The sequence below is a fragment of the Camelus ferus genome, chromosome X (genome assembly GCF_009834535.1).
Source record: "Camelus ferus isolate YT-003-E chromosome X, BCGSAC_Cfer_1.0, whole genome shotgun sequence".
In the NCBI taxonomy this organism is placed as follows: Eukaryota; Metazoa; Chordata; class Mammalia; order Artiodactyla; family Camelidae; genus Camelus; species Camelus ferus.
In genome coordinates, this window is record NC_045732.1 from 100,827,861 (window position 1) to 100,898,092 (window position 70,232).

The window sequence follows — 70,232 nt, forward strand, 5'->3', positions numbered from 1 at the left end:
TATACCCAGAAACGAAAGAGATGTTACAACTGATAGTACAGAGATACAAAGAAACATAATACACTACCATGAACTGTTATATACCAACAAAATGGAAAACCCAGAAGAAATGGTTTAATTCTTGGAAATATACAATTTACCAAGACTGAATTATGAAGAAATAAAATTATTTATAGATAAACTTCAAGTAAGGAAATTGAATTTGTAATCATTATCCTCTGAACAAATAATAGTCCAGGACCAGATAACTTCACTAATGAATATTACCAGTCAAAGAATCAATACCAAATAATTCTCAAATTCTTCTGAAAATATAAGAGGAGAACACTTCCAAACTCATTTTATAAGGCTACAATTACAGTAAAGGAGAACAAATGTGACTTCATACTGGATCTATTCCTTTAGTTCTAAACTTTGTGCTCTGTTGCCTGTGCTTAGTCATGCTATCTCTGCACCGCTGCAAAAGACTGTTACCTGTAGCCTTAAATAAACTGAAGCCCCTTCTCAAGACGTTGCTTCTCAGGCTTGACCTTTAAAAGTGTAACAATTTTTATTCATATAGAATAAGAATGGAGAATAATATTGATCTTGCTGGAAGTTTACAGGAACATCATAGCCAGATCTCAAGACAACTGCAAGAACAAAGGATCCTTCCAGGGTGTGACAGGCACCAAGAAGTCTGCAACAACTATTCATACCCCTTTTAGTATAAAAGAAGCCCGAATTCTAATGTGGGTAAGATGGTTCTTTGGAACACTAGTCCACCATCTACTTGGTCTGCTGGCTTTCCAAGTATGGTCATTATTCCTCACCCCAACACCTAATCTCTCAATATATTGGCCTGTCAGTATGAGTTTTGACTTGGTAACATTACACTGATACAAAATCACATGAGGCTGTTACAAGAAAGGAATTATGAGCCAATATCCCTAATGACATAAATGGAAAAATCCTCAACAAAATATTAGTAAACAGACTTCAGTAAGATATTAAAAAGGATCATACTACATGATCAAGTGGGATCTATCCAGGGCTGCAAGTACATTTAGCATCTGCAAGTCAATTAATGTGATATACCATATTAAGAAAATGAAAAACAAAATACTATGATTATGTTAAGATATGAAAAATAACATTTGGCAATATTAAATATTGATTCATGATAAATCTCTCAAATAAGTGGGTAGAGGAAACACACCTACACATATTAAATGCCATATGTGACAATCCCATAGCTAACTTTATACTCAATGACAGAAATTTGAAAGCTTTTTGTCTAAGGTCAGGAAGAAACAAGGATGCCCACACCTGTCAATTAAACATAATATTGAAATTCTAGCTAAAGAAATTAGGCAAAAATAAGTAATATAAAAGCCATTTAAATTGAAAGGAAAGAAGTAAAACATTCTATTGCAGATGACATAATACTAGGTATTCAAAAACCTAGAGTACATCAAAAATGTGTTAGACCTAACAAATGATTTTAGTAAATATGCAAGGCATAAAATTAGTAAATGAAAAATCAGTTGCTTTTCTGTACACTATATTGTTCAAGGAGGAGATTAAGATGGAGTAGAAGGAAATGGAGCTCACCTCTCTCAACAAGTACATCAAAAATATACTTTGAACAATTCTTAGGGAATGCCAAATAAAAGCTGTCTGTTAACAACCAAAAAGATACTGACATAACAGAGTAGGATAAAAGAAAAAAAAATAAGAAATTGGGATAACTTATGGCCCTTGAAGGGAGCTATGAAAGAGAAAAGATTCCCTTATCCTGGGAACCTCCTTCACCAGCTGGGACATTTGACAGGACAGATAGGGAGCTTCAGTGGTCTGAATTTTGCTCAAGAGAACTGTGCCAGTGCTGACTTGCTACCAGGCCAGGTAGAGAAGAACTGGCGCTGAGAACTGCCATGACATTGCAGTTACCAGCTGTAGATGTAAGCCTACTGCTGTGTGCAATAACTGGGTGCTGAAATTTGGGCTTCAGGAGACAGAGACAGGGAGAAGACTTAGTTAGGCCATGTAGAGACAGACTGAAAGGCCTGTAGTGTGGTCCAGGCTGCAACTGGAGGTGAGAGAAGGATGAAATGCAGGTTTGTCATAGGAGCCCCATTATCAATGTGCAAAGGGTGGAGTGTAGGTACATCATAGAAGATTGTCAATGTGCTATGTCAGGGCACAACTTAAGCTGCAGCAGGCTGCAGAAGAGTACATTTACTGGAGGCAGAATTGAAGGCTCAGCTGATTATCTATGCTCCCACAGCAAAGGTGATTCTAGCACACGGAGGCAGGGCTGACACCTGAACCAACTGTCAGCACTCATAAGGCAAGCATGGCTTCTGCAGATTCTCGGAGCTCATGCTTTGGGAAGGCAAATGCACTGAACATAGAGGCAGTTTTGGGGACAGCAGCAGCAGCAAATTTTGTGAGAACACACACTGAGTGGCAGGGAGTGTCAAAGAGATGCTTGTCCCACCAGACAGCATGTGGGGAAGAACAAACAGCAGATTTTTTTTTCTCAGAGAGAGTGATCCAGTCACACCTACCTCAAATGCAACTTAGAAAAAGATCTGGGGCAGCTGGGGAGCATACATTACCTGTGACAGGACTATGACAACCACAATTAAATGGAGGCCCCATCCAACACCCATTGCAGGCTCTGGTCACCACAACATGAATTATACTACTTATCAAGGGAGTAACAGCTAGAACATGTGAAGGAAAGATGTGGCAGGTATCCATACTAAAAAAAGCCATCACAGCAAAAACACTGGACTCATGCAGGCTACATAGGGATGCTCACACATAAAAACAAACCTTCAGGATCACAATGGAAAACTGCATAAAGTCAGAGATATATAAGTAGAATTAAAAAACAGAGGAACCACTCCAAATTAAAAGACAAGAGAAATTCTCTGAAAGAACAAACAATAAAATAGACTTCTCCAGTCTACCAGAACCTGAGGTCAAAAAGGAGGCAATAAAAATACTGAAGGAATTAAGAAAGACAATCAATAGAAATGCAGATCACTGTAACAAGGCCCTAGAAACTATAAAGAGGAGACAACCAGAACTACACAACTCAGTTGTCAAAATAAAACTTGAGCTAAAGGCAATAAATGGCACACTATTAATGCAGTACAAATAAGTCATCTAAAAGATAGAATAATGGAAATTACCCAATCACAACATAAGACAGAATGATAAATGGAAAAAAGGAAACCAACTTATGAGACCTATGGGATAATATAAAGCATGTCAACCTACACATAATAGGGGTCCCAGAAGAAGAAGAAAGAAAAGGGTATCAAAATGTATTTGAAGAAATTATGGCTGAAAACGTCCCAAACCTAAAGAAAGAAACAAATATTCAAGTACAGGAAGCACAGCGGGTCTCAAACAAGATGAATCCAAACAAATCTATCATAATTAATTTGACAAAATATAAAAATAAAGAAGGGATTCAAAGGCAACAGGAGAAAAACACAGAATCAGTTACAGAGGAACCCTCATAAAGTTATTAGCTGATTTCTCCACAAAAGTTTGAAGGCCAGAAAGAAGTGGCAAGATATATTCAAACCCCGTTTCTGATCAAGATGGTGGAATAGTAGGACCACAAGCTTGCTTTTCCCCAAGACTACAACCAAATCACAATGGACTGCTGAATAATCATTGGAAAAAAGACTGGAACATAGCATAAAAGATCTTTAACTGGAAACATACAGAGGGAACCACAGCAGGATGGTAGGAGGGGTGTGCTCAAGACATAATAGTACCCCATTTCCCTGGGTGGGCGATCCACAAGCTGAAGTCACAGAGGCCCTCCCATAGGAGTGAGAGTTCTAAGCCCCATATCAGCCTTCCCAGCTTGGGTTTCTGGCATTGGGAAGAGGAGAGGACATCTCAGGACATCTGGTTTTGAAGACCAGTGGGCCTTAGCTCCAGGAGCCCCACAGGACTGGGGAGACAGAGACTTCATTTTCTTGGAAACAGTACACAAAGTCTTGCATGTACCAGGTCCAAGGGCAGAGGCCTAGAAACCTGGGCCATACCTGCCTCCTAGTTTTTGAAGATCTCCTAGGGACATGGGGGATGGCTGAGACTCACCCAGGGGACATAAAAGCTAGTTGCAGACATTCCGGGAGTGTTCATCTACATGAACTTTCCTGGAGGCTGACATCTTGATTACATCATTAGCACCAAGACCCAGCCCCACCCAACAGCCTGTAGAGAAGGCTCAGGCCAAACAACATGCAGGGTGGGAACACAGCCCCACCCATCAGCAGAATTCCTGAGCCACAAAGGCATCTAGACACGGCCCTACCTATCAAAGGACCAATCTCCACCTAGCAGTGGGCAGGCAATGGCTCCTCTTGCCAGGAAACCTGCATAAGCTTCTAGTCCAGCATCACCCACCAGGGGAAGATGCCAAAAATAAGAACACAGCAATCCCAAAGCCTGTGGAAGGAGTCCACAAACAAAGGCCAGACTCTACACTGGGACCAGCTGGTCCTTGGCCCTTGGGTGACAAGAGAGGAGTGCACTGCTGGGATGCATAGGACCTCTCCCACAGAGGGCCACCTCTCCAAGGTCAAGAAAAGTAACCAACCTACCTAAAAATACAACTAGAAAGGGAGACAATATGAGGCGGCAGAGAAATGTCTCCCAGGCCAAGGCACAAGATAAAATCCTAGAGGAAGAAATAAGTGATGAGGAGATAGGCAATTTATCTGAGAAAGAGTTTAAAGTAATGATGGCCAAGATGTTCAGAGAACTCAGGAGGAGCATAAATGCAGAGTGAACTTATTAGCAAAGACTTGGAAAATATAAAGAATACCCAAACACAGTTGAAGAATAAAATCACTGAAATGAGTAACACACTGGAAGGAACCAAGAATAGAATAAATGAGGCAGAAGAATTGATCACTGAGCTAGAAGACAGATGAGTGGAAATCACTACTGCAGAACAGAAAAAAGAAAAAAAAAAAAGAAAAGAAAAGAAAAGAAATGAGAATAGTTTAAGAGAACTCTGGGACAACATGAAGCAATCTAATATTCATATTACAGGGGTCCCAGAAAGAGAAGAGAGAAAGAACCTGAGAAAATTTTTGGAGAGATAATCACTGAAAACTTCCCCAATGCGGCAAAGGAAACACTCACCCAAGTCCAGAAAGTGTTGAGAGTGCCACACAGGATCAACCCAACGAGGAACACACTAAGGCACATAGTCATCAAACTGACAACAATTAAGGATAAGGAGAAAATATTAAAATTAGCAAGAGAAAAGCAAGAGATAACATGCAAGGGAACTCACATAAGGTTATCAGCTGATTTTTCAGCAGAAACTCTACAGGTCAGAAGGGAGTGGCACAATATATTTAAAGTGATGCTATGAACATTAGGGTGCAGGTGTCATTCTGAAGTAGCCAATGTTCATAGCAGCACTATTTACAATAGCCAAGACATGGAAACAACCTAAATGTCCATCAACAGACGACTGGATTAAGAAGAAGTGGTATTTTTATATAATGGAATACTACTCAGCCATTAAAACTGACAACATAATGCCATTTGCAGCAACATGGATGTTCCTGGAGAATATCATTCTAACTGAAGTAAGCCAGAAAGAGAAAGAAAAATACCACATGAAATCGCTCATATGTGGACTCTAAAAAAACAAAACAAAACAAAACAAAACAAAACATAAATACAAAACAGAAACGGACTCATAGGCATAGAATACAAACTTGTGGTTGCCAAGGGGGCAGGGCTGGGAAGGGACAGATTGGGATTTCAGAATGTAGATGATAAACAAGATTATACTGTGTAGCACAGGGAAATATATACAAGATCTTGTGGTAGCTCATAGTGAAAAAAAAAGTGACATGAATATATATATGTTCATGTATGACTGAAAAATTGTGCTGTACACTGGAATTGGATACAACATTATAAAATGACTATACCTCAATAAAAAAAAGTTTAAAAAATAAAATAAAGTGATGAAAGGGGAAAACTTATCACCAAGAATACTCTATGCAGCAAGGCTCTCATTTAGACTTGATGGAGAAATTAAAAGCTTTTCAGGTAAGCGAAAGCTAAAAGACTTCAGCACCACCAAACAAGCTTTACAACAATGTTAAGGACCTTCTCTAGTCATCAAACCATAAGAAAAGAGAACAAAAAGAAGAAAGACTTAAAAAAAAAAAAAAAGACCTACAAAAGATTGCTTTGGCTGTTCGGAGTCTTTTTGTGTTTCCTCATAAATTTTGGACTTGTTTCTTCTAGTTCTGTGAGGAATGTTGTTGAGTATTTTGATGGGGGTTGCACTGGATCTGTAGATTGCTTTGTATAGTGTGGCCATTTTGATAATGCTGATTCTTCCAATCCAAGAGCACAAGAAAGCTCTCCATTTCTTTGTGTCACTTTGGTTTTTGGAGTACAGGTAGCCTCCTTGGTTAAGTTTATTTTCTAGATATTTTGTTGTTTTTGTTGTAATGGAAATGTTTATTTTGGTTATAAATTTTTTGTCTTTGAAGTGAAAAAAAATGAAGAAAGGGTCACAAATGGCAAAATATGCTTCTTTCTTATGGGTCAGTTGTATTCCATTACATACATGTATGCACTATATTTATATACTGCATCTTCATTATCTGTTCAACAATTTATGTGTACTTAGGATGCTTCCATATCTTGGCAATTGTAAATAATGTTACTGTTAATAGCAGGGTATATGTATCTTTTTGTATTAATTCTTATTTTGTGGTTGGCTTTATTCCTTTAATAACTATGTAAGTTTAAAAAGCTAAAGATCTAAACATTCTTAGAAACAATGAACAGTATATATATGTAAATTAAAAAATATATGTGCAGAAAAAAAAAAAGGATCTATCAAGCCATGAAAGACATGGAAGAAACTTAAAAGACATATTACTAAATAAAAGAAGCCAGTCTGAAAAGGCTACAAATTGTACCATTCCAACCAAATGACATTCTGGAAAAGGCAAACCTACAGAAGCAATTGAAATATTGTGGTTTCCAGGGATTTACGGAGAGGGAGGGAAGGAGGAAAGAATAGATGGAGCACAGATGGGTTTCTAGGGAAATGAAATTATTCTGTATATTATAATGGTGGATGCATGTCATTATGCATTTATTAAAACCCATAGAATATACAACATCAAGAGTGAACCCTAATGTAAACTGTGGACTTTGGTTGATAATAATGTGCTCATGTTGTTTCATCGATTGTATGAAATATGCTACACTGATGAGGGATGTTGAGAGCAGGGGAGTATATATTGTGGGTGGGGAGGGCTATGTGTGAACTTTCTGTATTTTCTGCTCAGTTCTGCTGTGAACCTGAAACTGCTCTAAAAAAATAAAGTCTATTAATAAAAAAAAAGAGAGAAAAGATAAAAACCACCTGAACATCTCAACAGAAAAAGCATTTGATAAAATTCAACATCCACTCATGATAAAAAACCCTTACCAAAATAGGTATAGAAGGAACAAATCTCAACATAATAAAAGCCATTTATAAGAATCCCATAGCCAATATGATATTCAGTGGGTAAAAACTAAAAGCTTTTTTGCTAAAATCAGGAACAAGACAAGGGTACCCACTCTCACCACTTCTATTCAACATGGTTTTGGAAATCATAGCCACAGCCATCAGTCAAATTAAAAAAAGAAATAAAATGTGTCCAAATTGGAAGGGAAGAAGTATTTGCAGTTGTTATATGCAGATGATACTCTATACAGAAAACTCTAAACACTTCAGACACAAAGTAGTAGAACAAATGTATGAATTCAGCAAGGTAGCAGGGTACAAGATTAATAATAAAGAAACATATGGCATTTCTTTACACTATGAAATATCAAGAGAATGTAAAAAATATCCAAAGTATACAAACAGTTCACACAACTCAGTAACAACAACAACAACAAATCCCAAATAACCCAATCAAAAAGGGGCAGAAGACCTAAATAAACATCTCTCCAAAGAAGACATACACATGGCCAATAGGCACAGGAAAAGATGCTCGACATTGCTAATTATTAAAGAAATTGAAATAAAAAGCACAATGAGCCATCATCTCACACTTGTCAGAATGGTCATCATCAAAAAGTGTAGAAATAAATGCTGGAGAAAAGGGTATCCTTCTACACTGTTAACAGGAATGTAACTGGGTGCAGCCACTATAGTATACAGGTTCCTTAAAAACCTAAAATAGAGGTACCATATGATCTAGCAATCCCATTTCTGGGCATATATCCAGAAAAAACCAAAAACACTAATTTGAAAAGATACATGTACACCAAAGCAGGACGATTTACAATGGCAGACATGTAGGTGACTTAAGCATTCATCAACAGATGATGGATAAAGAAGACGTATGAGATACACACACATACACACATAATATGACATATATGTGGAATCTTTAAAATAATACAAATAAACTTATTTACAGAAACAAAGTTATGACATAAAAGACAAACATGGTTAATAAAGGGGAAAGGGTGGGGAGGGACAAGTTAGAAGTATGGGATTAACAGACACAGAGCATACAAAACAGATAAACAACAAAGATTTATTGTATAGCATGAAGATCTATATTCAGTATTTTGTAATAGCCTATAGTAGAAAAGAATATAGATATTCCTTTTCAGATTCTTTTCTCAATTACTTTGCTATATACCTGAAATAAACATAATATTATAAATCAGTTATAGTTCTATTTAATAAATACACACTTTAAAAAGGGATGGACTTGTAAAAAAGGAAAAAAGGTAATTAAGAAAGCAGTATCATTTACAATTGAATCAAAAGTATAAAATATCTTAGAGTAATTTTATCAAAGAGGTGAAAATCCTTTACTATTGTAAAGGTAATACATTAATTAAAGAAATTGAAGACACAAATAAATGAAAAGATACTCCACGCTTATGAATTCGAAGAATTAATATTGTTAAAATGTACATACTAGATACAAAGCAATCTATAGATTCAAAAATAATACTTATCAAAAGTTCAACTGTATACATTTATAACTTATACATCTGAATAAGAAGTTAGTATGTAAAATATTTAAAACTTATTCAATACAATAGGAAAAAATCTGATTGAAAAATAAACAGAGGGAGGCTTGGATCAAGATGGTGGGGTAAGAGGATGTGGAATTTACCTCCCCCCATGAACACATCAAAAATGTATCTATATATAGAATAGATTTTCAGTGAAAACTAATTGGATTCTTGCAAACAAAGTCCTGCAAAATGAGGCTTGTACAAATGATTCACACAAAATTAGGGAGGAAGGAAAGAAAAATGATCAGGTTAGGACCTGTGCCCCTGAAAGAGGACTCAGGGGAAAAGGGAGATGACATGGACAGAAATCTACTCTGGAGAATGGGTCAAGCCACATACTGGCACACCAACCATGGTGTCCAACAAAAGGAGGATGAGTCCTCTTGGTTGATTGGAAGGCCAGTGGGACTAACAAGAGAGATATGAGAAAACTTGACTCCTTCATAAGAAATGCATGAGCATTTTCCTGCTCCTGAAGCTGAGCAGAGTGGGTAGATTGAGAACCCACTAATAGCTGACTAGTTTCCCATAACCACCCCAGTGGGCATCCCAGCCTCAGCTGAGCAAACACTTCAGCCCCACCTTTCTCACAAGAGCTGCCATGACTGAGGAAAGATCTCAGTTGTGAGATGCTGAGGTAGCTCAAACCCTAATTTGCACCTGGCAGCAAGAACTGCCATTTTTGGTGCTACATGGAAGCTCGTCAAAGGCAGCCTGGATCTTGGATTATGGCCAGACTTCCACAGCACATAACCTGGCCTTTGCCAAATGCCCACTTTCAGCGCCTCTTATTTGAGTGCTACTCTCCTCTAGTGTGTTGGTGCCAGTACCTGGAGCAAGGAGAGCACACACTTGAAAAAACAGAGCTGGCTTGGACCTAAACTTCAAAGATTCTGTTTCAGCAACTTGGCGTCTTACACTACCCTGAATAGGACAATGATGGCCACTCAGGATAGAAGCCCCATTCATACCTGGCTCTGCAGCTAGCCACTCCATCCCCAACCTCACTTCCTACCAAGGTGATAGCACCTAGCACACACTGGGGAAAACACATCATTTGTTATCTAGGCAAATCCAACTCTCCCACCAAAGCCACTGGACACAGGAAGGCTGTATAGGGATGCTCCAACATAATAATCACTCTTCAACACTGCAACAGATCAGTGTTTCACATAATTTCATAGACATAGAGAGTTAAGCAAATTTAAAAGACAGAGGAATTTTTCTCAGTTAAAAGATTAAGTGAGATCCCCCTGTAAAAACAACTAATAAAACAAAAACAAACCATTTACCAGATAAAAATTTTAAGCGATTATAATTAAGAATGCTAACTGAGTTAGGTAAAAGAATAGTTGAATGCCATTAGACTTTTACAGAAGAATGAAAAATATGAAAAAAGAACTAGTCAGAAACAAAGAATACAACAACTGAAATGAAAAGCACACAGACTGAATTAATAGCAGATTAAGTGACACAGAAGAATATATTTAAGTGATCTGAAACATAGAATAATGGTAATCACTCATCAAAACAGGAAAAAAAAAGCAAGTAAAAAAATGAAAACAGTTTAAGGCATCTCTGAGACAGCATCAAGCAGACCAACATTCACATTAAAAAGAAGACAATCTGGTTGAAAATAAATGTGAAAAAATCATTGAAAAATTCCTAAACCTGAAGAAGGAAACAGATATCCAGGTACAGGAAGCACTGAGGGTCCCAAATAAGAGTAATCTAAAGAGACTCACTAAAAGACATATCATAACTAAAATGGAAAAGTTAAAGACATAATTCTAAAGACAGCAAGAGAAAAACAGAAAGTTAGTTACAAGGAAACACCCTGGAATAATTTTAGCTGATATTTCTAAAGAATCTTTGCTGGCCAGAAGTAAGTGCCATGATATGTTCAAAGTGCTGAAAGGGAAAACCTGCAATGTAGGAAACTCCACCCAATAAGATTATCACTTAGAATTGAAGAAGAGATAAACAACTTCTCGGACAAACAAAAATTTAAAGAGAACATCAACACTAAAGAAACCTTAAAGAAAAGTTACAGGGTCTTCTCTATATGGGGGGTAAAAAAAGGCTATAATGAGAAGTATCCATAGAAAAGGAAAAATCCTACTAGCAAAGGCAAATATATAGTGAAGGCTGATTATCAATGACTTAAACACACTAGTACAAGAGTTAAAAGACAAAAAATTATAAAATCAAGTATACTTACCATCATCAGTAAAAGGATAAACATAAACATGTAAAATATGACATCAAAAACTCAAAATGGGAGTAGTGTGAAAATTTAGATTATTTAGAATGGTTACAATCTAAAGGACCACCTGTTTAAAACAAATAGATACAGTTATGAGTCAACATATATGAACCCCATGGTAACTACACATCAAAAACTACAATATATAGACAAAAATAAGAGAAAAACTGACACAGATATACCACTAAATAAATTATCAAACCACAGTGAAGAAACAAAAGGAAAGAACAGGGAAAAACTACAAAAACAACTCAGAAACAAGTAATAAAATGAATTCAGCAAAGTTGGATGATAAAATCTGCATTTCTATACACTAATAACAAAATATCATAAACAGAAAGTAAAAGCAATCTCAATTAAAACTGCATCAGAAACAATAAAATAACTAGGAATAAACTTAACCAACAAGGTAAAAGACCTAAACTCTGAGAGCTATGAAACACTGGTGAAGAAAACTGAAGGTGATTCATAGAAATAGAAAGATACCCTATGCTCTTGCATTGAAAGGATTAATATTGTTAAAATGACCATACCAGCAATCATAATCTACATATTTAATGCAATCTCTAACAAAGTGCCCATGAGATTTTTCACAGAATTGGAACATATAATCCTAAAATATATATGGAGCCAAAAAGACCTTGAATTGCCAAAGCAATCTTTAGGAGAAAAAAATAAGCTGGAGGCTTCAGATTGTATGACAAAGCTACAGAAATCAAAACAGCATGACACTGGTATAAAAACAGAAATATATATCAATAGAATAGACAGATCAGAAATAAATTCATGCAGTTATGGTCAACTAATCTATGATAAAAGAAGTATATAGGATACAATGGAGAAAAGAGAGTCTCTTCAACAAGTTGCGCTGGAAAAAAAATGGACAGCGACACATAAAAATAAGGTCAGAACATTCCCTCACACCATATACAAAAATAAACCCAAAATGTTTTAAAGTACTAAATAAAAGACCTGAAATTATAAAAACTCCTAGAAGAGAACATAGGCAGAACACTCTTTGACACAAATCATGGCAATAATTTTTTTGAATGTCTCTTAAGGTCTCTTAAGGCAAAAGAAATAAAAGCAAAAATAAACAAATGGGACCTAATTAGACTTACAGTAGAAAATATTTACAAATGATGTGACTGATAAGGGGTTAAAATCCAACATATATAAATAGCACCTGTAACTCAATATTTAAAAAAATCAAAGAATTCAATAAAAAAATGAGCAGAAGATCTTATTAGGCATTTTTCCAAAGGAGACATCCAGATGGCCAATGAACAAATGAAAAGATGCTCATCGTTAATTGTTAGAGAAATGCAAATCAAAACAGCAAGATATTACTCACACTTGTCAGAATGTCTATCATCAAAAAAGTTTACAAATAAAAATACTGGAGAGGATGTGGAGAAAAGGGAACCCTTGGACATTTTTGGTAGAATTGTAAATTAGTACAGGCACCATGGAAAACAGTACAAAGTTACCTCAAAAATCTAAAAATAGCACTATCATATGATCCCACAATTCCATTACTGGGTACATATTCAGAAAAAATGGAAACACTAATTTGAAAAGATACATGCATCTCAATGTTCAGAGCAGTACTTTTTAGAATAGCCAAGACATGGAAACAACCTAAATGTCCATCAACAGATGACTAGATAAAGAAGAGGTGGTGTATATATTTATACAATGGAATATTTCTGAGTCATACAAAAGAATGAAATTCTGCCATTTGAAGTAATGTGACTGGAATTAGAAAATATTATGCTTAGTGAAATAAGTTAGAAAGGGAAAGACAAATATTGCATATCAGTCATATATGGTATCTAAAAAATAATACAAATGAATGTGTATGCAAAATACAAACAGACCCATAGACAGAAAATAAATTAATGGTTACCAAAGGGGGAATGAGGGGTAAGGGACAAATTATGGTTACAGGATTAAGAGATACAAACTATGTATAAATTATGAGCAATAAGGATATATTGTACAGCACAGGAATTATAGGCATTATTTGTGTTAATGTATAATGGACTATAATCTTCACAAAAATACAGAAATTAATGTAATATTATAAATCTATACTTCAATAAAAAAGTAATAGAAAGATGAAGAAAATTAAGAGGTGAAAACAAAATGGTAAATAAAAGATACATGAAATGACAAGTCTTTAGCTTAACTCACCAAGAGAAAAAGATAGAGAACTCAAAGAAATTAAACTAGTAATGAAAAACTAGATATTACAATTGACATACCAGATAACATAGAAATACAAAAGATCATAAGACATTACTGAAGCAAATATAAATTAAAGTTTGACAACCTAGATGAAATGGTTAATTTCTTAGAAACACACAACCTACAAAAACTGAATCATAAAAAATAGAAAAATGATCAAATTACTATTAGTAAGATTAAGTCAGAAATCAAATACCCTGCAACAAACAAAAGCCTAAGACCAAATGACTTCACTGGTGAATTCTATCAAACTTTCAAAGAAATATTAATACCAATTTTTCTCAAACTCTTCCAAGAAATTAAAGAGAAGGGAACACTTGCAACTCATTTTACAATTAGTATTACCCTAATATCAAACCAGACAATGATGCCACAAATATCTGAATTACTATCCAATATCCCTGATAAACATAGATGCAAAAATCCTCAATAAAATATAAGCAAAGAGAATTTAGCAATGTATTAAGAGGATCATACACAATGATCATGTCAGATTTAGTTCAGAGACACATGGATGGTTCAAAAACCACAAACCAATCAATGTGATATATCACAATAACAAAATAAAGGGAAAAAAATCATACAGTCATATCAATAAATGCAGAAGTATGTGAGAAAATTTGAAATTCTTTCATGATGAAAACCTCTCAACAAAGTGCATATAGTGGAAACATATCCAACATAATAAAAATCATCTATGATAAAGTAATAGCTAACATCATACTCAATGGTGAAGAGCTGAAAGCTTTTCCTCTAAGATCAGAATAAAGATAAGTATGTCTACTCTCCCTAGTTTAATTCAACATAATATTAAAAGTTCTAGCCAGAACAAATAGGCAAGATAAAGAAATGAAACATCCAAATTGGAAAAAAAAGAGAAAAAAGTGCCACTATTTGCAGTTTATATAATATTTCATATACAAAACCTTAGACTCCAGCAAAAATCTGTTAGAACTGATAAAAAAAGATCAGTATAGTTGCAGGGTACAAAATAAATATATAGAAATTATTGCATTTTTATCCATTAACAATGAACTAACAGAGAAAGCAATTAAGAAAATAATCTCATTTGCAACTAAAGAATAAGATATCAAAGAATAAAAGCAATTTACAGATTCAATGCAGTATGTATTAGAATTCCAACAGTTTTTTTTTTTCACAGAAATGTAACATCCTAAATCCTAAAATTTGTATAGAACCACAGAAAAACTACAACAGCATAACCAATCTTGAGAAATAAGAACAAAGCTGGAGGTATCATGCTCCCTAAAATAGGGTGGTAACAGAAATCAAAATAGTATGACATTGGCATTAAAAACAGACAATATTAATCGATGGAATGGAACAGCAAGCCCTACATAGCCCAAATAAACCTACATAGACATGTCAGTTAATTTACCACAAAGAAGCCAGGAATACACCACTAGGATAGAACAGTCTCTATTAAATGGTGAGTGAAAACCAGACAGGTATATGCAAAAATGAAACCATACACAAAAATCAACTGAAATTGATTAAAATTTGATTTTTAGGAATTGAACCCATAAAACTTCAAAAGGAAAATACAGGCAGTAAGATCTTTGACATAGATCTTTACAGCAATTTTTGAATCTGACACCAAGAGCAAAAGCAATGAAAGTAAAAATAAATAAGGGAGAAAACAACAAACTAAAAGCCTCTGCATAGTAAAGAAAATAATCAACAAATGAGAGAAGATATTGGAAGTTATGTATTCAATAAGGGTTAAATAAACAAAATATATAAAGGATGGATACAAGTCAAACACAAACAACAAACAACCTGATTAAAAAATAGCCATTGGAGGTAATCAGACAGTAGCCCCAAGACACACACTTGGAGAACAGCATATTAAAATATGCTCAACATCACTAATAATCATGGAAATGCAAATCAAAACTTCAATCTGATAACGCTTCACACTTGTTAGATGGCTGTTATCAAAAAGGCAAGAAATAACAAGTGCTGGCAAGGATGTAGAGATAAGACATCTTCTGTGTACTGTTTTTGAAAATGTAAATTGATGCAGCCAATTGAAAGATTTCTGTAAGACTGATTTGAAACATTACTAACTTTCAAAGGCAGACACAGGGGTGGCAAGACATCCAATGTGATGGGTTGGTGGGTGAATTTGGTTTACTCTGGTTGGTTCTAAATTGATAGCAGAGCAAAAATCAGGGAACCTGAGTTATTAATGAAGTACTGGTTCTCTGAGGCTAATTATTAGAGGTGTTATTGTTTGGTACTCTGAGCTGGTTGTTAAAGATGATGGCCTCACTTCCAAATAGCAGGTTGGCTTTTCAGGGTTGGTTGACTATTGATTTTTACATATATTTTTTGTATTATATCATACATATATTATACCTCATATATTATACATTGTATTATATTTACATTACACATATTACATATACACTAATGTTATATATATGATTTTTAAATATAAAAGGAAGGAATTAAATAATAAACATGGCACAAAGGTTGGGAAGGCAGACACGGTTATTACTTCAACTGACTCCACACCTTCACTAGATTAAAAATAATAGAAGGGTAAACATTACAAAGAACCTGTGACCATGAGGAGTAGGCAGGCACGAGGGCCAAAATCCAAGAAATCACTGCAGAACAAGTTGGTAGAGAACTTGGAGTGAAGCCCAACTGACTTCTTAGCGAGGCACCAACGCCAAGGTAGAGAAGCCCGGCCCCTTTTTCATTGCTCGAACTTTTATTTTTGTGTCCCAAGCCTAAGGTTCCGTAGGGAAACAGCGTCACCGCCGGAAAGGAATTTGTAGCAACTTGGTTGCTACGCGGATGCAAGTACTGAAGGAGCTGCGGGATCCGCTGGTTGCTGCTTGCAGGGAAGGCACGTTTGCTCCGCCACCGCCATAATCCCGGTGTGGCTGGTAGTGGTGGTTGTGGGCGGCTGGGCTACGGTCAACTTAACCGATTTGGCGCTGAAGGTGAGGGGCTTAAGCCTGAGGCCCGTGAATGAGCTTCAAGGAACCGAACCCAAGGGCGTGCATCGCACAAGGCCTTTTACCCTGTCTCGCTTGACGGTAGGGGTATGTCGCAGTACTGGGAGGTGCAGACACTGCAGCACTCTCATCCTGTACAGGACTCTGTTATTCTGTGGAGGATGCGGGGAAATAAAACTTTGAATTAGGAGAGCCACTTTTTAAGGTCGCAACCCTCTAGAGACGCTGACATTGGAAGTGAATAAAATCAATTTAGAGCACTGGTCTGAAAGTTTAAGATGCATCATAAAGTCATACAAGGTTCCCGTCTCCCAAGCTTTTTCATCCTTTATCCCTGGGTTAATCTTTACTCTGCTCCCATCTCTCTAGTGTATGTTTTCCTAAGTTGTATATAATGAAGCCATGTCATATATACTCTGGGGGGAGACAGAGAGATGGGAGTCTGGAATCTTTCACTTACCATAATTTTTTGGATTGACCACGTCATTTCGTTTACTGTTTTGAAGTATTCTGTTGCATACACATACCAATTTATCCTTTCACCTGTTGAACATGTGGATAGTTAAAGAGTTTGGCTCTGTTAACAAACAAAGCTCTCATTAACATTTTGTAAATGTCTTTTTACACACATTTTTTCCTTCGCATAAATACCTAGGAGAAAAGAGACTAGATGGTAGTTTGTGTCTTTCGTGAATTAGTTGCCTTCATCATTTATCGGTGTAAATGTTCATATTAGTCTTACGGTATTTATAGAATTGTAATGATGTGAACTCACTTCTTTTATTTGCAGTTTGTGCTTTCTCTCTTTTTTCTCTCATTATTCTAGCTAGGGATTTATCAGTTTTACTAATCTCACAATCAGCTTTTGATTTTTGTTGATTATTCTCAAATGTGTTCTCCATTTTATCGACATCCACTTTGATCTTTAGCATTTTCTGCTTACTTTGCATTTAATTTGCTTTTCTTCTCTGTATTTTCTTAAGTTGAGCTGAAAATGACTTGAGATGTTCCTTTATAAATGTATTTTCAGAGCTGTACATCTCTCCTGCCCCCAAGTATGGTTTCAATAGCATTCCTAAATGCTATAAAATGTGCTTTCATTTCTGTTAAGTTCAAAATTATCTCTAATGCTTGTTTAAGTTCTTCTCAAGGTCATTGAGATTATCTTGTGTTTTCTGCACCACCCCACTTTAATCACAGGATACCTTAAAAAGAGTTTGACCAGAGAGACATGTAATGCCATTAGAAAGTCAGAGACAGACGCAGTTTTGTTGTTTGGAAGATAAGAGGAAGAGATCTGTGAGCCCAGGAATTGTGGTTGCCTGTAAAAACTGAAAAAGGCATGAGAATGAATTTTCACTTAAGCCTCCAGAATGACACACAGCCCTGCTGATACCTTGACTTCAGCTTAGTGAAAGCCCTGTCAGACATCTGACATGCAGTATAATAAATAAGTTTTGTTTTAAGCCACTAATTTTGTGGTAATTTGTTTTCACACATATAGAAAAGTAATACAACAGACTAATTAAAAGTGTTTCTTAGATTCCAAATATTTGAGGTTTTTCAAATGTCTTTCATTTTATTACTGATTTCTTGGTCGATTATATTGTAATCTAAAGACTATTTTCTATGATTTTAAAAACTCAAAATTTACTTAGACCTTTGTATGTCCGAGTATAATCTGTCTTGCTAAATGTTTTTATGTGCATTTCAAAATATTTATCCTAATGTTAGTAATGTATTGTAACGTTGATCATGTCAACTTCATTGATTGTACTTCAAATCTAATATATCATTGGTGATTATCAGCCAAGTTGTTCTATTAATAAAGAAGAGTGGGATATCAAAATCTCCAATTGTAATTGTGGATTGGTCTGTTTCTCCTTACAGTTAGTCCTGTCGGATTTTACCTTTTTTTTCTTTTTTGAGAGTAACATTCTTTTGGGTTTTATAAGATTTAAGCAGTTATACCACCAAACCTCAGAGAATTTAAGAGACTTTAAATAATTTATGTAATCAAAAGCAGATTAATTTATGTGGGTAGTTGTTCAGTAAAAAATAGAGAGCACTGATTCCAAGTAGCCTTTTTGTAAGTCAGTAACTTATCCCTTCCCATGCCTTGTTTGGGGATCTTTTTAAACTGTAGTACCAGACTCGTACTCTTCTGTAGAAACAAAATTTTTGGAGTAAACATATACCCTTTAACATCTTCTGTATAGATGCTCAAGACTGAACAGAGAGTTCAAATTGTAAATTTGGGCAGTCAGTATCATTATTATCAGTAGAAAATACTTGTTTGCTTTTCTCAAACATTACAATTTGTTTTTCAAAATTGAGTGATGCGGAACTTCTCTTTCTTTCTAGTCATCTGTCTGCTTGAAGCATTCTTATGAACACTGGCTGGAAAACAATGGATTGAGCATCTACCCTTTCCATATAAGTTGGCAAACACCTGTTTTCAATTATGCCTTTACCAACTGGGGACGGCGGAAAGGGAGGATATTTTACCAGTGTTACTCTTAATGATTTTTCTTTTGTTTTGGTTTAAATTTTTCGTTGTGATCATGAGAAATAGCATGCTGAATTTGTTATTTCTGTCATTTTTTTACTCTACCAAATTTTAAATTGTTGACAGTTTACATATATCCATACATGTTTTCTGTTAACCCAAAGGAGTGTATAATTTTGATTTCACATATTTTAGAAATTAAGGAATTTATGCTGCTTAAGGAGTTCATGGTTGAGAGTTTACCATAATGTCTGGGATCTCTAGAGACTGACAGGTTTTTTTCATTTTTAGTGTTCAGGGAAATGGGACGACTTTGTCTAAATGCACTATTATTTTTGTTCCATTTGGAGCAAACAAATCATTATAAAAGTTAGCAAAAAATGCCATAGCAAATAAAATCAAAGGAAATAGAAGGAGATGACAAAGATTAGAGCAGAAATAAATGAAATACAAAATAGACATAGACTAGAGAAAATCAGCAAAGCTGAAGTTGTTTTTGAAAAGTTTAAGTAAAATAATAAAGGCTATAGCATGACTGATCAAGAAAAAAAGAAAAAACAAATTACCAAAAATTAGCATTGAAAAAAGGGCATTTCTACAGATTTCACTGACATTGAAAATAATAGGATTATTTTAAACAGCTACCTATTAATTTGGGAAGTTGGATGAAATGGATATGTTATTGAAATATGTAACTTATTCAAAAGTTAGTTAAAAATGTTATTAGACTGTTAATAGAAAAGGTTATTCCCAGTAGTGGAAGGATAACTTTTAATAATTAAAACAATTACAAAAAGGAAATTATCACTATATTTTATCATTTAATAAACTGACAAGACAAAGCTAAATAAATGAAAGTGATGTCATTTCACTTGAAGGAGCCTTCATAAATATTTGAAAACTGAATCAAAATAGCCATATATATATATATATACACACACACACACACATATGAATAAAGAACAAAGTAAACAGTTTTTTTAAATTGGGAACTATATTCAGCTTCTTCAGTTTTCATAGTTTATGGCAATAGATTAGTGCAAATGCTTTAGTCAAATAGGTGAAATAAAGGTGAATGAAGGAAGCAGAGGGGAGAGGGTATAGTTCAGTGATACCATGTGTGGTTGTATGTATGAAGTCCTTGGTTCAATCCCTTGTACCTCTGTTAAGTAAATAAGCAAAAGAACAAACCTAACCCCCCCCCCAAAAAAAAGAAAAAGAAGCAGAATTGTAGAATTTTTAGATAGTATCTTGAGGCTTAAAATATAGCTGATATTTATTTTAGTATTTGAGTAATGAGGAATTGTTCATTTGTGTGATTTTCCTTTTGACAGGTTCAACTGTGGAATGGTGTTTGGAGTAGCTACCATGTTTAGCTCTTTTTTCCTCCTTGGAAAAACGCTAACACAGACTGGCGCAAATGATGCCTGACTTGCCTTCTTCTTCCTCCTTTTCTTCCTCCTCCTCTTCTTCTTCTTCCTTCTCTTCTTCTTCCTCTTCCTCCTCTTCATCTTCTTCCTTGTCCTTTTCAATGCATAGCGAACAGGTGCCACGTTGTGGTAAGTGACCTTCTTTTAAACTAAATAAGTTTAAGTATAGATATAAAATAATACATTGTGTCGTATAACTCCTACCCACAATAAAAATATGAAAATACATTATCTTACAGTATTTCAAAGTAAGTGTGTTCAATAAACATTAATAAGAATATGGAAGGAATTACTAAAAATTATTGCAGTATTAACTAGTAGCAGAACAAGTGGACCAGTATTCAGACTACTGCCAATTAGTGAATAGTCAGTTGGATTCATATTGTATTTTTTTTTTGCTATTTTATTTTTTAAATTTTTTTTAACATTTTTTATTGATTTAAAATCATTTTACAATGTTGTGTCAAATTCCAGTGTTCAGCACAATTTTTCAATCATTCATGGACATATACACACTCACTGTCACATTTTTTTCTCTGTGAGTTATCATAACATTTTGTGTATATTTCCCTGTGCTATACAGTGTAATCTTGTTTATTTATTCTACAATTTTGAAATCCCAGTCTATCCCTTCCCACCCTCCACTCCCCTGGTAACCACAAGTCTGTATTCTCTGTCTGTGAGTCTATTTCTGTCCTGTATTTACCCTTTGTTTTTGTTTGTTTGTTTTTGTTTTTGTTTTTTAGATTCCACATATGAGCGATCTCATATGGTATTTTTCTTTCTCTTTCTGGCTTACTTCACTTAGAATGACATTCTCCAGGAGCATCCATGTTGCTGCAAATGGCATTATGTTGTCGGTTTTTATGGCTGAGTAGTATTCTATTGTATAAATATACCACCTCTTCTTTATCCAGTCACCTGTTGATGGACATATTGTTTTCTTGAGATGCTGAAAGGTTGAAACTAAGCCTGCTTACTTAAAATCAATAAAATGTAGTATGGCATTTTAATCTGATGCAAAATGCTTGCCTTTTTTCTCTTTATGGTTTTCAGAATCTTTAGTATTTATTAGTATGTAATAAATTATTCCTTTTACAGAGGCTTGAAATAACACATTCTGTGAGTCAGCAGTCAAAAGTCCAGCCACAAGTTATTTGGGTCCTCTGCTTCAAGATTTTGTCAAGATTTTGGCTCAGTCTCTACCTCTTATCTGAAGGGTAACACAGAGTAGGATCCACTTCCAAGCTCACTTAGTGGTTGTTGGTACAGTTCAGTTGTTGGGGAATTGATACATGCAGCCCATCATTTCATTGCTAGTTGTTGTCACCTTTAGTTTCTTATCACATGGCCCTATCCATAGGGCAGCTTGCATCATGAAAACATGTACACCACAAGGCAATAACGAGCAAGATGAAAGCTGCAGTGTTTTATATTTGAATCACAATTAGGATCACTCTTGCCATATCTTTTTTGATAGAAACGAGTCATTAAGTCCACTCAAGGAAGGAATTACACAAAGGAGGCTTAAATCTTTGAAAGATGCTTACCATAGAATGTAATTTACAATAATTAATAATATCCATCTATTTAAAGATGTTAAGAACTTGAATGAATGTTGTGATTTTGTGACATGAACAATAATTTGGTGTCACACTCTCTAGATTCTAAGGTCTTTGTAATAATTTTACTTTAAAGTATATGCGCTTACCTGTACCTTATCATTTCACATCTCAAGTGTGTTAAATGTGTTCTAACATTCACCATTCACCTTTATTTCTCACTTTATTTCCAGTTTCATATTTGTATTTTTGACTTCCATGAGGCATCTGTTATATTTTTAATCATTACTTATAAAGATAATATGCTACTAAGAATTAGTAACACAGTTTTAAAAATTCATATATTGTGGCCTCTATTCAGCTTGATTATCATGAGGTATTTAGAACTCAGTTGAAGAGAATAGTAAAGAATTTCATCTGTACTAATAACTCTTAGATGCTAAAAAAATTAGCTATGAAATACCTCAGAAGAGATGATTTACTTCTTCAGTAAATATTTATTGAGTGAACACTGACCATTTGCTGGATTCTGCTTATATGAGAAAAAAATCTAATCCTAGGCCTCATGAAGCTTTTGTTATGTAGAAATAGCTGGTATGTGCTACAAGGTGCTGTGAGAACAAAGAGAAAGAAGTCTTTGTGTCCCTGGGAAGAGAATAAAGGAGACCTTGGAGGGAATGATGAGAAAAGTCTATGTATCCTGGAAAAAGAAGGTGGAGAAGGAACCATACAGTACAGAGAGGTAACTAATAGTAACAATAAAATCTAGTAAATAGGCAGTGTTTTCTGTGTGAGTATTTTGTGCCCACTTTATTTTATTCTTAAAACAATGCTAAGCAAATTATTGTTCATATCTCTGTTTTACAGATAAGGAAATCAAGGCATGATGATGTTGAATAACAGCTGGTAAGTGGTGGGTCCATCAGTCACTGAACTTGGAGACAAAGCATATTATATTGTACTCTTTTTAAGAAAGAACAGTAATTTTTCAGGAATTTTGACTCATAGCTAAGAGAAGTGTGATGGTGAAAGGTTAAGAGTGATGGCAAAAGAATGGAATAGTACAGAAAATAAGACAGAGGATATAGGTAGAGGACAAATACCAAATAACATTCCAGGAATTTTGATTTTATACAGGCTGAGCATAACAAATATAAAATGGACCAAAGTAAGATGAAGCCAAACAGCATTTAAGGGGGATGATGGAGTAATTTATATTCTAAGTGATAAGCACCTAACCTAAATTAGTGTCAGGGACAGTGAAGGAGATGGATTCAAGCAATCTTTCAGAGTGGAGTTTTCACAGCTTGGTGATTAATTAAATCACCAGCTGGGCTGGAGGAAGATGGAAGAATTTAGGATCACTCTTAGTTTATACAGTTGGTTATTGTTTACCAAGAAAGAGAATTCAACTGAAAGAAGCAAGCTTGAAGGTAATGTATCATTAGTTTGCCTATCAGTTAGGTTTAGTATGGCAAAATGATCTGTGTTTTAGAGAATAACTTATTTCTTCTTTTTCCCACCGAGCTTATTCATAAAGCTCACAAAAATGTTGGCTCTATTAAGAGACTTGTGCATTGGAACCATTAAGGGATCAGTTGCCATCTTTGTTCCATTATGCATATTTATATGTAAGTCTAAGAATGTTATGTCTCATGAATTTGGTTATGTTTTTGTACCTTGGAGAACATATTTTCTATTTCCTCTGTAATTATGTACAGTGTTTTTCACTATTAATTCCCCAGGAGCTAGTACTTTGTCTTGTTGACAGGGTAGTATTTCTGGTACATGTAAAATTCTCCTGTCATGGCAAGAGACAGATGGGCAATCAAGTAATGTTGCCACCAAATAAGATCATTTTATTGCTGTAAGCACACATTCAAGTAAACTTCATACATCCATAACTCTGTTCAATCCTTAAGATAATAATGGAATGAAATTAGTATCCCAATAGAGCAAATTTACAGATTTACTTGAAATAAAGGTGATATAATCTAAATACTTTGTAATATAGAAGGAACAGATGAAAATTAGTCTTAAGCACATGAATTTAGAGAGCAGTTATGGAAGGAAAACTACTGGGTTGAGCAAGAAGACTCCTGACAACTTGGGAATGTAATAAAGGGAATTGATGTTGCTGAAAAAAGCTGTTTAGTCAGGTCTTAATAAAGAGCATTTAATATAATAAGTGGCACAAAAAGGTCCATATTCTTCAGCTCTCCAAATCTGGAACTCTAGCTTAAGGAGAACACCTCCATATATAGAAAAATGTATCCCTCTTTATCTTAATAATTATTTGTTATTATGAAGAATTGAAAGTTAACAAAATACAACAAGTGGCTAAATTATGGGCTTGTCATTCAATGAACTATTACACGTATATTAAAAATTTTTGTAAAACTAGTTTAATAACTGGGGCAAGGACATTTGGAGTCAAATTTAGAGATTCAAGCAGCATTGCTTGAATTTCCTCTTTAATTACTTAAAGAGTTCAAAAAATCAAATCCTTCTGTTGTAAATAAAAACATATACAGATTGAATTAAAATTAAAACATGAAATCATAAAACGTTTTTAAAAAGATGTCTATTTGTTTGCAATCAGTATGGGGAAGAAAATGTAGACATAGAATTAATACCAGAAACAATGGTTGATTTGTTAGATTTGACTACATAAAATTTTATTTATTAAAAATAAAAGAAACTTGTGTACCAGTTATTGACACAACATTGTAAAGTAACTATACTTCAGTTTAAAAAACAACTTATTTATATCATCTGATAAAGAAGAGAATTTTCTCAGAAGGATAACTTTGAATTCAGAATCCTGCACTATGAGAAGCAGGTGTATATAAGTTTACTTTAAGTGTGCCCACTTAGCCTGATTTATAGAATCTCTTCTTAACTGATAAAACAACTTGGGACTGATTATCTTATAAAAAGATTCTTGACTTTTTAAAAAAATGTACAACGTACCTATTATAATAGCAAACTTCCATGTATGTACAATGATACACACATATACAGCATTTTAGAAAATGAGCACTTATTTACAAGGCAACTCACAGTTTTTCATATATATGCTTAGCACAACTAACTAAATATTTCAAATGCTTTACGTACTGCTTTGAATTTTAATTTCAGTAGGACATTCAGCTTGGATGTATAAGTTTAATACAGAGTAAACATTGTGGTCTCTTGGTGCCTAAGTGTGTGTTTATCATTGTGTCTGTAAACAGGTTTCAGGTATAAATTGACCCATGAACCACTGACCTGTTTCTTCCCTGCAGTCCTTATTAGTGGTGGTGTACATGGAATAGCAGCTATTAGGTAATGATATTTACCTCTATTTTTATTCTACATGCAATAAAAATTTTAATTTAGAAAGGCTTGTTACTGAAATCTGCTACATTGGGTACATTAGTATTTTTTTCTTTCTGTAGATACTGCCTACTTTATATATTCACTATTGTTATTTTGATGCAGCTTATCTTTTATAGAAAACAATAACGTATTAATGAATACATTCAATTAACCATGTCCCTATCTGTAATCTGGGACTTACTTTTCTGAGGATGGTTAAATTCTCATAGCATTTCAAAGCTTTTATTCTAGTCCTTACACTTAGTATTTCTATTTATCTGTGAGTCAGAATGTTAAACATTGCTTTTAAAGTCCTCTCATCTGTTTTTTTAGTGTTTTCAACTTGTTAGTTGAAATATTTTTTTTCTGTTTCTGCTGTGTCCTCTAGTGTCTAGAGCAAGATAACTGAAAGTGCTGGGTTTGTTAATAAGTACCATAGCATACCTAAAAACCTAAGTGGAGATAGAAGGATGAGAAGTGCTGTAAGTATCATGCCCTATTGTTGGTCTTGGCTACCCCAATTTATCACTGAATTATATCTGAGTATTTTAAGAGTTCACTGAACTTCTACAATACTGATTGTAGAGAGACCAACTTACAACTCATCTGACCTCCACTAATAATCACTGTCTTAACTACCAAGTATACTTATAAAAATTTGTTACATGCTTTGGATGCATGGACCAAATAAGACATTAAAAATCACTGTTTTAGAGCAGAAGATTTAATCAGAACGAGAGTATTTAGACTAGCAATAAACCATAATCCTGATAAAGAATATACTATTACACAGATATACACAGCGGTTGTTTAAGTGGGAATCTTTTTTTTCTTTTCTACTTTTGCTTTAACATATTTAGCTTTATGATTTTTTTGGGTTTTACATATAGAACCATCATTACCAATCGTATGTTCACTTTAAATCTGTTTGTGAAATAATCTGAATAATTTCTATTTAAATCCTACCTGCCAAGAAAAAGTTATTTGTACAAATGTCTTCCCTTGGACAGTCAAAACTAAGTGACTGTAGAACATATTAAGGTGATTTACAAAAGGAGAGGGGTTACTGAATATGCTGTCTGCTTTCGTACTTACTTAGCTATAGTAATATTATCCTTTCCTCACTTGACATTAGGCTTTTGTTTTCTTTACAGAATGTTTCCTTCTGCCCTTATCCTAATAGTATTATAAAAACCGTGTCCCCACTCTTCTCATCTACACTCACCTCTCTAGTAAACTATGTCCATTCTATTACCATCTGTGGATTGATAACAGTTAACTATCTGTTGCTACCCCAGATCTTCATCCTGAATTTTATATCATACATAAAACTTAACATCTCACTATGGATGTACATATGGTACAAAACTACCTATTTAAAACTCCTCATCTTTGCCGTCCTACCGCTAGACTTCACCTTCTATTTCTTTATATTGCTTATTAGATAACATTAGATACCTAACAGAAACCTGTGAATGATTTTGTTTTCTCTTTTACTCATTTGAGCTCAGATACCAAGTTATGTAGTTTTCCAGATCCTGTGCTCTCTTGAATCTATCTTCCCCTATTTTAGCTGTTGCTTTTTCATTTCTGGCCCATTAACTCTCATCTAGCTTATTATCTTAAAGGAATAGATTTCACAGACACTCAAACCTATGGTAAACACTGTAAAAAGTGACGTATATGTATATGTATGATCTGATTTGGTTTTGGTTTGGTTTATCTGGAGAAATCATTTTTTAAGCAAGAATTTGAATTATAGTGAGAAATTTTAAGATTGTGTAGTATTATTTATTCGATAAAGGCAATTGCATTACTAAAATTTTTTTCTTATGTGATTTCTTAGGGAACAAGTGCGTTTTAATGGCTTTGAAATTTTTCTCTTTATTATTTATCCTGGAGCATTTGTTGATCTGTTCATTACTCATTTGCAACTTATATCACCAGTCTAGCAGCTAAGGATATTTTGTGCAGGTAAAAGACTTTAAGATTATATTTTTAATCTTTGTATGTATGTTGATATTGGTTTTCTGGAAAGTATGCTCCCTATAAATGAAACCTTCTTATTTTGCAGTTATATATTTCTCTTACAAGACTTCTAGTTAAAAGAGAGTAAAAACATTCAATTCAGGCAACCAAAATATAGTGAACATAATACATCAGCTGAAATATAGTGAAATTTGTATGAAATCTAGAAAAAACACAAAGAGCTAACCAAGTGATGAATCAAAATAATTCAGGAGTGAAGATGGTATAGTGTGGAAGGTTAGATAGATGAGTCCTTCTTTAGTTGTGGCTTCTCCATAGAAGCAGAACCATTAAAAAGAAATGACAGACACACACACCATCTATATTCATATATATATCTATATCTATAATGTGTATATCTGTGTATATATATACGTATATGTACACAAATTTTACAATTTTTGCAGCTGTTTAATAAGAGGCCATTTTTTCTAGGTCTGGCTCTGAAACCTAAAATCCCCAGTGCAAGTAGATGGAAAGAAAAAAAATGGATTTTAACTGGCGATTGTAGGGTCGATCTGGAACTCTGGAGCACACATTATAACTTTTTTCGAGCTCTTTTGACTTGTTTATTTTTGGGGTATCCTGCAGGAGAATTGGGAATTACTCATTTTGGAGCTAAACACATATCTGAACCAGAAGTTAAGGAAGGAACTGGCAGGATCTGAAGAGCTGTAAGTTCAGCTACTCACCATCACGTAATGTGTGACCTGGCAGATAAGCAGTAATTGTGTGTGTGTGCAGCAACAGTGCCTTCTTCTCCACACTGAGTTTCATAAAACATAAACATAGCAGCTGTTTCACATCCAGTCTTACAAATCTCATGCAAATGTCTTGTGCTAGTGCTAATCTAGATCTATAAAGAGAATACAGTTATGGATTGTTCTAACTTAAAAAAGTTGACACAGACAAATGTATCATGCTCCTATATTTATATGGGGAAAACTGAGACAAAACTAATGTGGGATTAGAATTCCTCAACATTACAAATATAAGAGCAACACAATTGTATAGGCGAAAAGTAAAACAATTGTGAGGTTGTTAATACTATTAGTTAATAGTAAATACTATTTCCTCAGAATAGAAATGAAATATTAAGAGACAGTCATTTCAGTCATCTCTCAGTACATGATAGTAAAATATTAAAAATCAAAATATCTTATATCTTAAATAATATGGTTAGTAAAAAATTCTTACTAAAAAGTAGGGACTGCTTGATACTTCATAATGATAGAACACTCAGAAGCATTCCTACTAAGATCCAGATAAACATGCTCACTAACAACCAAGTATTACTGTTATTAAATGGTAGTCTAGAAGTATTAGGTCATGAAATAAGAAAAACTGTAAGACATATATATACATATATATATGGAAGGAACATATGTTTCTACATCTAGGATTGTGTATTTGAGGGAAATAAATTTATCAGAAATTTTACAATGTAATGAAGAATACAGAGATGGTCACAGATTAACATTTGAAAAACTGGTTTGTCTAAGTAAAAATTGTAATTTGAAAATGTGAAAGAAAAAATTTATAGTGATAAAAATAACATTAAAGAATAAATTTGGAAAGGAAACTTACAATAGGTAGGTGACTCATTGACTAGTTCTCGATGAGGGTATGAGAATATAGTTACTCCACATAAAAAGGAAATTTCACTGGGTGACTTATGAGCTCAATTAATCCTTTTTCTCATAGTGTTCCTGAGTATTACCAATATAGTGGTTTAGTATGGTCATCAAATTAGGACTAGGTAAATTCATATCCTTGGATCCCTAGAATGATGACAAAAATGAAAATTGTGACAGATTTCTATGTATACTTGTGAAAAGATTGCTTATAAAAAAGAGAGTAGGTGAAGGAAGTGCATGTGTTCCACTATGCTCAATGCCACTAATCTATCATGGGCAAATCTTTAATCTAGAAGAATAATCTGTTGCCACTTGCACGCCTCACACCAGAAACAGGAAACTGCCCAGAGAGTAAAGAATCAATATGGTTATATGCTCCTACATTTGTTCATGTAAATTATTTCTGTTCATAATATGTGAATAGGAAGAGACATGTATGAGGAGATACCATTCTTAAGAGGGAAAGATAACTGAGGAACAAGTTTCTGGGCAGTCCTAAAAAAAAGTCTCAGGAAAGATTTAAAAGATACAAAGAAGAACCAAGTGGAAATTTTAGATATGAAAAATACAACAACCGAAATAAAAGTTACACAACTGACTTAGCAATTGAACTAAAAGTGTTATATTTTTCAAAATGTTTCTTAGTTGTCCTAAAATTCTACAAATATCCATATAATATACTAGTCTTTTTGTTTTCATAATACTTTTAATGAAGTTTTGAAAGTAGGAGGGGGGAAAATGTGAGTATGGTGTATAATCCTCAAGTGAGGAAGGCTTGATATAAAGGAATAATTTAGGAAGATACTGTTAAATTGGATCACATAAAAATTAAAGTATCTGTAAACAAGACTCTAATTCAAACCAAACAAAAAACTCAAGGGGAATATTATAGTACCTATTATAAAGGGCCAGTTTCTTAAATTTTTAAAGACAATTAAAATTTGGTAATTAAGAGACACTCCAGCAGAGTAGGAATAAGCATGCACTTAACAGACAAAAGAAATACAAATAGGCTTTTATTAAGCATAGAAAATATACAAGACTATTCAAAAAGAGATACAGATTTAAACACTAGCATTTCAGTTTTCACCTAATAGATTCACAAAAGTTAAAATTTTGGTAAGTTGTCTGAGAAGCTAGGGAAATGGATATTTTTATGTTCTAATAATGGTTATTACAAACTCATTGCACAAAAATTTGTCAAATTTAAGAATTTTTTTTAACTTGGGATACAATTCAAGTAACATACAATTCATCACTTAAATTGTACAATTCATTAGTTTTTGTATCTGTACAGTATTATGGAACCATTTCAGAGGAACTCCAGAACAATTCCTCTGCGTATACAGAAACCACAGGCACATTAGCAGTGATACCCTCTTTTCATCTTTCCCTATCCCCTGGCAATCACTCCCCTGCTTCCTGTCTCTGTATGTTTATCTAGTTTGGACATTTAATGTAATGGAATCTTACAATATATAACCTTCTGCATCTGACTTTTTCACTTAGTTCATCTACATTATTGCATATTATTAGTGCTTCATTCTTTTACATGTTGAATAATATTTTGTCATATGGCTATATCATATCTGGTTTATATGTTCATGAATTGATGGACATTTGGATTATTTCTACCATTTTGCTATTTTAAGTAGTTCTGCTGTGAACATTGTGTGCATGTGTTTTAACACGTGTTTTAAGAATATTTGATTATATACCTAAGAATAGAATTTGGGAGTTGTATGGTTCATACATTTGGTACACATAGTTTTCACTGAAATATTCTATTTCTAAGTAATTTCCATACCTGACAGCTTTCGTGAATTAAAGGTATGTAAGTATAAACAGGGCTATTAACTGCCCTGTTTGTTATTGTGAAAGTTAAAGTGATAAATTAAATAAATGATCTTTAGTAGGGGACTTGGCAAATAAGTTTATATATTAATAAAAGGTATTACTCTGCAGGAGATAACAGAATTGGGATATGTATGAATGTGCGGGTATAAAAATGTCCAAAATATGAAAGTGAAAAAGCAACTATCGAATCTAGTAATAGAGTACCACTGTTTTTTTTCTAACAATGTATCTATAAAGATACAATTATCTCTATAATCTCTATAAACAATAGAAAAAAATATATATTGTTAACCTACTGTGTGCTGGGCTAGACCTGTTCTGAATTTTCTAAATTATAAATAAAACAATATGGAAGAACATTTTATAGTGTGAAGAATGTATTTGCTGGGATATTGGTTTGGCTACTCTAACAAAACCTAAAAACAAACAAACAAAACTAAAGGTAACTGTGGCTTAAACTCTTTTTTTTTTTTTTAATTTACTTTTCTCTTTTTATCTGAGGGGAGGTGGTTAGGTTTTACTTTTTAACTTACGTTTAGAGAAGATACTGGGATTTGAATCCAGGACCTTGTGCATGCTAAGCATACACTCTACCACTTGAGCTATAACCTGCCCCCGCTTAAATTTTTAACAGACATTTCAGATTTAAGTGGTTCATTGGTGATATATTTCTGTGATTTGAAGACACAGACTCTTTCTGTCTTGTTATATCTGCTATTCCAAACAGGCAGCTTTTATATCATGAGCATAATATGTCTTAGAAGACCTCTGTGTGTTTATCTGTGTGTGTGTGCCTGATTATGTATGTGTGTCTAGGCAGATAACCAAGAAGCATCACAGGCAAACACTATACGTTCCTCACTACAGTAAATATATGTAATACCTAATTTTTAAAGCTCTATTTTTATTTTTAAATGTTAAAATTTGAATTTGGGGATGACTGCAGTATTATCTCCTTTTTTAAAAACTTGAGATATAATTGAAATAAAATTCACCATTTTTACCATTTTAAACACTAGTGCCATATATTCAAAATGTTTTATAGCCACCACTTTCTAACTCAGAACATTTTCATCACTCTAAAACAAAACCCGATAACCATAAAGAATCACTTCTGTGCCAGCCTTTCCATGGCAGCCATTAATCTGAATCTTTCTGTCTATGAATTTACTATTCTAGATATTTATGTATAAACAGACTTAATCAGCCAGTGGGCTTTGTGTCTGGCTTCTTTCACTTAGTATCAGGTTCCTAATGTTGTAACATTATTAGTACTTCATTATTTTTTATTGTTGAATTATATTATTTTATATGTATATAACACAGTTGTTTATCCTTTCACCAATTGATGGACATTTGCCTGGTCTCCACCTTTTGGGTCTTACAAATAATACTGCTATGAGCATTTGATGCAGAGTTGTTTTGAATGCCGATTTTCAGTTCTCTTGAGTTCATATGGTTATTTGGGTCATATGTTAATTTGTCTTTAACTTTTTGGGGAACCATCAAACTGTTTTCCACAGTAGTGGAAATATTTTATATTGCCACCAATATTGTATAGTGTTCAAATTTCTCCACATCATTGTCAACAGTTTTTACTTTCCTCTTTAAAGTTTAGCCATCCTGGTTAGTGTGAAGGTATGTCTCATTGTGATTTTGATTTGCATATCTCTAGTGGTAAAGATTTTGGCCATATTTTATTTACTTGTTACATATAATATAGGATATTACATGTGTATCATATTCTAGGTATTTATCAATTTGTCTATTTATGTATTTGTTTGGAAAAATGCTTAAGTCCTTTGCCCATTTTTGAATTGGGTTGTATTTTTGTTGTTGTAAGGTATGTGTGTAGTCTGGATATTAAACTTTTATCAAATACATACTTTACATATATATTCTCCCACGTTAGGAATGATTTGTCACTTTTTTGATAATGTTCTTTAATACACAAGTTTTTCATTTTGATGACTTTAGTTTATCTATTTTCAGCTTTGGAGGTTTGTGTTTTTGATGTCATATCCAGGAAACCATTGCTAAATGGGAGATCATAAAGATTATTCCCTATGTTTCCTTCTAAGAATTTTATTTTATAGTTTCAGCTATTAATGTAGATTAATTTTTTCATGATTTGATTCATTCATTTGTTTTTCTTTGATTCACTTTTAGATGATTCATATTATAGTGTGAGGTATCAGCTCCAGCTTTATTGTTTTGCTTCAGGTATCCACCTGTCCTGGCACCATTTGTTGAAGCAACTTTTCTTTGCCCCATTCTTGGCATCCTTGTCAAAAATCAGTTGAATGTAGATTAATGGCTTTATTTGAACTCTTAATTCATTGACCTGTATGTTCAATTGTAGGGAGTTAACACACTGTTTCCATTACTGTAGCTTTATATAGCAAATTTTGAGTCAGGAAGGATACATCCTACAACTTTGTTATTTTACAAGATTGTTCTATATATCTAGGATCTCTTGCTTTCAATCTGAATGTAAAGATTAAATTTCCCATTTCTGTAAAGAAGGCTCTGGGGATTTTAATAGGGATTGCATTAAATCTATAAGTCATTAAAGTAGTCCCATCTTAACAATATTAATTATTTTGGCCTGTGAACATGGATGTCTTTTTATTTATTTAGGTGGCTTTTAATTTCTTTCAGCAATATTTTGTAGTTTTCCAGCGTATGATTCTTGTGCTTCTTTGGTTAAATTTATTCCTATTTAATTCTTTTCAATGTCATTATAAAAGGAATTGTTTTCTCAATTTTTTGAATTATTTAGTGCATTTGCTATAGAAATGCAGCTGATTTTTGTGGGTTGATCTTACATATTGCAAATTTGCTAAACTTATTTATCATCTCTAGTAGTTTTTTTTGTTGTATTTTTAAAGGTATGCTAGGTATAATATCATATCATCTGCAAATGGAAATAGTTAATCTCTGTTCAACTGAGGTATCATCGGTCCATTTTGGAGAATGCTCCATGTGAACTTGAGAAATTTGTATTATTTGTTTATTATTAATAGAATATCCTGTATATTTCTGTAAGCTCTAGTTGGTTTATGGTATTCAAGTTTTCCATTTGCTTGTTTATGTTTTGTTTAGTAGAACTTCTTTAATATGTCAGCATATGTCATCATGTTTTCAGTCGTTATTTCTATCTGCTTTCCAAGACTCTGATTAGTCATGTGTTCATATGTTTGACAGTGTCCCTCCCAGAGTGCTTTAGATTTTTCTTTTCTTATTTTTTAAATTCTCTTTTATTTCTTCTCAGTTGGGTAATTTTAGTTGACATTTGAGTTTCCTGAGCCTCATTTCTGACATGTCACATCTGCTGTTCTTCTGGTGAACTTTTTACTGTAACTATTGTACTTTGTAGAACCAGAATTTCTATTTTTTAAAAAAGTAATTTCTAACTATTTTTTGATCTTCTTTATATAGTGAGAAACCATTCTAATGATTATCCTTCTTTCTTTGTCCACTTTATCCTTTAGCTCTTTGATTAGATTTAAAATAGTCAATTTTAAATTTTTGTGCAGTAGGTTAAATGTATGTGCTTCCTTCGAAGCAGTTTTTGTTTATTTCCATTTTTCCCCTGTGAGTAGGTAATACACTTTTGTTTCTTTGCATGCCTTGTAAATTTTAGTTTGAAACTGAACCTTTTGAATATCACAATGTAGCTATTTTAAAATCATACCTCCTCTGAATCCTATCTTGTGTGTGTCCACTGAGCTACTGCTTCATTCGTTTAGTAGTCACCTATGGATTCAACAGAGACTTTCTTAAAAATTTTGTGGTCCTTGCAACTGCATTCTCTGTGTATGGAGTTTTAGACCTTTAATACTTAGCTAAGTAGTTTACATCTCTGCCTTAATCTTTACTTTCTGCTTGCCCAGAGACTGTAAGACAGCTAGAAGTTCTTCTCTGGTCTTTTCTGTCATGTACTCAGGACTGGGCATGTCAAGGTTTCTAGATTCCTGGGAATATATGGCAATTTTTAAAGCCCAAAGCATCTCATTCCTTAGTCTTGCTTTTTAAGTTTTTCATTTTGTTAATGGTTATCTTCAGTTGTTATCTCCCAGATTCCAGGTGGCTATGCATTTGCTTTTAATGTTTTCAGGAAACTAAAGCATTGCAAGTTACAAAATATAAGGACAAGTCCCTCTTAGGGAACCGAAAAATGTCAAAATGATCACATTTCTTTGAGAATAAAGTTTATTCTGCCACCTCTGGTACTAGAAATCTATGCCAGGATTATGGGCAACTGTTTTGTTTGCAGGGAGTTTTTTTTAATAGCTTGTGATTGATCTGTTCAACTGATCTATTTCTTCTTGATTCAGTTTTTGTGGAGTGTATGTTTCTAGAAACTTGTCCATTTATTCTAATTTGTCCAATTTATTGCCATATAGTTGTTCATAGTATTCTCTTATGATTTTTTGTATTTCTGTGGTGTTGGTTGTAATTTCTCCATTTTTGTTTCTTATTTTCTTTGTGTCCTCTCTTTTCTTCTTGGTGAGCCTGGCGAGAGGTTAGTCAATTTTGTTTACTCTTCAAAAACCATCTCTTGGTTTGACTAATTTTTTTCTATTGCCTTTTTAATCTCAATTTTATGTATTTACTCCCTGGTCTTTATTGTCCTTCCTTCTGCTGACTTTAAGTTTTGTTTGTCTTCTTTTTCTAATTCTTTTAGTTGGTAGGTTCAGTTATTTATGTGAGAATGTTCTTGTTTTTTGAGGAAGGCCTCTGTCACTATGAACTTCCCTCTTAGCACTGCCTTTGCTGAATCCCATAGATTTTGTGTGATTAGGCTTTCATTATCATTTGCTCAAGGTATTTTTTAATTTCTTCTTTCATTCCATCACTGACCCATTGGTTTTTTAGCAGCATGCTGTTTAATCTCCATGCTGTCATTTTTTTCTCATTTGTTTATCTGTGGTTGATTTCTAGTTTCATGCCATTGTGGTCAGAGAAGATGCTTGGAATAATTTATATCCTCTTAAATTTGTGAGGCTTCTTTTGTGCCTTAGTATTTGGTCTACCTTATAGAATGTTCCATGAGCCATTGGAAAGTATATTCTGTTTTGGCAGGATGTAAAGTCTGAAAAGTGTCAACCAAGTCCAACTGTTCTATTGTGTCATTTAGTGTCTCTGTTCCCTTATTGATTTTCTGTCAGGAAGACCTGTCCAATGATGTTAGTGGGATGTTAAAGTCTCCTACTGTTTTTGTGTTCCCATCAATTTCTCCCTTTATGTCTGTTAGTGTTTGTTTTATATATTTAGGTCTCCTGTATTGGGTGCATATATGTTAATGAGTTTAATATCCTTGTATTGCTCCTGTAATAATTAGATAGCTCCCAAACCCCAGCCCCACCTCCACACGTATGTTATGCTGGCCTGTTGTAAATACCCATACTCACCCCCGCAGTGCGCCAGAACTCTGCTCATTGCCTGTTCATTCCAGAGACATGGGTCTACAAAGGCACCTGTGGGAAAAATTCACCCTCTGCCTGCAGCTATAAACAAATCTCAGTCCCACCTGTGAAGTTGCAAGGCTGCTGGGTATGGATTCAGCTTTCAGCCCCACCTCCATACAGTACCAAAGGCTATTACTGAGTCCTGCCACTCTTCTTGTGAGAACACACCAACAATGGAGCCAAGCAAAGAAAGCGGCTATGGCCTGGCTGTATTGCACCCCTCACCCAACCATGCACACCAGCAGTAGTGCTTTTTTTATGGGGGGGGGGTCCAGGCTGTTCTGTCCAAATACCCACAGCCAGAACTCACACTGCCCTACCATCCTCTGATGCTGCCTCTGCAGTGGGCCCTAGCTCTTTCCCTGAGCGCATCACCAGTCTCCAGCAGCCAGTCCCAACTTGTCCCTGCTGGCTTGTGTCTAGGGCTGGGGATTACAGGGACCTTCCATGCCAGTCTTAGTTAGTTCTGTCTGCCAAGCAGCTGCCATTTTGTCATTTGAGCCTTAGAAGCTCCACTTCTGTCCCTGCTGACCTCCTGGCTGGAGAGGGGGGTGTCCCACCATGAGGATGCCTTTCTTCCAGTGCTGCTCCCTCCCTGCAGGATTGATCCCCCACCAATTTTTTTTCTCTTGCTGGATTTTAAAAGAACCGTTCTGTATTTCAAAGTAAGAGACCTTCTGCTAGAGTTCAGTAGGTATTCTATACATTTCACTAGATTTGTAGATGTAATTCTTGGTGTATTTGTGGAGAAGGCAAACTGTGAGTCTCTCTATTCTGCCATTTTTGCACTTCCCCCTACCCCATACTTACTCTATTGCAACATTTATGTTGTATTAGCTAACAGGTCACATACTTATCACTTTATATGTGAACAATTAGGATTAGTCTTTTGGAAAGTTTTATGAGAATAATACAGTTTTGTTGTCTATAATCATCAAACTGGGTGTCTAGGCTTATTTATCTATTAGTACCAAGTCTCCCATTATCTATCCTTTAGCCTATGGTAAACATCATTTTACTCTCTGCTTTTATGATTTAGGTTATTTTTAGATCCCGTATGTAAGAGGTATCATATAATATTTGTGTTTCTTTTCATGACTTACTTCACTTAGCATACATTTCTGAAGGTCCATCCAATTTCTTAAAATGGTAGAATTTTCTTTTTTCTACTGGCTTAATAGTATTCCAGTATGTGTGTGGGGGTGCATGTATTATGTCTTCTTTATTTGTTCATCTGTTCGTGGATACTTAGGTTGTTTCTGTATCTTAAGTATTGTATATAATGCTGCAGTGAACATGGGAGTGCATATAACTCTTTAATAAGCTGTTCCCGTTTCCTTTCTGTATGTACCCAGAAGTGTGCTTCTGGATCATATGCTAGCAGTTCTATTTTAAATTTTTTGAGGAACCTCTGTACTGTTTCCCATAGTGGCTGAACCAGTTTATATTCCCATCTACAGTCCCATCAGCAGTACACAAGGGTTCCCTTTTCTCCACATGCTTGCCAGCATATGAGATCTCATCTTTTTGATGATAGCCACTCTAGGAGACACAAAATGATAAGTCACTGTGGTTTTGACTTTCATTTCTTTGATAATTAATTATGTTGAGAATTTTTCATTATACCTCATGCTGTTTGGATATCTTCTTTGGAAAAATATTTGGTTCCTCTGCTCATTCTTTAATTGTATTGTTTGGAGGTTTTGTTGTTGTTATTGAGTTGTATGAGTTCTTCATAATTTTGGATAATATCCAATACATGATTTGCAAAAATTCTCTCCCATTCTGTAGGCTGTCTTTACACTTTATTGATTGATACTTGTGCTGCAGAAACTTTCAAATTTGATGTAGTCCTACTTGATTTTTTTCTTTTTTTCTTTCTTGTGTACTTTTGGTGGCATATCCAAATAAAATCACTTTCAAGGTCAATATCAAGCAGTTTCTTCTCTATGTTTTCTTCTGTAAGTTTTAAAGTTTCAGGTCTTAAGTCTGATCCATTCTGGGTTAATTTTTGAGAGTGGTATAAGATAGCAGGCCAGTTTCATTTTTTTGCACATGATTATCCAGTTTCCCAAAACTGTTTTTGGAAGACACTATCTTTTCCCCACTGAATGTTTGTGGATCATCCATTAAATTTTAGTTGGCTGTATATATGGCAGTTTAATTCTAGATTCTCTGTCTGTTAAACTGATCTATTTTTCCTATTCTAATGTCAGTATCATACTGTTTTAATTATTGTAGCTTTGTAGCACAGTTTGAAATCAGGAAATATGATGCTCCCAGTTTTGTTAGTTCTCATTATTGCTTTGGCTCCCTGGGGTCTTAATGTAGTTCCACCCAAATATTAGGGTTGCTTTTTCTATTTCAATGAAAAGTGGCATTGGATAGGACTTGAGTTGAATATACAGATTATTTTGGGTAGCATGAACATTTTAATAATATTAATTCTTCTAATTCATGAACAGGGATGTCCTTTCATTAGTGGTGTTTTCTTCAATTTCTTTTAGCAACATCTTATAATTTTCATTGCTGCAGATTTTTCAAAGTATCTTTTCCAACAGTTGCATGCAACTAGAGACTGATAACAGGAGGAAACCTGGAAAATAAACGAGTATGTGGGAAGTAAACAACACACTCCTAAACAATCAATGGATCAAAAATGATCAAAAGAGAAAGTAAAATATATCTTGAATCAAATGAAAATGGAAATAAAACATCAAAATTTGTGGGATGCAACAATCACAGTACTAAGAAGGTATTTTGTAACAATAAATGCCTATATTAAGAAAAAAGAAAGATCTCAAATAAATAGCCTAACTTTTTAACTCAAGGAACTAGAAAAATATGAATAGACCAACTCCAGATTTATCACAAATATGGAGATAATAAAGATCCGAATAAAAATAAATAAGAGAATAGAAAAAAAGAAGAGGCTAACAAAGTTGAGTGGCTTTCTTAGGAGATAAACAAAATCAACAAGTTTTTTTTTTTACCAAGACTTATGAAGGAAAAAGAGAAAAGGCTGAAATAAATAAAACTACAAATGAAAGATAAGACATTACAACTGATACAATAGAAATACAAAGACTGCTATGAACATACAAAGAAAATACTATGAACAATTATACACCAACAAATAAGGCAACCTAGAAAAAATGGACAAATTCCCAGAAAAACAATCTGCCAAGTCAGAATCATGAAAAATAAATAATCTAACAGATGAACAACAAATAAGGAGATTGAAACAATAATCAAAAGCCTTCTAACAAAGAGAAGTTCAGGACTAGATTGATGGCTTCACTGGGGAATTGAACCAAAGATTTAAAAATGAATTAATGTCAATACCTTCTTAAACTCTACCAAAGAAGTGGACATTCCCAAATTCATTTCAGGAGGCCAGAATTACCTTAGTACTAAACTTATGTAAGAATTCTACAACAGAAGAAAACCCAGGCCGGTATCATTTATGCATATAGATATAAAAATTTTAGCCAAATACTAGTAAGTTGAACTCAACAGCACATTAAAAGTATTTTATATCATGATCAATGGGAGAATGCAAAACATTGGTAAATGCAAAATGACTCACAATAAGTAAATCAATAAATTTGACCAACCATTTTAATAGAATGAAAGGCAGAAATCATGGTCATCTCAATAGACATAGAAAATTATAATTTGACAAAAGTATTTCTAAAACACTCTTTAGCAAATTTGTTATAGAAGGAACATATGTCAACATAAAGTGAACCTTCACTTCCCCTTATAATAATTAACTACCTGGCAGCTTCAAGTCTGTAGCTTCATCATAGTGACAGATTTTCTTTCCTGTGGTCCATAATACCAGTCTTAAATCATAAATAATCCATAGGCAGAATTTTCTACTTACACCCCAGTCCTGGGATACTTATAATTTAAAGCAAGATAAAATTGAATAACTTAATCTAAATCCTTTCTGTTATTTGACTATTCTTTGACTTAAATTATGAAAAAAAAGGAAAACAAGACATGCTGTCACAAATATTTAGCATTCTTCCAAACTTCTAGCCGCTGCTGTCAGACCAAAAGGGAAAAAGTTGAGATATAAGATATATGTGTGGTATGTGTATATATACATATAATATGTGTATCACATACCTCTGTATGTCTTTATATGTAACATATATAAGATTGAAATATAAATCATTTCTAGCAGATGATGTTAAAACCAAAAGAAGAACTCCAGGATTAAGAAATCCTAAGTGGAAAGTTAAGTTTGGTGGTTATTTACAAAATAAGTTAAAAAAAATGAGTGATAGTGTTCCTCTGTATATGAAGTTCCTCCACATACTGAAATGGGGCAAAAGTCCAATTTAGAAAGTAATATATGTGAAGAAAAAATTCATAAATTAACATTTACAACAAATAGCAGGAGCTATATAGTGAAAACAAATTTTTGGTGAAGTAAATAAAAGTTTTGAATAAATGGATCAATAACATGATCCTATATTAGAAATGTAAAAGTATGGATACTCCTTGTTGCAGTTAGTATACTGTCATGTAAGAACAATTGTCATGTTCACTGGAAAGAATAAATGAGTCAAAATCAAAGTAAGTTAAAAGACATGCCTTGCATAATAAAACCTAAAACACAGTTAAATAGAGACTACACCCTCAAATACGTATGTATATAATCTCAGGTTTGAGAAATCTCTTACCACAACTCCAACAAAAGTAGATTATATAATGGAAAAGACTTGACTACATAAAATAGTTTTTGAATTTGCATATACCTAAAAATTTTATAAGTTTAAAATTTAAATTCTCTGCAAAATATGGAGTACATAACAACAGCAACAAAAAAATATAGTGAGTAAAACATTTTTAAAAACAATTAGAGATTAATCTCTCCAAAATTTAGAGCCAAAGACTATCACTTAGCAGGTATTAGAATGGTTGTTCCTAAAAATAGTAATAAAAAATTCAGAAGATAATACATGTTTTGTGAATGTGGACAAATATGCATTACTGGCGGGAATATAAAATGGAATAGCCACTGTGGCAAACAGTATTGGGGTTTCTCAAAAAAATAAAGTAACGACTGTATGATACAGCAATTTCACTTCAGAGTTCCTGCAGGAAAGAATTAAAAGCAGGGAATAGAGAAGTATTTGTACACCCATGTTCATAGCAGCATAATTCACAGAAGTCAAAAGGTGCAGTTGACCCAAATGTCCATTGATGGATGGATGGATTTATAAATAAAATATAGTATAAACATACAATGGAATATTATTCATGTTTGAATCAGAGAGAAAGGATCAGAGACTGCTCATCCGCGGAGTCAGGTTTATTGCGAGAAACCTGCAGAGGGGGTCTTCAGTTAGAAAGGAGCCCACTCTCTGTGTACGAGCTTGGTTATTTATGCCTGGGGGTAGGAGCTTATTGGTGGGTTCTTATGCAAATGAGGGATGCTGAAAGTGAGAAGGGCATGTTAGATGAATTCTCCCTCCATTAGTTCTCACTCAGGTCTGGGGAGGGTTTTACAGGCAGAAGGAGATTTTACTAAAGGCAGAAGTTGTGGCTTGCAGTCGGCTTGGCTCACCCTGAAATGGAGGCTGGTCACCAAAATGGAGTTGGTCTTGTCTATCAATTCCTCCTTCAAAAGGAAGGAAATTATGACATACGCTATAAAATGGATGAACCTAGAAGACATGCTACATGAAATAAGTCAATCACAGAAGAACAAATACTGTACAATTCCAATTATATGAATTACACTAGAGTAGTCAGAACCATAGAGATGAAAGTAAATTGAAGACTTCCAGGTGCTTGGGGGAGAGGAGAATTGGCAAGTTATTGTTTATGGGTGCCAAGTTTCAGTTGAGATGATGAGAAAGTTCTGAAGATGGTAGTAGTTATAGTTGCACAATGTTATGAATCTTAATTCATGGTCTGAATTATAAATTTTAAATGGTTGAAATAACAAATTTTGTGTTACACATATTTTATTTTTTAAAAACTGCATCCAACAAATGTACATACATAAAAATGATCTTCCTCACAGAGAATCAATAAAATGACTTTATTGATCTATTAAATGGATAGACATTTTGTTTCTGGTATTATTCAGTTTTAATAATACCCAGTGTCAGTAGGGATGGAGAAGAAAGATAATTCCATACACATCTGGTGAGATCGTGAGTTGTTAAAGCTCTTCTGGGGGACATTTTGATGACGTATCAAAAATGTATTCATATTTAATCTTCAGTGAAGGCCTTCTTTTGTTGTCTCATTTTTAATTAGTGGAATTTATCACAAGGAAATAAGGTAAATATTCAGTGATGAATATGCATCATAACAAACAGTTTAATTGTCTAACTCTGGGGGACTGTTCTGTAGATTATTGTATTCATACATGACAAAATATTTAATGATATGGAAAGTTGTTTGCAATATATTAAAAATGTTACAGAACTGTAAGAAGTTCACCTAACAAAGTTTCTTTTAAAACTTAAAAAAATATTCATTCTGATTTTGAAATTAATGGCATAGGAAAATGATGATATGAATTCTATTAGTGTTAAATTGTATTAGCATGCTCATTCTTTAATTTAAATATCTGAAATGAAAGACTCCTCTAAATGTACATCAGCTAACTAATAAATAGATGCATCTGCCTCATATCTTCTCATTACTTTACTAATTTGTCAGATTGTGCAGTTGTTACAAAATCCAAATACCTACACTCTCCATGCCCTAGACTGTGCTAATTCCTTTTTTCAGGTGTCTGGCATAATTTTATCCTTGCACTCCTGGGTATTTTAGCTATTGTTCTCCTCCCTGTAATTCTCTTGCCATTTTACTTCACTGGAGTTGGGGTGCTTATTACTGATGTCGCTAAGGTAAATAACGTTAATAATAGAGCATTTAAAAAAATCAATTTGTGGTTTAATTAGCATATTGTCAGTACTGTTTATTCAAGTTTTCATAATAAACAGAATGTGTTTTTTCTGAAGAAATAGCTATTTTTATAATTTCTGAAGTAATTACTATTTTTATAACTACAGGGTTTTTTTTTTGTTGTTGAAGAATTTCAGATCTGATCCATAATGATTTGAAGCACATTGGGGCTTTTTAAAAACTGCTTTTGCTCTTAGTTTAACAGATAATATTAATTCTCTATCTGTAGTTAGTGAATAAAAGGCATCTTTTAGCTTTATGTTTGCGTCCTGTTTCTGAGCAAATGTATTTACTTCTAAGGAATAAATGAGAAACCAAGGCTTGCTACCCAGTACTTACAATAGAAGTGTTAAGGTAATGTCTTTTAACTCTTTATTTCTTAATCTTAATTGATAAACTGCTGCCATGGCATTAAGACTTTTATTCAGACATTGGGACAGGAAAATTACCTATGAACAGCAATTGGCTTACATGATTTATATTGCTAAGAGTTTTGTCTGCATATTTGAGACTGTATTTATTAAATAAATATATGTTTTATTATGTTTATAATTTTACCTATTTAGGAATAGGAAAGTGAAGGCCACATAGGAAAATGATGACTAATTTTACTGAAAAACATTTTTTTCAATCTCAACAAAGGATAGGTAGATTATCCAGAAAGAGACTCCATAAAGAAATATATGGTTTGGACAACACAGACAAAATGGACCTAACAAACATTACAGAACATTCTCTTAAATAACAGCAAGAATATACATTTTTTTTTCTTGAAGGCACACAGAACATTTTCCAGGATTAACCATAAGTCAGGAAATAAACCAAGTTATAGAAATTTCAAGACTAACATCATACCAAGTATCTTCTCTGACTACCAGGGCATAATACTAGAAATCAATATCAAGAAGAAAACTGAAAAAATCATGAACACATAGAAATTAAACAACAGTCTCCTGGAATGACTAATGGATCAAGGAAGAAATTAAGGAAGAAATTTAAAAGTTTCTTGAGACAAATGAAAATGGACACAAACATAACTTATGAGATATACCAAAAGCACTTCTCAGAGAGAATTTCAGAGCAGTAACTGCTTACGTTAAGAAGCAAGAAAGACTCTAAATAAACAACCTAACTCTACATCTTACAGAACTAGAAAAAGAACAAATAGATCCCGAAGTTAACATAAAAATAGGAAATAAAGATTAGAGCATAAACTAATGAATGAAAGAACAGAAAAATAATAGAAAAGATTAACCAAATTAATGGTAATTCTTTGAAAAGATAAGCAAAATTGACAAACCCTTAGCTAGACAAACCCAGGGGAAGAAAGAAAAAAACACAAATCAAGAAAATAATGAATAATAAATTATTAGTAAATAATAATGAAAAAGAAGACATTATAACACATACAACACAAATTCAAATGGTCATAAGAGGCTGTTACGAACAACTACAGGCATACCTCAGAAATGTTGCAGGTTCCGTTCCAGACCACTTCAGAAAAGCAAGTATCACAATAAGCAGCTCACACAATTTTTTGGCTTTCCAGTTCATTTGAAAGTTATGTGTACACTAAACTGTAGTCTACTAAGTGTGCAGTAGCATTATGTCTAAAAAATATGTTAATTAAAAAATACTTTATTGCTAAAAAATACTATTGCCTCACAACACAGGATTGCCACAAACCTTTAATTTATAAAATACTCAATATTAACAAAGCACTTGAAACAAAGTATGCCTGTATATACCAGCAAACCAGACAATCTAGAAGAAATGAGAAATTTCTTACAAATATATAACCTGCCAAGACTGAATGAGCAAGAAATTTTAAAATCTAAGTAGACCAATTACTGGTAAGGCTATTGAATCAGATATGAAAAATTTCTAAGGAAGAAAAGTTCAGGACCAGATGACTTCACTGGTGAATTTTACCAAACACTTAAAGAATAATTAATGCCAGTCCTTCTTAAGACTCCTAAAAAATTAAGAGGAGGAAACACACCCATACTGATTTCATGAGGCCAACTCCATCTTGATATCAAAACCAAAAAAGGGTGATACTAGAAAAGTACATACCAGTATCTCTGATGAATATAGATGCAAAAATTCTCAATAAACCACTACCAATGAAATTCAGCAGCACATTAAAAGGATAATTTTCCATCATCAAATGGGATTTATCTCTTGGATGCAAAGGTGGTTTAACATACACAAAATGAGAAATTTAAAAAAATTCTTTGAGACAAACTACAAAACACAATCAAACAAAATCTATGGGATGCAGCGTAAGCAATCCTAAGGGGGAAGTTCATAGCAATACTGGCCTTCCTCAAAAAACAAGAACAATCTCAAATAAACAACCTAACTTACCAACTAAAAGAATTAGAAAAAGTACAAATGACACCTAAAATAGGCAGAAGGAAAGGCATAATATAGATCAGGGAGGAAATAAATAAAACAGAGGTTAAAAAAAAAAAAGAAAAATCAATCAAACCAAGAACTGGTTTACTGGAAGTATAAATAAAATTGACAATCCTGTGGCCAGGCTTACAAGAAGAAAAGAGGACACAAGTAAACAAAATAAGAAAAATGGAGAAACTTCAACAAAAACTACAGAAATACAAAAAAAAAAAATCGTAAGAGAATACTATGAACAACTATATGGTAACAAATTCAAAAACCTAGAAAAAATGGACAACTTTGTGGAAAGATACAGTCCAGCAAGACTGAATAAAAAAAAAAAAACCATAATTTGATGGCTCAATCACTAGAAGGGAAATAGAATCAGTTAAACACAAAACAAAACAAAACCTCCCTGCAAACAAAAGTCCAGGGCCAAGTTGCTTCACCGGGGAATCTATCAAACATACAAAGAAGAACTCTTATCAATCCTTCTCACTCTTCCAAAAGACTGAAGAAGACAAAAGACTCCCAAACTCATTCTATGAAGCCACCATCAACCAACTACTAGAGAAGAACACTACCAAAAACGGAAATTACAAGCCAATATCTTTGATGAATATGAATACAAAAATTCTCGAAAAATATTAGCAAACCAAAACCAGCAACACATTAAAAAGATTGTACACTACAATTAAGTTGGATTAATCTCAGGGACTTAAGGATGGTTCAACATACACAAGTCAATCTATGTGACAAATTAATAAAAGAAAGGACAAAAATCACATGATCATCTCAACCAATGCAGAAAAAGCACTTGGTAAAATTCAACATCAATATATTATGAAAACTCTTACCAAGGTGGTCACAGAGGGAATATATCTCAACATATTAAAGCCATTTATCAGAAATCCAAAGCCAATAAGATACTCAGTGATGAAAAGTTGGAAGTCTTCCCACCAAAATCTGAAACAAAGCAATGATGCACACTATCACCACTTCTACTCAGCATAGTAGTAGAACTCCGAGCCAGAGCAATCAGGTATGAAAAAGAAACAAAAGGGTTCCAAACTGGAAAAGAAGAGGTAAAATTGTCACTCTGTGGATAACATGATACAATATATAGAAAACCCTAAATACTCCACACAAAAACACTAGAGCTGATACGGGCATTCAGCAAGGTAGCAGGATACAAGATTAACATATAGAAATCAATATTGCATTTCAATATACTAACAATGAAATATCAGAAAAAGAAAGTAAATAAAAAGGTCATATTAAAATTGCATCAAAACATAAAATACTTAGGAATAAACCTGAACAAAGAGAAAAATTTATGAGCAGAGAAGTATAAAACAATGATAAAGGAAATGGGAGATCATTTAAAGAAATGGAAAGACACCCTATGCTCTTGAATTGGAAGAATTAATATTGTTTAAATGGCCATAATATCCAAAGCAATCTGCAGGTTTAATATGATCCCTAACAAATTACCCAGGACATGTTTCACAGAACTAAAACAATAATCCTAAAATTTATGTAGAATCACAAAAAGACCTAGAATTACCAAAGCAATCCTGAAGAAAAAAAACTAAAGCTAGAGGAATAACCCTCCCAGACTTCAGATAATACTACAAGGCTACAATAATCAAAGCAGCATGTTATTGGTACAAAAACACATACAGATCAGTGGAACAGAATAGAGAGCCCAGAAATAAACCCACACCCCTACAGTCAATCTTTAACAAAGGAGACAAGAATATACAATGGAGAAAAGATGTTTCTTCCACAGAGGTGTTGAGAAAGCTGGACAGCCACATATAAATCAGTTGAAGTTAGAACACTCTCACCCCACACACAAGAATAAACTCTAAGTGACTTAAAAGACTTAAATATAAGACAAGACACAATAAACCTTCTAGAAGAGAACATAGGCAAAACATTTTCTGATATAATTGTAGCAGTGTTCTTCTAGGACAGTCTGCCAAGGCAATAGAAATAAAAGCAAAAACAAACAAATGGGACCTAATGATACTTATAAGCTTTTACAAAACAAAGGAAACCATAAATAAACTAAAAAGACAACCTACAGAATGAGAGAAAATATTTGCAAATGATGAGATTGAGAAGGTTTTAATTTCTAAAATATACAAACAGCACATTCAAATCAATAACAGAAAAACAAAAACCCCAATTCAAAAATGGGCAGAAGACCTAAATAAACACTTTTCCAAAGAAGACATACAAATGCCTAATAGGCACATGAAAAAAAGCTCAATATCACTAATAATCAGAGAAATGCAAATCAAAAACACAATGAGGGTATCACTTCATACCAGTCAGGATGGCAATCATTAAAAATTCCACCAACAGTAAATGCTGGAGAGGGTGTAGAGCAAAGGAAACCCTACTACAGTGTTGTTGGGAATGTAGTTTGGTGCAGCCATTACGGAAAACAGTTTGGAGATTCCTCAAAAAACTAAAAATAGACTTAAGAAATGATCCAACAATACCACTCCTGGGCATATATCTGGAGGGAACTCTAATTCAAAAAGATACATGCAGTCCAGTGTTTATAGCAACACTATTTACAATAGCCAAGACATGGAAGCAACCTAAATATCCATCAGTAGATGACTGGATAAAGAAGATGTGGTGTATATACAATGAAATACTATTCAGCCATAAAAAGAATAAAATAATGCATTTGCAGCAACAATAATAGATCTGGAGCTCATCATACTAAGTGAAGTCAGACAGAGAAGGAAATTTATCATATATCCTATGTGGAATCTAAAAAAAAAGGGGGGGAGCCACAAATGAACTTATTTAGAAAACAGAGACAGACTCACATACATGGAAAACAAATTTATGATTACCAGCAGGGAATAGGGTAGAGAAGGATAAACTGAGATTTCAGAATTTGCAGACACTAACTACTATATGTAAAATAAACAACTAGGTCTTACCTTATAGCACAGGCAACTATATTCAATACCTTGTTATGAAAGAGGAATATGAACATATATATAGTGATATATATAAATAAATCACTATGCTGTACATCAGAAATTAAGATATTATAAACTGACTATAATTTTAAAAATATACAAAATTAAGTTTCAGGATACAAAATATACAGAAATCAGTTGTATTTCTATACTCTAACAACAAAATAGAAAAATGAAGAAAATAATACCATTTACCATCACACCAAAAAGAATAAAACTCCTAGAAATAAACCTACCCAAGGAGGCAAAAGACCTGTATTCTTAAAAGTATCAGACTTTTATAAGACTGATGAAAGAAATTGAAGATGACATAAAACTAATAGAAAGATGTACCATGTTCTTGGATTGGAAGAATCAATATTGTTAAAATGGCCATACTACCCAAGGCAATAGACAGATTCTATGCAATCCTTATCAAATTACCAACAACACTGTTCACAGAGCTGGAACAAAAAATGTTAAAACTTGTATGGAAACACAAAAGACCCTGAATAGCCAAAGCAATCTTGAAAAAGAAGAACAGAGCTGGGGAATAATGTGCCCTGACTTCAGACTATACTGCAAAGCTACAGTAACCAAAACACGGTGGTACTGCACAAAAACAGATATACACACCAGTGGAACAAGATAGACAGCCCAGAAATAAACCCACATGCTTATGGTCAATTAATCTATGACAAAGAAGGCAAGGAGATACAATGGAGAAAAGACAGTCTCTTCAACAAGTGGTGCTGGGAAAACTGGACAGCAACACGTAAGCAATGAGATGGGAACATTCTCTCCTACCATATACAAAAATAAACTCAAAATGGATGAACGACTTAAATGTAAGGCCAGATACTATAAAACTCCTAGGGGAAAACATAGGCAGAACACTTGTGGGCATACATTACAGCAATGTATTTTTTGAACCAGCTATTGGGAATAATGGAAATAAAAGCAAAAATAAACAAATGGGACCTAATTAAACTTAAAAGCTTTGCAAAGCTAAGGATACTATCAACAAAATGAAAAGACAACCGACAGAATGGGAGAAAATATTTGCAAATGATGCAACCAACATGGAGCTAATTTCCAAAATATACAAACAGCTCATACACCTTACTATCAAAACAAAACAAACAAACAAACAAAAAAACACAATACAATCAAAAAATGGGTAGAAGACCTAAATAGATATCCAGATGTACAGAGAAGACATCCAGATGACCACCAAGAACATGTCGAGATGCTCAACATCTCTAATTGTTAGAGAAATGCAAATCAAAACTACAATGAGATACCACTGTATCACACCAGTCAGATGGCCATTATTAAAAAGTCCACAAACAGGTGTGGAGAAAAGGATACCCTCCACACTGTTGGTGGGACTGTAGATTGGTGCAGCCACTATGGAGGACAGTATGGAGGTTCCTTAAAAACTAAAAACAGTTACCATGTGATCCAGCAGTCCTAATCCTGGGTATATATCTGGAGAAAAGTATAATTCAAAAAAACATGTACACTCCAGTGTTAACAACAACACTATTTACAACAGCAAAGACATGGAAACAATCTAAATGTCCATCAACATATGACTGGATAAAGAAGTTTTAGTATATTTATACAATGGAATACTACTCAGCCATAAAAACAATAATATAATGTCATTTGCAGCAACATGGATGGACCTGGAGATTGCCAATCTAAGTGAAGTAAGCCAGGCAGAGAAAGAAAAATGCCATATGCTATCACTTTTATGTGAAACGTGGAAAAAAAAAAAAAAAGGACACAAAGGAACTTATCTACAAAACAGACTCATAGACCTAGAGAACAAAGTTATGGTTACCAGAAGGAAGAGAGAGCGGGAAGAGATAAATTGGGAATTTGAAAACTGCACCTCTTGGGGAGTGATGGAAGTGTTAGCTATCTTGATTTATCAAAGTGTACATCTGAAATATATGTGGTTTACTGTAAAGGAACCATACCACAATAAAGATGTTTAAAGTGATACTGTGCATTAGTAGAATGAAAGAAATTAATTGTGATTATTTCAATAGGTTAGGAAGAAAGTATCTGACAAAACCTACATCCATTCATCATTAATATTTTTTAAAAATTAGGCATAGAAGGAATATATCTCAATGTAATAAAGGCCACATATGCAAGACCAAACCTAACAATGCTCAGTGGTGAAAGGTTGGAAGTCTTTTCTCCAAGATCAGGAAAAAGATACAGGTGCCCACTCTTACCACTTATAGCAACATAGTGCAAGAATCCTAGCTAGAGCAGTAGGCAAAAACTAATAAGTAAAAAATTACCAGAATTGGAAAGAAAGAAGTAAAACTCCCTATTTGCAGATTATATAGTTTTATATAGAGAAAATTCTAAAGATTCCACCAGAAAAAAAAAAAGCTGCTAAATTTAATCAATGAGTTCAGTAAAGTTGCAGGATACAAAATTAATATAAAAATATCAACACCATTTCTATAGTATAAAAATAAATTTTTTGAAAAAGAATTTAATCCTATTTATGATAGCATGAAAAACAGTAAAATTCTTAGGACTCAATTCAGTTAAGAAAACAAAAGATCTCTACCCTGAAAACTTCAAAACACCAATGAAAGAAACTGAAGAAGACAAAAATCATCAGAAAGGTATCCAGGTTCATGAGTTGGAAAAATATTGTTTAAATAGCAGTAGTACCAAAAGCCATTTGTAGATTCAATGCAATCTCTATCAAGATTCCAATAGCATTTTTTATAGTAGTAGAAAAACACTCCTAAGATTCATATGGAACCACAGAAGACACCAAATACACAAAGAAATCCCGGAGAAAGAAAAACAAAAGAAAGTCATCATACTTCCTCATTTCAGTCTATATTAAAACAGTATGAGAGGAGGTATAGCTCAATGGTAGACTGTGTGCTTAGCATGCACGAAGTCCTGGGTTCAATCCCTAGCACCTCCATTTAAAAAACAAAAAAAGTCCCACCCCCGAAAAAAATCCAGTATGTTACTGCCATTAAAACAGATAAATAGACCAATGAACCAGAATTGAGAGCCCAGAAATAAACCAAGGCATATACAGTTGACTATTTGACAAGGGAGCCAAGAATACTCAACGGAAGAAAGAGTATTTTTAATAAATTGTGCTGGGATAATTGGATATTTACATATAAAGGAATGAAAATGGACCACTATGTTACATCACTCACAAAAATAAACATGAAATGTATTAAGGACTCAAATGTAGGACCTGAAGTCATAAACCTCCTAGAGAAAACATGGGAACAATACTTCTCAAAATGGATCTTGGTAATGATTTTTAAAATATTATAGCTTAAGCAGAAACAACAAAATAAAAATGAGTAAGTGAGAAGCATCAACCTAAAAAGTTGCACAACAAAAGGAAACATTAACAAATAGAGAAAAACTGACACAATGGAAGAAAATACTTACAAGCCAAATATATTAAAAGGGGTTAATATCCATGATATATAAAAATTCATAAAACTCAATAGCAAAACAGTAAGTAAATAACCTAATTAAAAATGAGTGAGGGAACTGAATAGATATATCTCCAAAGAAGATCTGAAAGGCTAGCAGATACATGAAAAGCTGCCAATAACCACTAGTCATTAGAAAATGCAAATTAAAACCACAAGTTAGCACCTCACACCTGTTAGAATGACTACTACCCAAAAGACAGGAGAAAATAAATGCTAGCATAGATGTGAAGAAAAGAGAACATTTGAGCTATGTTCATGGAAATGTAAGTTAGTACAGTTACTATAGAAAAAAATACAGAATTTCCTCAAAGAGATTAAAATAGAGCTACCATATGACCCAGCAGTTCAATTCCTGGGTATATCCCAAGGGAACAAAAACAGTAATTCAGAAAGATACCTGCACCCCAGTGTTTACAGCAGCACTATTTACAATACTTAAGACATGGAAGCAACCTAAGTGTTCATCAATGGATAACTGGGAAAGAAATTGTGACATATATAAATATATCTATATATTGATCAATAGATTGAGATATAGATATATACACACATGGGGTATTTATTATTTTGTCATAAAAAAGAGTTGAAATCCTATGACTTTTGACACCATGGACGGACCCTGAAGGTATTATGCTAAATTATATAAGTCAGAGAAAGACAAATACTGTATGATGTCACTTACATGTGGAATCTATGAAAACAAAAGAAAGCAAAACAAACAAACAAAAAAATCAGACTTGTGAATACCAGAGTAGGAAGGTAAGGCATAGTGGAACTGGATGAAGGCAGTCAAAAGGTACAAACTCCCAGCTATAATATAAATAACTACTATGGATGTAATGCACAACATCCTGACCATAGCTGACACTGCTGTATGTTATATATAAAAGTTGTTAAGAGAGTAAGTTCTGAAGTTCTCATCACAGGGAAAAATTTTTTTCTTCTTTTTGTTGGATCTATGAGAAAATATATGTCAGCTGAGACTCATCATACTATGTGCCTAAAACTTACATGATAATGTATGTCAGCTATTCCCTGCCCTCACAAAAAAACCTGGAAAATGTAATGTTGAAAAAAAAAAGCTGCTAATGTAAATTAGAAGCCTAAGACATACTTTACTTTTCATTTTAATGTTATCATTCATCAAATAGATTTTTTTCGGTTTCCCAAAATCCCAAATCATAGAATTTACTAACATTCTATGCCTTGATTTCAAGCCATTTTAACTGAATACTATATGCATTATTCCAAATATTCTACTTAATTATCTTAGTGCCTTTAACTGTTACTTGCTCCTGTTAAGCATAGTTTGTCTTCACACATTATCTAATTTGGTTCTGCCCTTTTCCCAAGGACCCAACTGCCATTGGACCCGAAAGCCTTTTTGTGGAGGACCTTGTCACCCGTCTACAGGATTGTCCCATTACTAATGTGCAAGATTGGAATGAATGTCTCAATATTATTGCCTATGAGCACCACATAGGTTACTGTATAAATGCATCAACTTTACAGCAGTTAAACTTCCCAAGTAGAGGTGTGTATATTTCTTCAATATAATATGACACCAAACACCAGTACTTGCTGTTTATCAATCTTTAGCAAATGACTGTGATTTATTTTATTCTAATCTTTTTAAAGTATATCAAGTAAAGTAATAATAGGCCTAAATTACTAGACTTTTTTCTAGTTGATAAAGTTATATATATGTTGATAAAGTTGATAAAGATATATATATTTATATTTCCTTTACATTGTTACTGAACTTCAGACTAATTCTACAATATCTTAATTCACTTTCAAGACACCAGAATGTAATATTTTCTGCTCAAAATAGCTGAACTTTCTAGCTTACCATGACTCAGCTAAATTCCAGCAATTAAATACATGCCTTAACATATTCTTATCTATACATTTAAAACATATAATCTATATATAGTCCATACATTTATAATATACAATAATACATTTAGAAAAAATGTACAAGTAACAGCTTCACATAAGGTTAGTACTTCAGAATAGTTAAAATACTGACAATAACTAGACAGAATCAAGCATTATACAGAATAGAAATTCTATATAATAAATTGTTAACCCATCTTTCATGAGGATTCTGCAAGAGACAGGTAGACAAGGTTGGACCAAATAAGATGTCCAAATAGTAGAATGGTACCAGTAATAGCATGAATAGTGGTATATCCAAAGGCATTTTATGTGACAGGCATTTAGAGGAAGTCATCCTGGCATCAGAAGATACCCTTTCAAGTCATGTATGTTGATTTTTTAATAGGCAACACTGGATTATTTTGGGTTCCTTCAGCCCTAATGAATAATTCTGAAAGTGGTAGAGTAATATGAATTATGCCAATAGACTATCTTTTAGTTTAGAAATGTCTTGGTGGTTGTCTATAGCTACTGTTAACAAATATGATTAGTAAGCAAGAAAAGTATTAGTACAGTATTGTGTGTGGCAAGTAAAGTAGAAAGAACCACTTGAAAAAGATCTTTTTCCAACTACAGCTCATTAAAAATTTTTTTTTTAGATAAAAAGTTCAGACAATAAAATAACTCAGTCCTATGGATCTTTTCTCCAACTTCAACAGTTATCAACATTGTGTCATCTTTTAATTGCTTAAATTTTCTCAGAATGTTTTAAAGCTGACATTCTATAATTTTAGCCATACATTAATGTCAGCATTAATGTATCTTTAATAACCTCTGAAAAACATAGCCACAAGTCTCCTTATCAAGCCTAAAAATATTAGCAGTAATTTCTGATTCCCACATTGTATTCAGTTTTCCCTGTCTTTTTAGAGTTGGCTTGTTTAATTTTGTTGTTATGTTTTTTAAGTTTTTTTTAATTTACACCAATTTATACTCCCATTTGTTTGAAACGCCATTTATTTGTTAAAGAATGAGTCATTTTTATGGAATTCATAATGGAATTCATTCCATAATCTGAATTTGGTTGCAGCCTTCCTTATGATGTCATTAACATATTTACCTGTCCTCCAGATTTTTTGTAAAATATTCATTAAATCTAGAGACTTGATTAAATTCAGAATTTTTGAAAAATTGGCCACAAATTTCATAAGCAGCACACAGTACTTCCTGTCACTTCATTATCAGAAGGTGAGCCAGTGTGTGTCACTTCTAGTGATGTTATTATTTAGTAGGCAAACCTCTGATTCTTTGAAGTTGCACTGTTAGTGAATGGTTCCCTCTTTTGAGAGCTAGTTAACATCTTCCAAAACTTTTCAGAAGACGCAAGGTCAGTATGTAATTCCCAATGTATTCTTTTTTTTTTAAATTTTAAAGATAAAATAATTTTCATGATTTTAAAATTATTTTAAAAATAATTTTCATTATTTCACACAGTTAAGTCTTATGATTTTCCTAAGGTCCTGTTAAAAATGTCATAAACTGTGTTGAATTATAAAAGCTAAAGTAACTCACTAATCAACACATGTTCCTCTAATAGGAATCATAGTTACTACAAAATCATTTAATACACCTCCTAGAGTAATGTTAATGGTAGGCTTAGCTACCTGGACTTTGGACTGGACATTTAAGAAAGCCATTGTTATGGGATGCATTTTATCCACTCAAAATTCATATGTTGAATGCCCTAACCTGCAAAATGACTGTAGTTGTAGATATGGCCTGTAAGGAGGTAATACTTAACCTAGTGAGGACATTTAAGCTAATAGATTTTGTGTCCTTTTATAAGAGGAGGAAGAGAGACGAGAACTCTCTTCTTGATATGAAGACACAGCAAGAAAGTAGCCCATCAATAAGCCGGGAAGAGAGCCCAGCCATGCTGGCACTCTGATCGCAGACTTCTAGACTCCAGAAATAAGGGAAAATAAGTTTCTGCAGCTGAAACCATCCAGTTTGTGATATTTTGTTATGACACTCCAATTAAGGTAGCTGTGGTTAGTAGAATTTTATACGCATCTAGGCAGCTTTGGTATTCTTTTTTTTATGAATAGATATGAAGGGTAATATGTCCAAAAATGGGGACTATAATCCAATTGAAGATATTTATGTTCAATTAAAATGAAATTCCATATTGTGATATATTTTATATATTCAGAATATGTACTGATCCTTCTCATAGTAGAATTATAAAACTGCTCTGGACTTAAACTTTCCTAATTTCTCCAAACTTTTCTAATTCTTCTAGACTGGGATTTCCTAAGAGTTAATTTGCATCTTCTAGAATTAAATTTATCCTGTAAATATCTCTTGGAACTCCCATTGCATTCTTAGATTGGATCAGCCTATTGTGCTTAATAGAACAGAGAATTGAATTAACCTCCCATGATTGATAGAAATGTATTAATATAAAGATTATCTGTACCATTCCCATTTTATAGGTTAAGTTGAGTCACAGAAACTACTTTATGTGTTCATGTAGAAAAGATTCCGAAATTGTTTGTTTTCAAAATCAGAACTTTTTAAATTAAAAAACCACAATAGAATATCAAGTGTAGCTCTTAACATGGAAACTTAAAATATTAAATCTTTATTGGAAAATTCTGCTTGTTGGGCATGTACTCAACCTTGCCAAAGTCAGCACAATCATGCATTTTTTTATAGTTATTGCCACAGGAAGAATCCTAACCTATAGATCCAATGTATGATAGTCTAAAGATTAACTCTAGTACTAAGATATGTTAGGTTTGGCTTCCAAATATTGTTTTTAATTTTTAATTAGTTGTCAACATTTAGATATTAAGGGCATCACATGTATTTCTGACTTCTTTTAGGTAAAATCTGGCAATACAGGGCTGCAAACTTAGTGGTTGAGCTGAATCACTTCGAAAAGAGTATGGTGCTATTTAATTCATTACAGCCTTCACTATTTTCTGGGTTTTTTTTTTCTACTGTTATCTACTTCATTTATTTGGTATCTGTATAACTTCCGCAAGTATTTGCATTTACAATTTTGGTATTCACTTGTATCAGTGTATCAGCAGCATTATCAATATTACCAAATTTTTTACTCATAATTTTGTGTTGTATATAATCTTTAATTAAATAAGAAGTTGGCATTAAGTATTAGTTGTTAACTTTTATAAATAATTACTGATAAGGAAACATAGAATATAAATATGCACAGAGTAATGTTGTGTAAGTGGCATATGGACACAAAATAGTTGGTCATTAGTTGATCAGTAAGAGATACTATTGTGAAAGCACCTGAGAGCCTGGAACTCTAGCCTTTAGGTAAGTTTTTGTGAAGACTGTATTACTTCTTGATTGGCAAGTGAATATATTCCTTTTCAAACTACAGCAAACACATGAAACTGAACTATAATTTATACAGTTACATGTACCATTTTACTTATTCTACTTTGCCTTGAAAGCAAATTTTTATTAAAAACATACTTCTGTCAAACAGATTCTAATAGATGAACTGTATTTCTCTTCAGCATACAAACGGCTAGATGGTTCCACTGAATGCTGTAACAATCACAGCCTCACAAATGTCTGCTTTTCCTACAGAAATAATTTTCATAAATATTTGGTAAGTTTTCCATGAAGCAGTTTCATATAATTATTTTGCTTGTCTTATACAGTTATTATAAAATTAGTATATAGAAGAAAATGGAATGCATGATAACTTTTCTCTTTTACTCTATTTACTTTATATTTATATTCTTTGTTAAAATCTATATATTTTATATGTTACATTTCTTTGATAATCTTTAATGGTTATATCTTATTTGGCCAGATCTTACTTGAGTCTAATTTGTAGGAGGTACACATAATTGTCATTTCTTCTATGTAAGCTTTTATATAATTCCTAATATGCTAGATGGCATGTAAAATATTAAAGGAATGTAACATGGGTCTTTTTTGTGTATAAATCACTTTTAATTAGCTAACTTTACTTAATAGCATACGTGTCTACCTGCTCGGAAAGCAGTTGAAGCCACCCAAGTTTGTAGAACCAATAAAGATTGTAAAAAAAGATTCAAATTTCTGTATTGTACCTTCTTTGGAAAGGCACACTTGCTTAATAAAAGTGAAACACCTACCTCAAGTCAATACATTGTACATGGGCCATCCATTGCACCTTCATTATACAGGTGGGTATTATTGTGGTAGACTCTCAGAACATCATTGTCACATATAGTCTCAATGTTCAGTGCAAGTCTTTGCACTGATTTTATTTATTATGAATTTGATCACTTATCAAAGTCTTGCTTACTTCCTTTTAATAATCATAAATGAAAGTTAAGCAGTAGGAAAAAATTTTCTCACTTTATAAAGCCAGATGCAGTTGAAGCCTATACTTGCCTGTGGAGAGTAACACATTGTTCGTTTAACACCATTTATGCCCAAGTCAAATAAATGATACTTACTTAATTTGTCTGAATTCTCCAAAACAATGGCAAGAACAGAATACTTCACAGAAATCCAGGTATAAAGAATGGGACCAAAAGGTAATTTATGCATGATACATGAAATTTATAAAAATGTAATTTTGAAACTGGATCAGTATAATTATAACAGTGACAACATGATTGTTTTAAGAATATAGTCTGTCCATATGGTTGAAGATCATATAAACTAACTCATTTTGTATGAGATTTTCTGTTATTGTTTAAATAAAAAGTATCTTTATATTTTGAAATACAATTCACGTATCACACAGCTCACCCTTTTAAAGTATATAATTTAATGTGAACATTGGAGTGCATGTATCGTACAAAGTATCAGCAAAATAAACCTTAGAAAATTTTCATCACTGCAAAAAGAAACTTTGTACTCATTACCAATCATCCTTCATTTCTCCTTCTCCTCTGAATCCCTGGCAACCACTAATTGCTCCTATACTTTTGCCTATTCCATATTTTTGTATGAAAGAATTATATAATATTTAACCTTTTGTGTCAGATTTATCTTTCTTTACATAATGTTTTCATGGTTCATTCACTTTGTAACATATAATTCCTTCATTCCTTTTATGGCTAAATAATATTCCATTGCATAGATATACCACATTTTGTTTATTCATTCATCACTTGATAGACACTGAGTTTTATGTAACTCTTTAAAAGACTTTCCACACATACAACCTAAGTCATCCTTCTTACTCATTGACTTGACATTATGTGACTTCAGACTACAAATATTAAATACAGCACTTATGAAAGAGTCACAAACTGTATATCCAGAAATGTGTCCCATGGGTGCTACATAATTACAGGAGAGGAGTTTTAAATGTTTGAACAAACATTGAATTATGAAATTAGCAGAGTAGAAGAAACTAATAATCCCTGAGTGTTAGTCCTTTTCAAACAGAGAAGAATATAACTGAGACAGAAAAGATGTTGGGTGGCAAAATAACTGAAGTAAATGTGATTTTAAGTTAAACTGCTTTGAAAGGGTAAAACTTCATTTGATGCAAATTCTAGTGTATTTTTAAGTCATTCTCTGTAGTTAGTACTCATAGTATACAATCACTTTCTCTTAACTCCTACCTCAAATAGGAGTACACAGTGGAGTTTGAATTTGTGCATTACACTATTTTGCATTAGATTTGTATAATAATCACTTATTTTTATATGTGAGCTATTAGGCCTGCTTTTGTATGTTTGGTAAGGGCTTTGCTGTGTGAATTTAATTGGCTAGCTCAATATTTGATGATTTTGGAAAGTCTGGCTCAATGTTGATGAAATTTATAATGCTCTGGTTTCTGTGTTATGAATAACACTGTTTTTCTCTGTTAGTGAGCATCACCAGTTTTATTACACATTTCAACTTTCTAAGCATAGACCTGCCTGTCATTTTGGAGACATTTGTGAAGTATCCTTTTCCAGTGTGAAAATCATTTGAATGTGTTACTTAGATAAAATGCTTGGCATATTTTTGTATAAAATGTATTTTAAAAATTTGATTATGATATAGAATTTGAATAAATGAACAGCTTGGGGGGGCTTCATTTTTATATTTTTAGAATCTTAGTCAATTTTTCTCAATGATTTGCCAAAAGACAAATGGAAAACAAAATTTTAGAAGTATATATAATTAAATCATGACTCTGGTCTGTGTAGCTCTGTTTCAGAGAGATTTTATGTTGTCACCTGAAAGATTATGGTAAAATTAAATACCACTCAAGGGTCAAAACCCTGTGTTTCCTATTATACTTTCTGTGGATAAAAAAAAATTTTTCTCTCATTTCTTATTCCTTCCACAGTCTATTTCCTTGATATGGCATTAAAAGTTTTGATCAGCGTTAACAAACTTTTGTCTCTAAAGGGCCAAATAGTACATATGCTATCTTTTGCAGGCCATATCATCTCTTGTCATATCTTGCTGTTGTAAATGTGAAAGCAACCACAGACAATATGCAAACAGAAAAAAAAAAGATAAATAAATAAATAAATGAATAAATAAATAAATAAATAATAAATAAGCAAGCATGACTATATTGCAGGAAACTTTTAGTGATTTTATGTTGGATGTATGTATGTATCAAACTGAAAAGGAGGAAGAAAAGAAGAAAAAGGAGGAAAAAAATACAGAACAAAAGCTGGATTAAGTACAAAAGGTGTAACATAAGTATTAATAGGAATACCAGAGGAGAAGAGAGAAAGAAGCAGAAGAAATATTTGAAGCAATAATGACTCAGAGGAAATTTTACCCAAGTTAATGTCAAATAGAGACCAAAAATTAAAAAAAGTGCAGAACACCAAGCAGGATAAATGCCAAGTCTATCCCTAGACATACTGTATTTATACTGCAGAAAATTAAAGATAAAGAAAAATTCTTGAAAGAAGCCAGAGGACAAAATTACCTACAGAGGAGTGAGATAAGAATTGCATCCATCTCAGAAACCACACAACTAAGATGGGAGCACAATGAAACATTTAAAATTTTGAGAGAAGAAACCACCAGCCTAGACTTTAGTACCTTACAAAATTATTCTTCAAAAGTAAAGGGAAAATAAAGGCTTCTGGAAACAAAAATTGAAATTTGTTTCCAATAGACCTGCCTGGAAGAAATGTAAGAGAAGTTCTCCAGAGAGAAGGAAAAGATATGTGAAACTTAGATCTGTCTAAAGAAAGGAAGAGCATTAGAAATGGATAAATGAAGGCAAAATTTAAAAATTCATTTTTCTGAATCTAGTAGATAACAGTTTGCTCAAACTAAAAGTAGCAACAAAAGTATACTTGATTATGTGTGCTTATGTAAAAGTGAAATTAAGGAGAACAAAGTCATAAGAAAGTGAAATTAAGGAAAACAATGTTACAAGAGATGAGAGTGAGGATTATTTTGTTATTATAACAATTTACATTGAAGTGCAATTACCCATGAAGTAAAACAGGGTTATTTGAACGTGGACTTGAATTGAAAGTTGTAAATGTTTATTGTAAACTGTCTGCTCTCAAACCACAATAAGGTTTATCTAGAAATCAGTAATAGAAAGAGAACTGCAAAACCCCCAAATATATTGAGATTAAATAAAACATATAAAAATAATTTAAAAAAAGACAAGTCAAGGAAGAAATCTCAAGAGATGTAAACAGATACTTTAAGCTCAATAAAAATAAATATACAACTTAACATTTGTGAGTTGCACCAAAAGGAATACTTGGGTAATATTTGTACCATTCAATGCATGTATTAGAAAAGAGGAAGGATTTAACATTAATAATGTCATTCTCTTCCTTAGGAAAAGAAGAGCAAATTAAATTCAAAGAATGGAAAAAAATTAAAAATTGAAGGAGAAATCAATGACCTTGGAAATAAGAAATCAATACAGAACATTAACACAACCAAAATCCAGTTTTTGGAAAAGGTCAATAAAAATTGATAAGCTTCTATCCAGGCTTACTGATAAAACGGATAGTAAAATAAAAGACAAAGATTACTGTCAGGTATGAAGAGGATATCACTAAAAATTCCATGGAAATTTAAAGGATAATAAAGGATATTATGAATAACTCTCCTCCCACAATGTGGTAACCTAGATGAAATGGGTCTATTTCAAAAGACACAGTCTGCCTAAACTCACGCAAGAAGTAGTCAATTTGAATAGGCCTACTGTATGAAAGAAAATGAATAATCAATAACCTTCCAAAACAGAAAACATCAGGCTCACTAATGAATTATACAAAACATTAAAGGAAGAAATAATACCAATTCTCTAAATTATCTTCCAGAAAATGGAAGCAGAGAAAGTAGTCTTTAACTCATTTAACTCTGAAAACAGCACTACCCTCATATCAAAACCAGACAAATACTTAGAATTACATACCAATGCATCTCATGAACATAAATGGAGAAATCTTCAACAAAATATTAGCATATCAAATGAATGTATAGAAAGAATTATGCTTCATGACTAAATGGGATAGATCCTAGGTATGAAAAGTTCTGGTTCAAACATTTGAATATCCAATTAATATAATTCACTACTTAACACTAAACAAGAAAAAAATCATGTGATTATATCAATAGATGTAAGATACTTTTGTAACATCCAACACTCATTCATAATTAAAACTCTCAATAAACTAAGAATATAGAGGGTAGTCGTTTCTATATCACTAACAACAAAAAAACCTACAGCTAACTTTATCCCTAATGATGAGAAAACTGAAGCTTTCCCACTTCAGTTAGGAAAAAGGCCAGATGTCTCCTCTCTCCATTTTTCTGACATTATTCTGAAAGTCCTGGCTAAACAAGAAGAGAAGAACAGGTAATCATAATATATATACAGATAGGGAAGAAAGAAATAAACTGTCTTTAGTCATAAAATCATGGTTGTCTATGTAGAAAATCTGAATCACCAAAATTTTTTTAAAAAGGATCCTGGAACAAATAAATTCTTATTGTGAGGTTGCAGTCTACAAAATTAATTTTTTAAAAACTAAATCACTTCCTATATACCAGTCAGGTTTCTTCAGGTGATTATGTTATATGAGAAAGGCCTTACACGTAACAAAGGAAATATGTATTTGTCTCTTCATCTTGAATGTGCATCAAGAGCCATCTTTACATATTTGCCATAGTTTGTGAGATATAAATGGTTAATAAATAGGTTGAATCGATGATCAGTGTTATTAATCAAAAAGAGAAGCATGTTTCTGTTTAAGTAAATTATAAAAATTATTATTGTAAATATGTAACATTTAAAAATGTTAGAAAGTATATGTGGCTCAGCTATATTATCTTTCTTTATGGAAACAGTCAATTTTGGTTTCTGTAAAGCAGTTGTAAAAAGGAAATAAGTTTTGGGGGGATTAAGAAAGTATTACTAACTGTTAACTTTATTCTCAATATTCCTACTCTTCATTGTTTACATTTTATATAGTCTATAGTCTTTTTAGCATTTTAGTTTGAAAAGACATTCAGTTAAACTTAACCTTTTGATAATTGCTCTTATAAGTCATTGTTCTAACAGTAAACTATAAATACGTGCTTTGTGGATACGTGGCTCTCGGTCATCATTTTGTCTTGAGATATTTAATATGTGCTAATGGTACACAGTTTTTTTTTCTGTGTATTATTTGACTATGCTGTAATTCATTCTTAAATTTTAATTGGAAGAGATATTAACTAGTGACATTTGATGCTTACTGAAAGGGAATAAATGTGTTCAAGCATCTTAGGTTCTGTGTATGGGGCAGGGGTTTTGTGTGTGGTAGGGTATGGTGTGTGTGTGCTTTTTAAAATTTGTATTCTATTCTATTGTTTGTTTGTTTTTTTACTCCTTTTACTTATACAGTAAGATCTCATTTGCTTTGCATTATTAATTCTCAAAGCAGCACTCTATTTTTATTCAAGTGATCTCTGCACAGATGTGTACTGCAGTCTAAGGAAAGGAGTTTTTTAAAGTGATAATTCTGTGCTCTTGCTGCTATTTTGAAAACGGCCTATTTATAAGAAGGCTATCATCTTTCCCTCTTATTTGTGTTTGCGAGAGGTCTTTTGTAAGCTAATCAGTTTTCAGAACTCTCCCAAGAAAGTAGTTTGTAACATTCTTGAACTTCTACTCTGTAAGTTTCTTTCTCTCCCTCTTTCCCACCCTCTCACACCCTTATTTCTCTCACTGTTACTGTTACTGCACAGATAAAATAGGCTGAGAATTTAGCTAATTTCCTTACAGATCAACCTGTAATTGTAATTCTCTGATCCCATATTCTGATGTTATGAATCATAATACTATATGACAGATACTATGAAGTATTTTTCATTTTCTTTTCAAGTTTGAGCAAACTTCAATACATATGTACTTTAATAAAATTCAACCCTTTGAGTAAATAAGCATGTGATAAAACAGTGGGAGGAAAGAATATTTTCTAATAACTGCGTTCTTATTTTACTTCATATTCATTTTAAGAATGAAGTGATTTTTATCACTAGAATAGATCTGAGTATCATTCTGAGTATTTGAGTGTCATCTGAGTATCAAATTTAAACATTTAATAATTTTTAAGGTAAATAAAATATGAGTATACTTTTTTGTGACAATAGCATTATTTAATCAGCATATTTGGCAGATTTTATTTTTGTAGTGCTCTAACACAAAGCTGGATCCCTAGTGTATACTGACAGCAAAATACATTATATGTAAATTAAATTTTTCTATGTTAAAATGTAAAATCAAAATTATTACAAGAAAAATGTTATGAATGTTTATATGATCTTAGAGGTGAAGAACTTTAAAATAATGTCCACAAATGTGGAAAACTAAGTTGACTATTTCTAGGCAACATATATACAAACATGTAAAGTACTTTTCTTAAAATTAAGTTTTATCTAAGTCTGGAGCTCAGGAGAAATGAACTTGAGATATTAATTATAAGCTGATGTATCAAAAATATAATTGAGCCTTGGAGGTGAAAAGAGATAGTGAAACTACTCTGTAGGATACTACGTCATTAGAATACAGGTCATTATACATTTGGCATAACCTATAGAATGCACAATACTAAAAGTGAACCCTAATATAAATATAGACTTTGGAGAGGTTGGACACTTGGGGTACAGGGGCTATATGGGAAATTTCTGATCTTCCACTCAATTTTACTGTGATCCTAATGATGATTCAAAAAGTACAGTTTTTTTTTTTAAGTTGACGTATGTCTCAAAGAAATGGAGAAAGGATTTACAAGTTTCCCATTTTAAAAAATTACATTTTCACTTTTTTTTGGTTAGGTATACAAGTATCAGTGAGATCATACAGGATATTTGTCTCTCTCTTACGTATTTCACTCAGCATAGTACCCTCAAATTTTATCCATTTTGTCACAGATGGCACAGTTTTCTTTTTTCAGACTTATATTCATATACATGTATACACATATCTCACAATTTCTTAATTCACACATTCATCAATGGACACTTAGGTTATTTTCATGTATTAGCTATTGTAAATAATGTGTTATAAACATATAGGTGCATATATCTTTTCAAGTTCCTGTTTTTGTTTTCTTTGGACAAATGCCCCTAAGTGGAATTGCTGTATCATGTGGTACTTCTATTTTTTTGAGGAACCACCATACTGTTTTCCATGGTGGCTGCACCAATTTACAATCCTGCCAATATTACACAAGTTTATCCAAATCTTTTGACAGCATTTGTGCTCTTTTGTCTTTGATAGCAGCCATTCTAACATATGTGTGGTAACATGTCATTGTGGTTTTAACTTGTGTTTCCCTGATTATTGTGATGATGAGCACTTTTTCATGTCCCTGTTGGCCATTTGTATATCACCTTTGGAGATGTATCTGTTCAGGTACTTTGCCTGTATTTTAGGTGGATTATTTGGTTTTTAAATTTTAAGTTGTATGATATCTTTATATAGTTTGGGCATTAATTCATTATCAGATACAGTTTGTAAATATTTTTTCTTATTCATAGGTGTCTTTTCATTTTGTTGGTTGCTTCTTTTGCCGTGCAGGAGTTTTTCATTTGATGTAGTCCCACTTGCTTATTTATGGTTTAGTTACCTGTGCTTAGGGTGTCACATCAAAAAAAATCATCGCCAAGATGCATTTCAAGGAAAATTTGCTTTTGTTTTATTCTAGGGGTTGTATGATTTTCAGGCTCACAATGAAGACGTCAGTCCATCTTGAGTTAACTTTTGTGAGTAGTGCAAGATAGAGGTTTAATTTCATTCCTTTTCACATAAACAACCAGTTTTCCCAATAAAATTTATTGAAGAAACTAACTTTTCTCTATTTTGTATTCTTGGCATTGTCAAATATTAGCTGACCATATAAACAAAAGTTTAATTCTGGGCCTTCAATTCTGTTCTACTACTCTATATTTCTGATTTGTTTATAAATAGTAATGTTGACTAGGAGTGGTGAGAGTAGGAGAGTATAATATAAGATCTTTCTCCTGATCTTGGAGGAAAAGATTTCATGCTTTTGCCACTGAGTTTGATGTTAGCTATGGGCTTATCATATATGACCTTTATTAAATTAAGTTCCTTCTAATCCTAATTTGTTGAGTATTCATCATGAACAAATGTTAAATTTTTTCAAATACTTCTGTGTCTATTGAAATTATATGAATTCCCTTCATTCTATTAATGGGATGTATCACATTTATTGATTTACATATTTTGAATCATCTTTTCATCCCAGAGAAAAATCCTTGTTTATGGAGAATGATCCTTTTTTCTTCATAACATTTATTTTATTTTATTTTTTAAAACATTTTTTTTGATTTATAATCATTTTACAATGTTGTGTCAAATTCCAGTGTAGAGCACAATTTTTCAGTTATACATGAACATAAATATATTGTTTGTCACATTTTTTTCTCTGTGAGCTACCATAAGATCTTGTATATATTTCCCTGTACTATACAGTATAATCTTGTTTATCTATTCTACATTTTGAAATCCCAATCTATCCCTTCCCACCCCCTGCCCCCTTGGCAACCACAACTTTGTATTCTATGTCTATGAGTCTGTTTCTGTTTTGTATTTATTTTTAATTTTTTTAGACTCCACATATGGAGCGATCTCATATGGTATTTTTCTCTCTTTTTATGTCTTACTTCACTTAGAATGACATTCTCCAGGAACATACATGTTGCTGCAAATGGTGTTATGTTGTCAGTTTTTATGGCTGAGTAGTATTCCATTGTATAAATATACCACCTCTTCTTTATCCAGTCATCTGTTGATGGACATTTAGGCTGTTTCCGTGTCTTGGCTGCTGTAAATAGTGCTGCTATGAACATTGCAGTGCAGATGTCATTTTGAAATAGGGTTCCTTCTGGATACATGCCCAGGAGTGGGATGACTTTGTCAAATGGTAAGTCTATTCCTAGTCTTTTGAGGAATCTCCATATCAAAATGTACCAAACTGCATTCCCACCAGCAGTGTAGGAGGGTTCCCTTTTCTCCACAGCCTCTCCAGCATTTGTCATTTGTGGACTTTCGAATGATGGCCATTCTGACTGGTGTGAGGGGATACCTCATGATTTGCATTTCTCTGATAATTAGTGATATTAAGCATTTTTTCACGTGCCTATTGATCATTTACATTTCTTCCTTGGAGAATTGCTTGTTTAGTTCTTCTGCCCATTTTTGGATTGGGTTGTTTGTTTTTTTCTAATGTTGTATGAGCTGCTTATATATTCTGGAGATCAAGCCTTTGTCGGTTTCATTGTTTACAAAACATTTCTCCCATTCTGTAGGTGGTCATTTTTTTTACTTATGGTTTCCTTTGCTGTGCAGAAGCTTGTAAGTTTCATTAGGTCACATTTGTTTATTCTTGCTTTTATTTCTATTGCTTGGGTAGACTGCCCTAGGAGAACATTTTTGAGATATATGTCAGATCATGTTTTGCCTATATTTTCTTCTAGGAGGTTTATTGTATCTTGTCTTATGTTTAAGTGTTTGATCCATTTTGAGTTTATTTTTGTGTATGGTGTGAGGGAGTGTTCTAGCTTCATTGATTTACATGCTGCTGTCCAGTTTTCCCAACATCATTTGCTGAAGAGACTGTCTTTATTCCATTGTATATTCCTGCCTCCTTTGTCAGAGATTAGTTGACCAAAAGTTTGTGGGTACATTTGTGGGCTCTCTGTTCTGTTCCATTGGTCTATATGTCTGTTTTTGTACCAATACCATGCTGTCTTGATGACTGTAGCTCTGTAGTATTGTCTGAAGTCTGGGAGAGTTATTCCTCCAACCTCTTTCTTTTTCTTCAGTAATGCTTTGGCAATTCTAAGTCTTTCGTGGTTCCATATAAATTTTATTATGATTTGTTCCAGTTCTGTGAAATATGTCCTGGGTAACATAGATGCAAGAATCCTTACCAAAATATTAGCAAATAGAATCCAACAGCACATAAAAAGATAATACAACATGATCAAGGGGGGTTCATCCCAGGAACACAAGGGTGGTTCAACATATGCAAATTAATCAATGTAATACATCACATCAACAAGAGAAAGGACAAAAACCACATGATCATCTCAATAGATGCAGAAAAAGCATCTGATAAAATTCAACACCCATTTATGATAAAAACTCTCGCCAAAGTGGGTATAGAGGGAACATATCTCAACATAATAAAAGCCATATATGACAAACCTACAGCCAGCATAGTACTCAATGGTGAAAAACTCAAAACCTTCCCACTAAAATCTGGGACAAGGCAAGGCTGCCGACTCTCATCATTCCTACTCAACATAGTCTTGGAAGTCCTGGCCACAGCAATCAGGCAAGAGAGGGAAACAAAAGGGATCCAAATGGGAAAAGAAGAGGTGAAAGCATCACTATATACCAATGACATGATACTACATAGAGAAAACCCAAAAAGGTCCACACAAAAACTACTAGAAATAATCAAAGAATTCAGCAAGGTAGCAGGTAACAAAATTAATGTTCAAAAATCAGTTGCATTTCTTTACACTAACGATGAATCAACAGAAAAAGAAAGTGAAGAATCCCCTTTAAAATGGCACCCAAAGTAATAAAATACCTCAGAATAAATCTAACAAAGGAGGTGAAAGAATTATACACAGAAAAGTATAAACCATTGATCAAGGAAATTAAAGAAGACTTTAAAAAATGGAAGGATATCCCATGCTCTTGGATTGGAAGAATCAATATTATTAAAATGGTCACACTGCTCAAGGCAATCTACAGATTTAATGCAATCCCTATCAAATTTTTTAAAACATAATTTTTGCATCTATTCATCTAGAATATTGACCTGTTATTTTTTTTCTTTTAGTAAACTTCTCTGGCTCTGGTGTCAGGGAAATTCTTACCTGATAAAATGAGTTTGGAAGTGTTCTCTCCTGTTTTTTGGTGCAGAGTTTGAGAAGTATTAGCATTCATTCTTTTTTTGTTGTTGTTTGTTTTTTCTCTGTTGTTTTTTGTTTGGTATTTTTAATAAGGCTTGTAATCAATGGACACACAAATAAAACTGTGTTGAGGAAAAGTTTCATAAATTAATAAGTGTTAGGATGTTGGGAGAGAGGTCAAGTTCACAGCAAGAGGGGAAGCCAATCTTTTTGTACAATCATTTTGTGTGTGACTAGCATTAATTCTTCTTTAAATGTTTGATAATCAACTTGTAAAACTGCCTGGTCCTGAGCTTTTCTTTTATGGGAAGTTTTTGTTCACTGATTTGATTTCCTTACTACTAATTGATTTATCAGATTTTCTATTTCTTCCTGATCCAGTTTTGGTAGGCTGTATGTTTAGGAGAATTTTTCATTTTGTCTAGTTTTTCCAACTTGTAGTTATTCATAGCTTCTTATAATCCTTTGTATTTCAGTGGTATCAATTATAATCTCTTCTTATCAGTTATAACTATGTTGATTTGATTCCTCTCTTTTTTCCTTGGTTAATGTAGCTAAAGTTTTGTCAGTTTTATCTTTTCAAAGAACTACTCCAATTTTGTTCATTTTTTCTATTAGTCCTTTT

The 70,232-nt window shown here is 33.2% G+C and overlaps 1 pseudogene; it reads left to right on the top strand.

The window, feature by feature from the left end:
- The first annotated feature begins 23,267 nt into the window (after window positions 1-23,267).
- On the top strand, window positions 23,268-60,158 carry LOC116661907 (annotated as a pseudogene).
- The last annotated feature ends 10,074 nt before the right edge of the window (window positions 60,159-70,232 follow it).